This window comes from Piliocolobus tephrosceles, chromosome 12 (assembly GCF_002776525.5).
Source record: "Piliocolobus tephrosceles isolate RC106 chromosome 12, ASM277652v3, whole genome shotgun sequence".
In the NCBI taxonomy this organism is placed as follows: Eukaryota; Metazoa; Chordata; class Mammalia; order Primates; family Cercopithecidae; genus Piliocolobus; species Piliocolobus tephrosceles.
The window spans coordinates 99,872,730-99,940,726 of record NC_045445.1 but is presented as its reverse complement, the minus strand read 5'-3'; the positions used below and the strand labels follow the sequence as shown (position 1 = coordinate 99,940,726).

Genomic DNA, 67,997 nt, shown 5'->3' with positions numbered 1-67,997 from the left:
TCTTCTTTCTTTCCTTCCTTCCTTCCTTCCTTCCTTCCTTCCTTCCTTCCTTCCTTCCTTCCTTCCTTCCTTTCTTCCTTCTTTCTTTCTTTTTCATGAATCTCTCGAGCTTAGGAATTCGAGACTAGCCTGGGCAACATGGTGAAACCCCATCTCTACTAAAAATAAAAAATTAGCTAGGTATGGTGGCGTGAGCCTGTGGTCCCAGCTACTCAGGAGGCTTAGTCACGAGAATCACTTGAACCCTGGAGGCGGAGGTTGTAGTGAGCAGAGATCACCGCCACTGCACTCCAGCCTGGGTGACACAGCCAGACGTTATCTCAATATTAATAACAAGAACAAAAGTTTTTAAAAAGTGGAATTCCTTTAGTTTGTATTAGTTTTTACTTTTATTTTTTGTGGAGATGGGGTTTCACCATGTTGCCCAGGCTGGTCTTGAACTGCTGGCCTCAAGCGATCCTCTGGCTTTAGCCTCCCAAAACGCTGGGATTACAGACATAAGCCACCGAGTACCGACTGGTGTTTCTTTTTGAGTATGAACTGCCAACAACACAATTAAATCGGGGAGAGCCGAGGGGGTCTCTAGCAAGTGTGCGCAGGGTATGGCTGGTTTCCTAGCAGAGTTAAGCAACAAGGGGCTCTCATCGCCCAGGTCATTCAGGAGGGGCTGAGTGTTACAGCAATGGCTAGTGATGTGTGAAGGGGAAACAATAACATTTCATAGGCTACGCTTTGGCTCCTGGATCTAATCAAAGACTAAAGCAAATAGCAAGCCTCCAAAGAGTCCCAGGTAATTGAGGCAATAGTCCTGATACTTGTTCAGACATATCATCAACAAAAAGGGAAGTGGGCATCTAGAATCCTGGAAACACATATTTCTGTAGACAGTTCTTATACCAGGATTTGTGCTTGATTGTGTCATAATTATGGTTCTTTTAAACACAAAAAGCCTATAATCATTAAAATACACTTATGAGAACATATTTTACTTTTGTAGAATTAGCCTAGAAAGATAAGTTCTCTTTTTGATTTGTCAGTTTTTTAAAAATCTGTTTAATAAGCCAAAGAGCACTTATAAGAATTTTGAATAAATTCACATGTGAAGCATTCTAGATAAACCTAATTACTTCTCTTGCCCTTCCTTTTATAAGGTGAAGGAGAAATCTTTAGATTACCTAATAACCATTTAATTATTTTATTTAATTGAATTCAATTTGTTTTTGAGACAGTCTTGCTCTGTCTCCCAGGCTGGGGTGCAGTGGTGGAATTATGGCTCACTGCAGCCTTGACCTCTGGGCCCAAACAATGCTCCCACCTTAGCCTCCCAGAGTGCTGAGATTACAGGCGTGAGCCCACCATGCCCAGCCCTAATAACCATTTTAATAAGCCCCAAAATAGTTTATACAGAAAAGACATCTAACCAATTTTATTCTGAATTTGGGAAAATCAGAATTACAAAGAGTTGTTAGAGGAGTCAAAATATTTCATAAATATCTAAGCACAAGAAATATTTATAATTACTGCAGAATCATAAAGCAGTAAACAATGTTTATTAGAAACTTTTTTCAAAAATAAGTACTTACTGGGCATGGTGGCCCACGCCTGTAATGTTAGCACTTTAGGAGGCTGAGGCCAGCAGATCACTTGAGCCCAGGAGTTGGAGACCAGCCTGGCCAACACGGTGAAACCTCATCTCTACTAAATATACAAAAATTAGCTGGGTGTGGTGGCAAGCGCCTATAGTCCCAGCTACTGGGAAGGGTGGGGCAGGAGACTTGCTTGAACCCAGGAGGTGTAGGTTGCAGTGAGCCGAGATCGCGCCACTGCACTCCAGCCTGGGCAATGGAGTGAAACTCCGTCTGAAAAAAAAAAAAAAGATTTAAGAACATGTCGAAAAGCACTGAAAGATAGATTCTTTTTGATGACAAAAGGAACCTCTACTAAACTAGGAAAACAATAATTTAGTTATTTCATAGGAAAAGGACACAAATTCTAATTTTACACCTTTCGTACATTATTCGCGTAATAATTTCCAGTAGAGAATTTATTAATATAAGTATATATATGTAGTTAACTATACATGGAAAGACAAATCTACAGATACAGGCCTGGCATGGTGACTCACACCTCTAATCCTAGAACTTTGGGAGGCTGAGGCAGGCAGATCACTTGAGGTCAGGAGTTTCAGACCAGCCTGGGCAACATGGCAAAAACCCCGTCTCTACAAAAAATACAAAAATTAGCCAGATGTGGTGGCATGCACCTATAGTCCCAGCTACTCGGGAGGCTGAGGCGTGAAAATCACTTGAACACAACAGGAGTAGGTTGTAGTGAGCTGAGATCACACCACTGTACTCCAGCCTTGGTGACAAAGCGAGATTCTGTCTCAAAATCAACCAATCTACACATAGTCAATAAATTTAAAATTTTTCCATAGTTTCAAAATACAGTTAACTTAGTATGATAAAATTATGAATGTATTAATTATAGTATTACCATTAATAAGCTGTAATAACTTTTTATTTTTATTTCTCAATTTTTGTAGTCTGTCTTGTCCTCACCCCTATAACTTTTCAATAAACAAATAAAACTCGTGTCTATTTTCATGTATACATATTTGTATTTATCTGTAATTCTCTTTGCCTAGGATAATCAACCATTCATATCAAATGTTTTTAATCTTTAATTTTTTTTTTCTTTTTTTGAGACAGAGTCTCGCTCTGTCTCCAGGCCGGAGTGCAGTGGTGCGATCTCAGCTCACTGCAACCTCCTCCTCCTGGGTTCAAGCGGTTCTCCTGCCTCAGCCTCCCAAGTAGCTGGGATTACAGGCGCCTGCCGCCATGCCCGGCTTTTTGTATTTTCAGTAGAGACGGGGTTTCACCATGTTGGCCAGGATAGTCTAGATCTCTTGACCTCGTGATCCACCTGCCTTGGCCTCCCAAAGTGGTGGGATTACAGGCATGAGCCACCGTGCCCGGCCCCTTAATCTTTAATTTTTATTTTATTTTACTTTTTTTTCTTTTCAAGACAGAGTCTCACTCTGTCGCTCAGGCTGGAGTGCAGTGGCACAATCTCAGCTCACTGCAAGCTCCACCTCCCGGGTTCACGCCATTCTCCTGCCTCAGCCTCACGAGTAGCTGGGACTACAGGTGCACGCCGCCACGCCCGGCTAATTTTTTGTATTTTTAGTAGAGACAGGGTTTCACCGTGTTAGCCAGGATGGTCTCGAACTCCTGACCTCGTGATCCGCCCACCTCAGTCTCCCAAAGTGCTGGGATTACAGACGTGAGCCACTGCCCCCGGCCTTAATCTTTAGTTTTTATAAGTACATAGCGTATATATTTATGGGGTACATGAGATTTTTTTTTCTTTTTTTGTGAGATGGAGTCTCGCTCTGTCACCCAGGCTGGAGTGCAGTGGTGCGATCTCGGCTCACTGCAACCTCCGCCTCCTGGGTGCAAGTGATTCTCCTGCCTCAGCCTCCTGAGTAGCTGGGATTACAGGCACCTGCCACTATGCCCAGGTAATTTTTGTATTTTTAGTAGACAGGGTTTCACCATGTTGGTCAGGCTGGTCTCGAACACCTGACCTCGTGATCCGCCCAGCTTGGTCTCCCAAAGTGTTGGGATTACAGGCGCGAGCCACCTCACCCTGCCACATGAGATGTTTTGATACAGGCATGCGATGTGAAGTAAGTACACCAGGGTGATTGGGGTATCCATCACCTCAGCATTTATCATTTCTCTGAGTCAGAAACACTCCAATTCCACTATTTTAGTTATTTTTAAATATACAACAGGCCAGACACCGTGGATCACGCCTGTAATCCCAACACTTTGGGAGGCCGAGGCGGGTGGATCACTTGAGGTCAAGAATTTGAGACCAGGCTGGCCAACATGGTGAAACCCTGTCTCTACTAAAAGTACAAAAACTACAAAAATTAGCCAGGTGTGGTGGTGGGTGCCTGTAATCCCAGCTACCTGGGAGGCTGAGGTAGGAGAATTGCTGGAACCCGGGAGGCAGAGGTTGCAGTGAGCTGAGATTTCACTACTGCACTCCAGCCTGGGCGACAGAGCAAGACTCTGTTTAAAAAAAGTTAAATTAAATTAAAATATACAACAAATTATTATATCTTTTTTTTAAAAAAAATTTAAATAGAGACAGGATCTTACCATATTGCCCATGCTGGTCTCCAACTCTTGAGGCTCAAGTGATCTGCCCCACCTTAGCCTCCTAAAGTGCTGGGATTACAAGCGTGAGCCACCTTGCCCAGCTGATTATTGTATATTAAACCAAAGTAAGCAATTTTTCTTTTCTCCAGGCAGAAAGAAAAGCTAAAGTATGGGAAACCGAGAATTATTTAGCTGTTTTTGTTTCTTCACAAGTACTCATTCCATATGTTTTTACAATTTTGAATGGCAAAAATTAACATATATATCATGCAAATACATCTGCATGTTTTGTTAATTTACAACATTCTAAGAAATTAAAATTATGTTTAGTGGCTGGTGTTTTGTATTTGTTTCTTAGAAATTGTCTAGGCACACAAGGATTATTATCTTTTTTTTTTTTCCTGAGACAGAGTCTCGCTCTGTCGCCCAGACTGGAGTGCAGTGGCGCAATCTCGGCTCACTGCAAACTCCGCCTCCCAGGTTCACGCCATTCTGCCTCAGCCTCCTGAGTAGCTGGGACTACAGGTGCCTGCCACCACGCCCAGCTAATTATTTTGCATTTTGAGTAGAGATGGGGGTTCACCATGTTAGCCAGGATGGTCTCGGTCTCCTGACCTCGTGATCCACCTGCCTTGGCCTCCCAAAGTGCTGGGATTACAGGCGTAAGCCACTGTGCCTGGCCTTTTTTTTTTTGAGACGGTGTCTCACTCTTGTTGCCCAGGCTGGAGTGCAGTGGCATGATCTCGGCTCACTGCAACCTCCACTTCCCAGGTTCAAGTGATTCTCCTGCCTCAGCCTCCCAAGTTGCTGGGATTACAGGCGCCTGCCACCACGCCCGGCTAATTTTTGTATTTTTTTTGGTAGAGATGGGGTTTCACCATGTTGGCCAGGCTGGTCTCGAACTCCTGACTTCAGGTGATCCCTCTGCCTCGGCCTCCCACAGTGCTGGGATTACAGGTATGAGCCATCGCACCTGGCTGGATTATTTCTTAATCAGTTATCTAAGGTCTTTAATTAGTTAAGGATCTGCATCTGAGCAGTTACAATTTTTTTTATTTTTTATTTTTTATTTTTAGGTAATTCAGAATTTTTAATGACAGAACAGTTACAATTTTAACTAGCACATTATACTCTTACAAGTTGTAGCATTTTAAGAATTTAATACTGTTAAACTATTGATTGATTGATTGATTGATTGAGATGGAGTCTCACTATGCCACCCAGGCTGGAGTGCAGTAGTGCGATGACGGCTCACTGCAACCTCCACCTCTCAGGTTCAAGTGATTCTCCTGCTTCAGTGTCCAGAGTAGCTGGGATTACAGGCACATGCCACCACGCCCAGGTAATTTTAGTTTTTTGGGTTTTTTTTTTTTTTTTTTTTTTAAACAGAGTTTCACTCTTATGCTCAGGCTGGAGTGCAATGGTGCAATCTCGGCTCACTGCAACCTCCGCCTCCCAGGTTCAAGCAATTCTCCTGCCTCAGCCTCAGTAGCTGGGATTATAGGCACTCGCTACCACACCTGGCTAATTTTTGTATTTTTAGTAGAGACGGGGTTTCGCCATGTTGGCCAGGCTGGTCTTGAACTCCCGACCTCAGGTGATCCACCCACCTCCACCTCCCAAAGTGCTGGGATTACAGCTGTGAGCCACTGCATCTGGCCTAATTTTCGTATTTTCAGTAGAGATGGGGTTTTGCCATTTTGGTCAGGCTGGTCTCGAACTCTTGACCTCCAGTGATCTGCCCGCTTTGGACTCCCAAAGTGCTGGGATTACAGGCATGAGCCACTTCGCCTGGCCAACTCATTTTAAATATACATTTTTCTGACCGGACACGGCCAGAAATCCCAGCACTTTGGGAGGCTGAGGCGAGTGGATCACTTGAGCTCAGGAGTTCAAAACCAGCCTGGCCAATGTGGCGGAAACTCTATCTCTACGAAAAATACAAAAAGCCAGGTGTGGTGGTGCGCATCTGTAATCCCAGCTACTCAGGAGTCTGAAGTGGGAGGATCACTAGAGCCCAGGAGGTGGAGGTTGCAGTGAGCCGAGATCATGCCACTGCACTCCAACTGGTAGTGGCAGAGTGAGACCCTGTCCTCCCCCCAAGATTAAATTTTTTTAATTAAAAAAATTAATTCAGGCCCGGCGCGGTGGCTCAAGCCTGTAATCCCAGCACTTTGGGAGGCCGAGACAGGCAGATCACGAGGTCAGGAGATCGAGACCATCCTGGCTAACACGGTGAAACCCTGCCTCTACTAAAAAATACAAAAAACTAGCTGGGCGAGGTGGCGGGCGCCTGTAGTCCCAGCTACAGGGGAGGCTGAGGCAGGAGAATGGCGTAAACCTGGGAGGAGGAGCTTGCAGTGAGCTGAGATCCGGCCACTGCACTCCAGCCCGGGCGACAGAGCAAGACTACGACTCAAAAAAAAAAAAAAAAATTAATTCAGGCCGAAGGTCTTCTTTTGTCTTCGTATTAAGGACTTTCCTTTTTTATCTCATAATGCTTGTAATGAGGAATTTCATGTAAATACAATTCCGAGTGTTCACAGTTTTTTTTTTTTTGAGACAGTGTCGTTCTGTCACCCAGACTGGAGGGCAGTGACACCATCTCGGCTCACTGCAACCTCTGCCTCCCAGGGTTCCAGTGATCCTTCCACCTCAGCATCCTGAGTAGCTGGGACCACAGGCACACACCAGCACACCCAGCTAATTTTTAAATTTTTTTGTACAGACGGGGTTTTGCCATGTTGCCTATGCTAGTCTCGAACTCCTGGGCTCAAGCAATCCTCAGCCTCCCAAAGTGCTGGGATTACAAGCATGAGTCAGTGCACCAGGCCTCTTTCTTTCTCTTAGATGTCAATGTTTCTCTGGACTAGATATGACTGAAATGTTTTTCGTTTGTTTGTTTTTGAGACAAAGTCTTGCTCTGTCACTCAGACTGAAGTGTAGTAGTGCAGTCATAGCTCACTGCAGCCTTGATCTCCCAGGCTCAAGTCATCCTCCTACCTCTACTTCCTAAAGTGCTAGGATTATCACAGGCATGAGACAGTGCACCCAGCCCGAAGTGTTTTGTTTTTGTTTTTTTTTAATTTAAACCAGATAATATTTAAAGTTTCCCAAGAGAGCGCAAAAGAGATGGAGACAATTAGAAATAAAAGAGGGAGAAGGAGCTGGCTTCAGATGGACACAAAATTATCATTATTAGGCCTGGCATAGTGACTCATGCCTCTAATTCCAGCACTTTGGGAGACCGAGGTGGGTGGATCACTTGAGATCAGGAGTTCAAGATCAGCCTGGCCAACATGGTGAAACCCCATCTCTAGTAAAAATACAAAAATTAGCTGGGCATGGTAGGGGGCACCTGTAATCCCAGCTACTCGGGAGGCTGAAGCTGGAGAATCTCTTAAACCTGGGAGGCGGAGGTTGCAATGAGTTGAGATCGTGCCACTGCACTTCAGCCTGGGCAACAGAGGGAGACTCTGTCTCAACAAAAAAAAAAGAAGAAGAAAGAAATAAATAAATTATCATTATTAAAGACTTGTTAGATTCCTTCTGAAAGGACAGAGGAGAAATTTTGGTTGCAGGAAAACTCACTTTGACATAAACATACACAAAAGAGTTATTATATCTGTTTTATTTTATTTTATTTATTACTATGATATTTTTGAGACAAGGTCTCACTCTGTCAAACAGGCTGGACTGCAGTGGGGCTATTATAGCTCAGTGCAGCCTCAACCTCCGGAGCTCAAGTGATCCGCCAACCTCGGCCTCCCAATGTGCTGGGATGACAGCGTGTGCCACCTCGCTGGCCAACACAGCTGGTTTAAACAATAATTCAAGCCTTTGACAACGTTATCAAAACATACTATTAAAAAGTCAGCACTTCTGCATCCCCAAATACATAAATGACAAGGAGGGTCTCTCCTATGTTAAACAAAAGGATTTCTCTCTTCGAAAAAGATAAGACAAACACTCTCTCCATGTGAATTTCTTCCCATTTTGTTATAAGGCACGTTTCAAATGAACAATCTTGTTTGTCAAAAGTTTCCCAAAGTGGTTGCTTCAATTTGCAAATTCTCCTGGTGAAATTGTGTCATTTAGAGAGACAAATATATGTGTTGCCATTATAGTAACAGAACATGAAGGATGCAAGTGTTGTTCTGGAAGAGGCACCGCCTCAGACTGAGAAGATTACATGTGAATTGGAAGGTTCCAGAAGGGGGGTGCTTGTGTAACTTCATGTCTTCATATTTTGGCCAAAGGCCAATCACCACTGATTATGGGCTAGGAGAAAAAAAAACACAGAAAACAAAACAAGACAAAAAAAACCTTCCTGATTCTGGTCAGAAGAAACTTAAAAGCAATTCTTAGGGACACAAAGACAAGACTGAGGAAAAAGTTCACTTAGGTGGTTTTTTATTTTTTATTTTTTTGAGACAGGGTCTCCCCCTGTCACTCAGGCTGAAGTGCAGTGGCATGATCTTGGTACACTGCAGCCTCGACCGATCCTCCCACCTCAGCCTCCCAAGTAGCTGGGACTACAAGTTGTGCCACCACGCCCGGCATTTATGTATGTATGTATGTATGTATGTATGTATGTATGTATGTATGTAGAGAAGGATATTACCATGTTCCCAACCTGGTCTTGAACTCCTGGGCTCCTCTTGCCTTGGCCTCCCAAAGTGCTGGGATTACAGGCATGAGCCACCATGGCTGGCCGTTTTTTTGTTTGTTTGTTTTTTGTTTGTTTTTCAGAGTCAGGGTCTCACTCTGTCACCCAGGCTGGAGTGCAGTGGTGAAATCATAACTCACTTCAGCCTCAAAGTCCTGGCCTCCAGTGATTCCTCCACCTCAACCTCCCAAGAAGTTGGGAATACTGGTGCACTCCACCATGCTGGGCTTCTGTGTGATTTTTGACAGGAGAAGCTAAGTGAGTGACGGACCGCTGACTAAGATGGGCAGACGGAGGGGTTTTTGGTGGGGGGAGGGATCGAGAACGGAGGTGCTTGGAGGCGGTAAATCAATAACTCAGTTTTGGAGAGGTTAACATTACTTTGCTTATTAAATATCCAAGTGGAATGTTGAAGAGGCAGTTGGATTTTGAATCCATAGAGGCCCAGGCTTTTTTTTTTTTTTGAATTTGAGACAGAGTCTAGCTTTGTCGCTCAGGCCGGAGTGCAATGGCATGATCTCAGCTCACTGCAACCTCTGCCTCCCAGGTTCAAGTGATTCTCCTGCCTTGGCCTCCCGAGTAGCTGGGATTACAAGTGAGCACCACCACGCCCGGCTAATTTCTGTATTTTTAGTAGACACTGGGTTTCACCATGTTGGCCAGGCTGGTCTTGAACTCCTGACCTCAAGAGATCTGCCTGCCTCAGCCTCCCAAAGTGCTGGGATTACAGGCGTGAGCCACCATGTCCCACCTGTTTTATCTTTCATCCATTTGGCCTTGGGGCGCCTTTTTCTTTTTGATTTCTCAAAGTCTTTTCTATTCTGTTTGTTTAACCTCTTGTCATTTCAGACAGAGCAAATATCATTTCCCAACCTGGCATATCTGTTACTTTTCATATGGGGTCTTCATTAAGCAGAATCTGTAAATTGTGATGTGCGCATTCTCATCAATATTCTTTCTTGTGCATGATTAATCCATGTTGTAACGTGTATCGGCACTTCATTCTGGTTTTTTGTTTTTTGCTTTTTGTTTTTTGTTTTTGAGACAGAGTTTCTCTCTGTTGCCCAGGCTGGAGTGCAGTGGTGCGATCTCTGCTTACTGCAACCCATGCCTCCCAGGTTCAAGCGATTCTCCTGCCTCAGCCTCCTAAGTAGCTGAGATTACAAGTGTGCACCACCACGCCCAGCTAATTTTTATATTTTTTGTAGAGACGAGGTTTCACCATGTTGGCTAGGGTGGTCTCGAACTTCTGGCCTCAAGTAATCTGCCTGCCTTGGCCTCCCAAAGTGCTGGGATTACGGCACCACACCTGGCCTCACTTCATTCCTTTTTTTTGTTTTTTTTTTTTGAGATGGAGTCTTGCTCTGTCCCCCAGGCTAGAGTGCAGTGGCCGGATCTCAGCTCACTGCAAGCTCCGCCTCCTGGGTTCACGCCATTCTCCTGCCTCAGCCTCCCGAGTAGCTGGGACTACAGGCGCCCGCCACCTCGCCCAGCTAGTTTTTTGTATTTTTTAGTAAAGACGGGGTTTCACTGTGTTAGCCAGGATGGTCTCGATCTCCTGACCTCGTGATCCGCCCATCTCGGCCTCCCAAAGTGCTGGGATTACAGGCTTGAGCCACCGCGCCCGGCCCCTTCATTCCTTTTTATGGCTGAATAATATTCAACTATACGGAGAAACCTCATTTTACTTATCTGCTCATCTACTGATGAACATTTGGGTTGTTTCCACTTTTTGCTATTATAAATAATGCTGCCTTGAACATTTGTGTACAAATTTTTGCATGGATTCTTATATACATTTAAAAATATGGCCAGGTGTGGTGGCATGCCTGTAATCCCAGCACTTTGGTAGGCCAAGATGGGAGGATCACTTGAGCCCAGGAGTTCAAGACCAGCCTGGGCGACATGGTGAAACCCGTCTCTACAAAAAAATGCAATAATCGGCTGGGCATGGTGGCAAACACCTGTAGTCCCAGCAAGTCGGAAGGCTGAGGTGGGAGGATTGCTTGAGCCTGGGAAGTGGAGTTTGCAGTGAGCCGTGATTTTGCCACTGCATTCCAGCCTGGGTGACAGAGTGAGACCCTGTCTCAAAAAACAAACAAACAAACAAATAAACAAACAAAAAAGCCAAAACAAAGGAGAAACCAAAAACCAAACAAAAACAACAACAACAAAAAAACCCCACACAAACAAAACAATACATTTTATTACAGAAAGAGAGGATTAAAAATAAAACAAAATAAAAAGTACATTTAATTGATTTTCTTTAAAATATTCAGCTGGGATTTAAATTGAAATTACATAGAAATTATATATTAGTTTGGATAGACTTGACGTCTCTATAAAACGAAATTGCCTCATCCAAGAACATGAATTGTGTCTTCATTTATTCAGATGATCTTTTTTCATTTTTGAGACAGAGTCTTGCTCTGTCACCCAGGCTGGAATGCAGTGGCACGATCTCGGCTCACTGCAACCTCTGCCTGCCAGGTTTAAGCAATTTTCCTGCCTCAGCCTCCTGAGTAGCTGGAATTACAGGCACGTGTCACCATGTCCAGCTAATTTTTGTATTTTCAGTAGAGATGGGGTTTCACCATGTTGGCCAGGCTGGTCTTGAACTCCTGACCTCAGGTGATTCGCCCGCCTCAGCCTCCTAAAGTGCTGGTATTACAGGCATGAGTCACTGCGGCCGGCCTCTTTTATACCTTTTAATGGAGTTTTAACTTTTTCTCCATAGAGGTCTTATCCTAGTCAGACTAATTTTTTATTGCTGTGTAAAGAATATTACCACAGGCCGGGCGCGGTGGCTCAAGCCTGTAATCCCAGCACTTTGGGAAGCCAAGACGGGCGGATCACGAGGTCAGGAGATCGAGACCATCCTGGCTAACACGGTGAAACCCCGTCTCTACTAAAAAAATACAAGAAAACTAGAAACTAGCTGGGCGAGGTGGCGGGCGCCTGTAGTCCCAGCTACTCGGGAGGCTGAGGCAGGAGAATGGCGTGAACCCGGGAGGCGGAGCTTACAGTGAGCTGAGATCCAGCCATTGCACTCCAGCCTGGGCGACAGAGGGAGACTCCGCCTCAAAAAAAAAAAAAAAAAAAAGAATATTACCACAAAGTTCACAGCTTTCAAACTATATACATGCTATATTATCTCATGGTTTCTGTGGATCAGGAGTCAGGGTGTGGCTTAGCTGGATTTTCTGCTTATAGTCTCAGAAGCTGAAAATCAAGGTGTCCACTAGGGCTGCTGTCTCATTTGAGGCTTCCCTGGGAAAGGATCCAATTTCAAGCTCACTGGAGTTCTTGGCAGTATTCTGTTTCTTACAGTCATAAGACTGAGGGCTTCAGTTTCTTGTTGGATGTCAACTGGAAGCCACCCTCATTTCCTAGAGTTTAAGGTTCCCCAAAGTGGCCACTTGCTTAAACCAACAAGGCAGTGAGAGTCTTCCACAACATGGTCGTTTCAACCTTATTTATTTATTTATTTAGTTTTTGAGACAGGGTCTCACTCTGAGGCTCAGGCTGGAGTGTAGTGGCGAAATCTTGGCTTACTACAACCTCTGCCTCCTGGGTTCAAGCAATTCTCATGCCTCAACCTCCTGAGTAGCTGGGATTAGAGATGCCCCCCACCACGCCCGGCTAATTTTTGTATTTTTAGTAGAGGTGGGGTTTCACTATGCTAGCCAGGCTGGTCTCGAACTTTTGGCCTCATGTGATCCTCCCGCCTCGGCCTCCCAAAGTGATGGGATTACAGGCGTGAGCCACCATGCCTAGCCTCAACCTTATTTTTAATATGATCACATACATGTAATGGCATATAGTCAGTCACCCTTGGTCATGCACAAACTCAAGGACAGGGGATTATGCAAGCATGTGAACGCCAGATGGCAGGAATCATGGGGGCCATCTTAAGTGTGTTTTGATGACATCATTCCTGTGGATATGATCTTCAGGTTCACAAAAAGATTTATACAAAGATTTTCATTGTAAAGTTGTTTGTAACACTATCAAGATGAAGGCAGTTAGAGTCAATGGGTTAGATAGATACATCCACAGCACCATGAATGGATCTTTCTTTTCATCCCTTTAAATTTATGCCATGTTTTCATATTTTGTTTTAATTCCAAAATGAAAATATCTGTACTCTTTTTTATTTGATTGTAACAGTGATACATAATTATTATAATTTTTTTTTTTTTTTTTTTTTTTGAGAAGGAGTTTCACTCTTGTCACCCAGGCTGTAATGTAATGGTGTAATCTCAGCTCACTGCAACCTCCGCCTCCCAGGTTCAAGTGATTCTCCTGCCTCAGCCTGCTGAGTAGCTTGGATTACAGGCATGCGCTACCATGCCCGGCTCATTTTTGTGTTTTTAGTAGAGACGGGGTTTCACCATGTTGGCCAGGCTGGTCTCAAACTCCTGACCTCAGGTGATCCACCCGCTTCGGCCTCCCAAAGTGCTGGGATTACAAGCGTGAGCCACCGTGCCTGGCCTATTGTAACTTTTTCTTTTTTCAGACAATAGAAAAGTATAAAGGAGAAAGTAACAAACCATTAGTTACCTCCCCAGAGATAACCATTGTTACCATTCCCTCCCCAACATTTTTCACCCTATGGATACACATTTTTTCAAGATCTTGTTTCCTTTGATATGTCATTTTAGTGACTTGAACTTATTTCTGGAACAATATATGGGTAAAGTCTATGTATATATGTATCTATGTATATATCTACGGAAAACAGGTAGATATAGACAGTAAAATAAAGACAGAGACAAGACAGGGGTTGCAGAGATGAAAGGAGAGAAAGTCATAGACAAGGAGAGACATAGGGGGAGAGGAAGACACAGAGAGAGCTGTGGGCACATAAGTACAGAAAGAGAAACACAGATAGCCATAGAGAAATAAAAGTATTGGGCCGGGGCCAGGCATGCTGGCTCAACACCTGTAATCCCAGCACTTCGGGAGGCCGAGGAGGGCTGATTGCTTGAGCTCAGAAGTTGGAGACCAACCTGGGCAACATGGCGAAACCCCATCTCTACCAAAATACAAAAAGTAGCCAGGCATGGTGGTGGGCACCTGTAGTCCCAGCTACTCGGCAGACTGAGGCATGAGAATTGCTTGAACCCTGGAGGTGGAAATTGCAGTAAGCTGAGATCCGGCCACTGCCCTCCAGCCTGGAGGACACAGTGAGACCCTGTCAGAAAAAAAAAAAAAAAAAAAGAGAAAGAGACAGGGAGAGAATGGAAGGGGGCATTTATTGAGCTCCTACTGAATGTCATTCTAAACCTCCAAGGTCACTCTGAGGGAGGCTGTCAGTAGTAACCCCTTTAGGCCTCTGAGAGCCTGAGCCTTAGAATGGCGAACTGAGCTGTCCATGGTCACATCACCTAGATTGAAACCATCTCCCTCCGCGCGGGCCGGGCCCACTGCGGGTGATCCATTGACTATTTATCTAATGAACAAACTAAAGTCCATCTCCTCCCCAAGGAAGAGAGATGAGGACCAGACCCCCATTCCACTCCACTGAGTCCATTTTTCTTGCCTGTTTTCCTGTCTGCCAAGGTAACTGTAAGGTCGGTTGCCCCAGCAACTGCCCTCCCACTGCCATGGCAACCGCCAGCTCTCCACCTTGCCCTTTGGGCATCTCCATGGCGACGGGAGGTCTGGAGGGGCTGCCAGTTCCCCGAGGCTGCGCCTGCGTCTGGTGGGGGGGGGGGGGGTTCGGGGGGGGGCCTGGTTCCGGGCGTGCGCAGCCGCAGAGCGCCGCAGCCTCGCCAGCTCGCCCCGGCACTGCGCACTTGCCAGCCAGTCCGCCCGTCCGGAGCCCGGCTCGCTGGGGCAGCATGGCGGGGTCGCCGCTGCTCTGGGGGCCGCGGGCCGGGGGCGTCGGCCTTTTGGTGCTGCTGCTGCTGGGTCTCTTTCAGCCGCCCCCCGCGCTCTGCGCGCGGCCGGTAAAGGTGCGACTCCAGTCCGGCGCGGGGTGGGGTTGGGGGAGGATGCCACCGGCGAGGGTTGGAGTTGGGGCTGCGCCACCTCACCCTCGCCCGAGCCGGCTCCCGGTACGTGCGGAGAGATCGACGAGGGTGGCCTGGGCTCCGGCCGCCGGTCCGCGCCCAAGCCACGCCGGCACACCTGAGACCTGACTCGGTTTCTGCCTGTGCGGATGGCGTTATCCCGGGCGCCGCCGGTAACCTCGCCCTGCCCACCTTTCCGCGCCCGGTGCCTGTGACGCTCTCCATGGCACTAAGGCGCTTTAAGAAAGGGCGCGCGCGCATCGGTGTGTGTGCGTGTGATGTGAGGACAGCGGTGTGGAGGTGTCGTGTCCTTGAAAGTGTGTATTCTTTGGTTTGAGCGCTTCCAAGTGTCCTACAAAGGTGCCGTGGTGCGTCTGGGTGTGTAGTGTGCGTGATACCGGGATACTTCTATGCGCGATTCTTTTGTGGGCCCGATTGTTTTCTCAGTGACACCGTGTGTATATTTGTGAATCCTTATATGTGTGTTGGCATGGCCTAGGGGCGTCTCTCTCTCTCTCACTCTCTGTGATTTCGTTTTTGTTTGAGAGGGAGTGGTCTTCGCATCTCCGTGTGCACATTCCGTAGTGGTTCTGTTGGACCAAGTGCCTGGGATTTCATTTGCATGTTCCTGAGACTGTTTCTCTCTGTTTCTTTGTGGAGCTGTGTCATCCTGAGGAGAGGAGCCATGATGTCTCTCTGCTGCATTGTGTCTTTAAGGATGGTGCATGTCCTTGCACCTGGGTGGCTTGGCGAGTGTAACTGCAGGGGCAGCTGCGGATGTGAACGTGTGCAGGTCCTTACATGTGACTGTGGCAGTGTTGGGCTGTATATGTGACATCTCCAGGCCTGTCAGTCCTCATAATGTGTGTGAGGCTGTGATTGCTGGTGAGTGTGACACCCCGGGGTGACTGAGGAGTGGTAGGCGCCAAGCAAGGGCACTTGCAGAGGCATCCTCCTCTAGCTCTTCAATACTGTCTGCATCAAAGATGGGAATTAAAAAAAAAACTGTTACCTTATATCCGTGTAACAATGTGTTTAATATATATGTACAATGTAAAGAATGATGACAAAATAACTCCCCCGTGTAGCAGTCACTCCAGCTGAATAAATAGAGCTTGACCAAGAGTTAGAAGCCCCTGTGTGCCCCTCCCCATGGCAGCCCCTGTTCCCGCACAGTCCATATTCTATGTTTTCTGTCCATTGATCCCTTACTTCCTTACTTTTGTTTGTAGCTTATCACATATGTGTAGCTCTCAAAACAATCCATTGTTTAGTTTTTCCTGCTTTTTGAACATCATTGAAATGGAATCATACTGGGTGACTGGTTCCTCGTAGTCACTAGGGGTCACTAGGAAGTCCTCAGGGTGTCTAGTGGTCTCAGGCAGTCTGCAGTGAAATTCTGGAACTTGGCTTTTTTTTTTTTTTTTTCTTGGCTCTGCTTTGGTTGCGAGATTCATCCAAGTTTATGCTTGGTGGCTATAATTCATTTATTTGTATTACTGCATAACATTATATCCTATGAGGACATCATGATTTATATATGTGTTCTCAATTTGTCGGTGGACATTGGATTGTTTCCAGGCTTTTCTTTCTCCCCTGCCCTTTTATACTATTACAAACAGTGCTGCCGTCATCTGTCATGAACTTGTGACCAGTAGTGTATGTGCCAAAGCTACTCTGGGGCATAACATCCCAGGAGTGGGTCATAGGATATGTGCATCTTTTTAGATATTGTCAAACCGCTCTTCAAAATTACTTTGCCAGTTTAATTTTCACCAGCATAGTGTGAGAGTTCCCATTTTTCTGCATTCATATCAACGCTTTGTATTATCAGACTTTTTGATTTGGGTCAATCTTTTGGTTATATTATGCATAGTATCTCACTGGCATTTTAACTTGCTTTCCCCTGATTACTAATGAGGTTTTAAATTTTATTTTATGTTTGTTAGAGACAGCATCTTCCTCTGTCATGCACGCTGGAGTGCAGTGGTGCAATCTGGGCTCACTGCAACCTTGAGCTTCTGGACTCAGGTGATCCTCCCACTTCATCTTCCCAAGTAGCTGGGACTATGGGCGTGTGCCTCGCTCATGTTTTTGGTTTTATTTTTTGTAGAGACAGGGTCTCGCTATGTTGACCAGGCTGGTCTCAAACTCCTGGCCTCAAGCGATCTTCCTGCGTTGGCCTCCCAAAGTGCTGAGATTACAGGCATGAACCACTACACCTGGCCCAATTTTTCATGTTTAGTAATCATTTTTGTGAAATAGGTGATCATGTATTTTTTCTATTTCTGTATGAGTTTTTCTCTTACTACTGTTTAGGAATTCTCTGTATCTTCTGTGTACTACTCTTTTTTTTTTTTTTTTTTGAGACGGAGTCTCGCTGTGTTGCCCAGGCTGGAGTGCAGTGGCCCCGATCTTGGCTCACTGCAAGCTCCCCTTCCCAGGTTCACGCCATTCTCCTGCCTCAGCCTCCTAAGTAGCTGGGACTACAGGCGCCCACCACTACGCCCAGCTAATTTTTTTGTATTTTTAGTAGAGACCGGCTGTCACCGTGTTAGCCAGGATGGTCTCGATCGCCTGACCTTGTGATCTGCCCGTCTCGGCCTCCCAAAGTTCTGGGATTACAGGTGTGAACCACAGTGCCCGGCCCCTGTGTACTACTCTTTTATTGGCTATTTGTGTTGCAGGCATCACTCCTTTTAAACATATTTATATGTGTCCTGTATGTTTCTTTTTCAAACCTTCACAGTCATTTTTATGATCTTTTATTCCTTGCTCAGATTATTGGTACCCTCTTTTATTTCTTTAAACTTGTGGAAATTGTTTCAAAACTGCTTGAACTGAAAATTTATTATTGGGTAATTTACTCTACAGATGAACTTGTACACATGCCAAATGGTATATGAACAAGTTTATTCATATAGTTCCTATTGTCCACAATATTAAATATGGAAAAATCTGTAACTGTCATATCTACCATCACTACTCTTATAAAGAAACTCGGTCCCCAGGAGTGGGGGTGGGGAGGGAGGAATTATGAGAGTCACCAAGGGATCACTGGCGCGCTGTGGGGCGGGGTGCGGGGTGTCTGGGGATCTTAGGTGGCCTTAAGTGTGTTTGGAGATATTTGGTGGTTTCCAGTGGCCTTAGGGGAGTCCAGGTATATTTGGATGGTCACGGTGCTTTCGGTGGCATCTGGGATGCTTGAGGCCCACGGAGCTTCCCGGGCTGGGGTCCCTGGCTCGACAGACGCTGACAAACTCTTTTTTCACACCTCATTTTCTCTCAGGAGCCCCGCGGCCTAAGCGCAGCGTCGCCGCCCTTGGCTGAGACTGGCGCTCCCCGCCGCTTCCGGCGGTCAGTGCCCCGAGGTGAGGCGGCGGGGGCGGTGCAGGAGCTGGCGCGGGCTCTGGCGCATCTGCTGGAGGCGGAACGTCAGGAGCGGGCGCGGGCCGAGGCGCAGGAGGCTGAGGATCAGCAGGCGCGCGTCCTGGCGCAGCTGCTGCGTGTTTGGGGCGGCCCCCGAAACTCTGACCCGGCTCTGGGCCTGGACGACGACCCCGACGCGCCTGCAGCGCAGCTAGCTCGCGCTCTGCTCCGCGCCCGCCTTGACCCTGCCGCCCTTGCAGCCCAGCTTGTCCCCGCGCCTGTCCCCGCCGCAGCGCTCCGACCCCGGCCCCCAGTCTACGACGACGGCCCGGCGGGCCCAGATGCCGAGGAGGCAGGCGACGAGACACCCGACGTGGACCCCGAGCTGCTGAGGTGCCCGGCAGGGGTGGGGAGGGGTCGGGTGCTTCCGTCCGGGGAGGTCGAGGGAGAGGAACTGGGACGCCTGCTTCTCCCGTGGAGTGCAGACCTCTAAGTCCTGGGGCCCTAAGAGGGAGTGAGGTCCTGGATCCAGGGAGTCGGGGCAAGGATGCCTGGCTGAGTACTCAGTGGGGGAAGTGGACCCCAGGTCCTGGAAAGGGGAGAGGGAGGCAGGGAAGCCACCGTTTCTGGGATGAAAGGCGGCGACGGCTGTCTCCTGAAAGCCGTGGGCTGAGGACGCCTCCTTGGGGAGGGAATCTGTCCCCAGGCAGTATGTGGTTGTGGATCCTGCCTTCTGGGCCTCGGGGGTGGGGCCAGGGAATGCCCCACCGCGGACGCAGCCTCACTGCATTGCGTTCGGCCCTGCAGGTACTTGCTGGGACGGATTCTTGCCGGAAGCGCGGACTCCGAGGGGGTGGCAGCCCCGCGCCGCCTCCGCCGTGCCGCCGACCAGGATGTGGGCTCCGACGTGCCCCCTGAGGGCGTGCTGGGGGCACTGCTGCGCGTGAAACGCCTAGAGACCCCGGCGCCCCAGCTGCCTGCACGCCGCCTCTTGCCACCCTGAGCACAGCCCGGATCCCTTGCACCCTGGGACCCAGGAGTGCCCCTGCCATCCCGCCACCAGGACTGCTCCCGGCCAGCACATCCAGAGCAACTTACCCCGGCCAACCAGCCCTCCCACCCGAGGATCCCTACCCTCTGGCCCCACAATAAACATGATCTGAAGCAGCTCTGTGCTTGTCTGTGTGAGTGGCAGTTTCTAGGGGCTGGTGGTGCCCACGGTGGTGGTTGCCCTTAGACCAGGGGAGAGGAGCTCCTACCCTGGGTCCTGCACTTTAGAGCAATCACCTGCTCAGTCTGTCTCTCCTAGAGGTGGAGGGGAAGGCATCAACATGGACAATGGCAGTGCCCACGCGGATCTTGTGTCCCCCTTTTAGGCCTCACTTGGGTATGGGGATCCCAGGCTTTCAGGCCACTTTCAGGGCCTGCACCATCATCTTCCAAGGGACCATCCTCTTGAGGGCCAAGGGGTGGCTTTGTGGGGCACGTGAGTAGAGCTTGAGGTGCTGGCTGGGATGTCACAGGCACACATGAACACCTGATGCGGGGGAGAGAACGGGAGAGGGCTTCTCGCTGGGGAAGGGGAGGTCCCAATACAGGCACACCCTTTGGCAGACAGGCACATTCTGGCAGGGAACTCTGAGAAGGCTGAGAAATTGGAGCCTGGATATCCAGGTCACTAAGAAAGTGTACTTGCCAAAGTAGGATAGGGTGTATTTCCTTTGCTTTGTAAAGCTTGATTTGCAATGTCTGTTTACCTATTTAGTTATGTAGTGTAGAGGCCTACCTGTACTCTTGCTCCAGGCCCTGGAGATACTGAGGGTTGCTGTGGCGGCAGCTGATTTGTGGCCATGGCCTTTGCACTGGCTAGTCCCTCTACCTTTGGATATCTTCAAGTTTTTGTCCAGATGTCACCTACTCTCTAGAAGGCTTTCCTGGACCTGTCACTCTATTCCTTCACCTGCCTTTAACATGTAGCCTTTATCACTATCTAGCCTGATGCCATATCTATAAGGGCAGGGATTTTTAAGTGTCTTGTTTGCCTCTACCTCCCTTGTATCTAAAGCGGAGCCTGGCACACAGTGGGCTCCCCCTGAATTTCTTCAATGAAAGAATTCTTACAACTCAAGTAACATTGTACCCAGTCTCACTCTCACCCACACAACACTCAGCCTGGAGGCAGCTTTGAAACCAAAAACACCATTTATTTAATTTTGCACAAAATCTCTCAACTTGACATAACAAAAGCAACGTTAGGCACTCCCATGTTACCAAAAAGCCCCTCACCAAGTGAAAACAAGAGAGGTGTCCATCTTTCCCTAGTATACTGAATGTGTCCCTCAAAGCTAATTGCTTCAGGGGTCTCATGTCAAATAAACAATCACCCTGGCCTGGGGGGAGGTCTACATTTCTTGGCCAAGACCTTCAGGCCACAGAGCAGCCACAGTGGCAGGTGGCCTTCTGGTGCCGGGCCTTCTCCCTACAGGACCTTGCCATGGGCTCCTTGGCCATGGCCTCCTGGACCCTCTGGATCTCATGGACCAGCAGGGAAAAGGCCTCCTCCACGCCTTGCCGTGTTTTGGCTGAGGTCTCCACGAAGTGGGCCCCCCAGCTGTGTGCAAGGGCTGCAGCAGCGGCATGAGCATCTCCAGCGGTGGTCACAAGGTCACACTTGTTGCCTACGAGGACGAGGGGCTGGGCGGGGTGAGGGCCCCAGGTGGCCCATATCTGCTGCAGCTGGATCAGAGACGAGGGGTCATCGAGAGCGAAGACGCCCAGCACACCATCACAGACAGCCAGGCACTGGTCACGCAGGGCCCTATGGATGGCCTGCCCTGCTGTGTCCAGCACATTCAGAATGCAGTCCCCACTGTCCAGGGTCAACTCCTTCCAGTAGGAATCCTGGATGGTGGGGTCGTGGTCCTCCACGAAGCACTGGTGGTTCAGCTGGATGGTCAGCGCACTCTTGCCCACGCCACTCGCACCCACCACCACAGCCTTGTACTCAGGCAGCTGCCTGCCAACATCCCTGCAGCGTGCCTGTGCCCGGCGGGTTTCCCCCTGGAAGGAAGGGCTCCATGTGGCCAGGCCCAGGTCGAAGGTGCCAGGCTTTGTTGGCAGCTCCATGACCCCAGCAGGCAGCTCAGGGAAGAGACGTGGGCAGCGGGCTCTGCAAGTGGGAAGAAAAGAAGCAAGACAACAGGCAATACATTAGGGGAGACCATGTGAGGGCAAGGAGACAGTGGGGTGTCATTATTTTAACATTTACCGAGTGCCTATTGTGTGCTGATCACCTTCCAATTTGCGTGCTATATATATATGATTTATGTTGTTTTCTCCCTGCCCCACGTTCCCCCCATCTCTCCTTCCCTCCTCACACGAACCAACAACTGTGAAGTCTAGATTTCCCAAACAGCTTTATCCAGATGTAATTTACATCCCATCAAGTTCAGCCAGCTAGGGTCCAATTTAACGGGTTTTAGCATATTCATGAAGTTGTGCAACTATCACCATAACTAAATTTTAGAACATTTTCCTCACCCCGAAGAGAATGCCTATGCCCATTAGCAGTTCCTCCCTATGATGGAGGGAGTGCAGGATTTTGCCGGTTTGGGTCACCATTGAACCCCAGCCCAGCACAGTGCCTGCCACACAGTAGGGACTCAACATTCCCACCCCCAGAAGGTTTATGTTCTAAAAGGCAGAGGCAGGTAAGACAATAACCCAAATAAATATGTCAATTACGTGGTCTGTTAGCCATTATCATTAGAATGTTGTCTTTATTAATTATTCAACATACATTTATTGGGAACCTACTGTGTGGCAAGGACATAGAGGTGGGCAATAAACAGACAACAAACTGTAGCCCCCATGAAGGTTATATTTGGTCGGGGTGAGAGACAACAAACTAGGTAAAAAAGTGGACCGGGTGCAAAGGCTCACACCTGTAATCCCAGCACTTTGGGAGGCTGAGTTGGGTGGATCACCTGAGGTCAGGAGTTTGAGACCAGCCTGCCCAACATGGTGAAACCCCGTCTCTAGTAAAAATACAAAAAATTAGCCGGGCGTGGTGGCGGATGCCTGTAATCCCAGCTACTCCGGAGGCTGAGGCAGGAGAATGGCGAGAACCCGGGAGGCGGAGCTTGCAGTGAGCTGAGATCCGGCCACTGCACTCCAGCCTGGGCGACAAGAGCAAAACTCCATCTCAAAAAAAAAAAAAAGTGAACTATATGTCAGTAGCAGGTGATAAGCATGCAGAAGGTGCTTAGTTCGTGCCAGGCTTTTAAATTATAATTTAATCTCCATTCATTAATTCAAGAATCTTCCTTCGTGCCAGGCATTGTGGTATGGCAGTTAACAAAACAGACCCCAGTCCCTGCCCTTGTGAGGATTAGATTCTGGCAGAGAGAAAGAGACAATAACAAGATAAGGAACAAGGAAGTTGCGTGTTCGAAGAGGATGGGCACACGGCAGGTGGTCAATTAGTGTTAGTTATTAGCAGCACATCCCCATTCACTCAGTGAATGCCCCTCGGTGTCCTTGGGCTCAGGAAGTGCCCCGCTTAGTGCATCCTAATGGCTGTTGCCACGACTCCCCTCCGAAAGCCTGGAGCAGCGGCAGTTTGGGGGCAGATGGTGGCTTCGAGGTTTGGTGGAGTTGGAGATCCGGAGGTCGGGGTCGGGGCAAGGTCCCAAATGGGGATGCAGCCTCGGCGTCCTCAGCTCTGAGGGATCCCTGGGAATAGTCACTGGAGACGCTGGCCCAGAAGGAGCGGGGGCGGGATGAAGAGAGCAGGAAGCGGAGGATGGAGCTTGGGGGTCCCCGACGGTTGGGGACAGGAAGAAGACCTGGAGGACTGCGGGGAGGGGCGAGGCAGCGGCGCACGTGGAGGGAGAGGTCTGCTTCTGGGGGTCCTGTAGGGGTGCCCGGCCATCTTTAGGGATGGGTCAGAAGGCAGAGGCGGGGTCGAGGCTGCCTCTTAAGTCGGGGTCCAAGCGGCTGGAGTCTGGGGGCGCCGACGGTGAGGAAGGGGAGCCCGGGGACTGGCCGAGTGGCCGAGCGCAGCTCCCGCCCCAGCTGCCTGGCGGGACCGGCCACACTCGCCCAGTTCCCTCGACGCGCAGGGAGGCCGCGGCCCTGGTCCTCACGGCCCCACTCCCGGGAGGGAGCCGCGAGGCGCAGAGGCACGTGCCAAGGGCACTGGCCCAGGGTCTCAGCCCGCGGGAAGCGCCGGGGATGGGGGGCTCGGTCCTCTCAAGTGGCGCGGAGCCCCCGGTGGGTCCCCTGGGCTCCTGGCGGTGGCCGCATGCTCAGAGCCGCCGGGACCAGGTTGGGGGGCTTCGTCCAGCTCACCGAGGCCGGCGCGCTAAGGAGCCGGGATCTGGGGTCAGGGCGGCCTCGCCAGGTCGCGCTTTCCTGGACGAGGCCCGGCGAGGTGCAAAGCTCGGAGTGCAGAGGGGTCCCCGAAACCAGGGCTGCACTTCGGGCTCGGTGTGAGCAGTGTCGCCCAGGCATCCTGTCAAGACCCATTCCGACTCCAGCCCAGCGCCAACACCCCTCCCGGCAGGCCGAGTGAGGGACCGCTCGCCCGGGAGAAGGCTTGGCGCTTGGGGGAGAGTCCCCTAAAGCCGGCGCGAGGATACCCCCAGGCCTGGCGGGGCCGGGGGCACCGGTGCGTCGCTCACCTGTGTCCGTGGGGAGGCGGGCGCGCTGGGACGCTCTGACAGGCCTGGCAGGGGTCTACGCTTGATCCCCAGGGGCCCCCCGGCGGCGAGTGGGGGAGTGGACATGCGCAGCTGCCCTCCCTCGGCTCCTCAGGCTGCCCACCCCCCTGCGCCGAGCCCCTGCCCCTGCCACTGCCCCGCCCCTGCCCCTACCATTGCCCCAGGGAAGTAGGGGGTCGTGCCCCCAGGTGGCTTGTGCACAGGTATGTGGGTGCCACAGCGGCCTCTAGGGGTGCGCGGACGGCGGCCAAACCTCCCTGTGTGTCCCCTACAGCACCTCTCCCTTGCTTTCCTGTTGGTGGTGTGTGTGTGTGAGAGAGTTGGGGGTCAGATTTTGACCAAGATGGCCTGACTTTGGGAACCGTTTTGTGGGAAGCTCTTTGAGGCCACAGAGCCTGTGCTGCCTCGGCTCCGTTTTTTGGTAGCTCTGGAGAAAAGTGGAGAGTGACAGAGGAGAGGTCATTCTGTCAGAGAAGAAAGCCCCTGATCAGAGGCGGCTGCCTGTCAAAGCTACACATTTCCCAGGCTCCCTTGCAGCTATGGCAACCACATGCACAGTCCTGATCAATGAGAGGGCAGCAGAGGTGGGGCATCCAGAGGGCTCTTAAAACAGGGCAGCCCCTGGCCCAGGAGCAGTGGCTCACACCTGTAATCCCAGCACTTTGGGAGGCCGAGGCGGGTGGATCATGAGGTCAGGAGTTCGAGACCAGCCTGCCCAACATGGCGAAACCCCATCTCTACTAAAAATACAAAAATTAGCCAGGTGTGGTGGTGGGCGCCTGTAATCCCAGCTACTCAGGAGGCTGAGGAAGGAGAATTACTTGAACCTGGGAGGCAGAGGCTGCAGTGAGCCGAGATTGTGCCACTGCACTCCAGCCTGGGCGACAAGAGCAAGACTCCATCTCAAAAAACAAAACAAAACAAAAACGGGGCAGCCCTGGCCCTTCCCCATCCTTCCTCTTCTTGACTCAGTAAGGCTGTGGTGGTCAGCTCGGAATCATAAGGTGGCCATGAAGACAAGTCCTGGAAACCTCAGCTCCTACTCCCTTGAGCTGCCAAAGCAATTCTCACCACGTGGGAGAAATTCAACTCTCAGACTGTCCTCCAATTTCCCACCTCTGGTCAACGGCAGGCACCCCTTCTGCCAAGAAGCTACCATGACCACCACATTCAAGTTAAACCTGGACCTCCCGCCATCCTGTCAGGCCAATGAGACAAATGGGGAAACAGGCCTGGTGAGGATACTTCCTGCTAGTTTTCTTGCCTTCTCAGCCTAGGGTGTGGGTGTAGCTGGGACTGGCTGTGAGGCCCCTATTTCTAAGGCAAGCACCCTCATTTCCTCATGGATTCTACCATTTCATATCATGGATTCTACCATTTCATCTCCCGTGGAGCCAGTCAAAATGGCTGCTCTATTTTCAGTTAGCTTTTTGGGGGCAATGGATGGGCAGGGGATTGACCTGACAGAGACCCACTCCCTCTTTCCTTCATTACTCATTGGCTCTGCTGGCCAGGGATGTGGGGTTCTCCACCTGCTCAAAGTCAAAAGGCTTTCTCCAGGTTTTTTAACAGCTTGTACTTTATTATATATGCAACCTTGCCATACCTGCCAGTTAACTCCCCTCCCGCCAATGTTATCCTCGTGATATCAGCTCCCTCTTGGGGCCTCTGAGCTGCCCCCCTTTCCTTCTGGGTTGGAGTAGTGGTACCCCTCAAGCAGGCAATGGACAGGGGGAGATCCACACTTAATCGTCGCAGTTCTCTTAAAAGTATTAACACTTAAATAAGCACTCTTGGGGAGTTGCAAAGGATATTCAGGATGGGATGCAGTGGGAGGCTACCCCTCATCCAAGGTACAGGCTGGAATGAGCTACAGCTGGTCTATCGTGGGCCTCAGAAGGTGAAGAGGGACCGTATTCTGGGGCTTAGTGTGGGTGGGGCATATCCTCCCCAAACTTGTTCTGGTGGGCGATGTTCTTCACATCTAGGAGAGCCTGAGGAGGAGGCAAGAATAGGGCAGGTGAGAGAGAGTGAGGACCCCTCTACCTCGGCTGCAGGGCTGCCCCCACTCCAGCCCTCAACCACTCTGTCTTCTGGACTATCCCACAGCCCCCGCCCCATGCAAAATAATCACATGAGGCAGCCATGCAGAGAGGCCTGTGGTCTCCCTTTACCCAATCACAGAAGGGCTGTGTGTGTGTGCGGGGTGAGTGTGCACGTGTTGAAGGGTCTACCCAGGGCCCACCTGGTGGTGGACATAGGCCTGACAGTAGTAACACCAGGTTGACAGGTCGATGTAGCTGAGGACCAACGGGTGTCCAGAATTTCCATGGTGTTGGAGCATGTGGCCACTGATGTAACGACCACAGTAGACCTGAGGTTGGGGGTGTGAGTGTCAGGTGGGGGTCAGCACCCCCCTGTAGTTTGCTCCCGGGCCAACCTCCGCCCCATCCCCTTCCTCTGCTCCATACCTGATAGCAAGAGAGACACACCCAATTCTCTTGCATTGTTCCACAGTCCCCACAAGGTTGGGTCACGTCTAGGCCTGCTGCAGGTATGGGGCATACTGCCACCAAATGGGGACACCAGGGCAGTGGTGTCACAGCATAAAATATGGCCTGGAGTGGGTGGGTGAAACTGAGTAAGCTGAAGACCCCATCTCCCCATTATATGTTTATTTATCACATGCTCCTACCTGGAGACACAAATTGGCAAGAGATGGAAGCCACAGTCCCAGCCTCTCCCTGAGCTCACCTGATCAGTGAGGCCCCTAGATCCCTGCATCAGCATCGAATCAGCCATGTCCTGACCTCCAGCTGCCTCTCCTAGTAGGTTCTCCTCTCCTGGGGCCTGAGATTCTGAGGCCCCCTGGACACGCAGAAGTAAGAGATGTATCAGAGAAGCCCGATTCTTGCCCCTTCTTGCCCCTACCTGGGTGTGGTGGGCCTTACCTGAGATTCGCTGCCTAGCTCCAAGGTCCTGAGACTCCCAATCAGTGTACTGGGAGATATCTGGGGTGTAGTTCCCTGCACAGGTGAGGTTGGGGGGGTTTGGTGGTCTGTGCTCGAGGCTAGAGGAGTTTGGATCAGCTCGGTGCCCCCTGGAGCCTCCTCTGACGTAGTCTGGTCCAGTGTGGCTCCCTCCATGGCTGCCTCCGAGGTGGTCTGGGCCAGTGTAGCTCCTCCTACAGCCTCCTCTGAGGTAGTCTGGCCCAGCGTGGCTCCCCCAACAGCATCCTCTGAGGTGGTCTGGTCCAGAGTGGCTCCTCCCACAGTCTTCTCTGAGGTGGTCTGGTCCGGAGTGGCTCCCCCGACAGCCTCCTCTGAGGTGGTCTGGCCCAGCATGGCTCCCCCAACGGCTGCCTCAGAGATGGTCTGGGCCAGTGTGGCTCCCCCTGTGGCTGCCTCTGAGGACTGGTCCTGAGTGAGGGCCACCACAGCTGTCTCTGACTTAGTCTGGCCTGGAGTGGACTCTTCCCCAGATGATGCCAAGGTGATCTTTCCCATGCCTGCTTCCAGAACCTTCTTTTCTCGTGTGGTCATCCGCTCAGCTAACCTAGGTTTGGCTGGTTGGGGTGCCTTCTTGGTGACCAACTTAGATCTGGAGGGTCCCTCTCTGTCTTCTACCTCTGAAACCAGGGAGGGAGATCCTTGAGTGTGGGTACTGTCCTCCTTCCTGCCTCTAATCCCTGCCCCCCAGCCCCCTCCTTCCCTGAGTTCCCTCCATCGCCGCCAAATCCACTCACTCATGACCCGTAAGCTGCGCCAGTATCTGCGATGGACTTGGATGGTCTCAGTGATTGAGGCCAGGGCCCCTGATAGAGGGGGCCGTGGCAGGGTCAGCAGGGGTGGCGGGTCTCCAAGGAGGGAGCGAGTGCAGGCAGCCATGGACTCTGAGATGGATGTCAGGTTATAGCCACCCTTTGTTAAGGAAAAGGGGAGGGAAAGGTATGGTGGGGGTTCATTGGGGAATTTGGAGGGCAACATGTCCTGCTTCCCCAATCCTCCCTACTGAGCCCTGCAAGTCTGGAGAAGGAGAGAGAGTACTGGGAACAAGTGAACAGAACCCACACCTGTAAGATGGGCAGCACCCATTGTGTAAGGTGGTTGTTGTGGGGAGTAAATTGTAATGTAAAGTGCAAGATAACGATACTGATAAAAGCATTAGTAACAGCTGACATTTATTGTTTGCTGTGTGCCAGACCTTATTTTAAGTACTTCATGCATATTAACTCAATCCTCACAACCACAGGTGCTCAATCTATACAGGAACTTGCCTTCACGCCATACAGAAATCCGTCTTCATACTGTCCAGGAACCCCTGGCCTCACATCATACAGTAACCACTGACCTGACCTGCACAAGACGACTGCTGTGAATCCATACAAAAGACCCTGCCCTGACCTAGTACAGGAACAACTGGACTCTCTCTCCACATGGACTGCTGTATTGACTTCTTTTTACATTCCACAGGAATCCCAGTCGCTATTCTTTTTACAGATAAAGAAACTGAGGCTCAGAGTGGTTAGATGACTTGTCCAAGGTCATAACAGCTGAAGAGGCAGCACTGGGGTTTGAACTTGGGCTCTCTGATGGAGTCATCTGTGTTCTTAACTCCCACCGTGTCCTGTCACAAGCAGTACTGGGCACACCGTAAGTGGGACTTTTTGCAAGCCAATTAATTTCTCTGTGACTTATTTTCCTCATCTGTAAAGTGGTGAAAATAACAGCACAGGCCAGGCATGGTGGCTCACCCCTATAATCCCAGCACTTTGGGAGGCCGAAGCAGGCAGATTACCTGAGGTTAGGAGTTTGAGACCAGCCTGGCCAACATGGTGAAACCCCATCTCTACTAAAAATACAAAAATTAGCCAGGCGTGGTGGCATGTGCCTGTAGTCCCAGCTAGTCGGGAGGCTGAGGCATGAGAATTGCTTGAGCCCAGGAGATGGAGGCTGCAGTGAGCCGAGATTGCGCCATTGCACTCCAGCCTGGGTGACAGAGCAAGACTTTGTCTCAAAAGGAAAAAAAAAGAGGCAGGTACGGTCGCTCATGCCTGTAATCCCAACACTTTGGGAGGCTCACGTGGGTGGATCACAAGGTCAGGAGTAAAAAGCACAAACCCTGGAGCCAGGCTGCATGGGTTCAAGTCCTGGTTCTGCCATCAGTAAATGTGCCATCTCAGGCTAGTCATCACACCACTTTGTGCCTCAGTTTCCCTGATCTTGAGAGAGGAAAATAATGAGGTAAGCTGACCCTACCTCATAAGGCTGCTTTGCCAAGTAACTGAATGAATAAGACACATGAAGTGCTCAGAAGAGTGCTCTGCACAGTGAGCACTCAATTAAGGCTGTTAATGTTGCTGTTATTCTTATTACTACCCAGTATGTGCCAACAATCCCAGGCAGGGACACTCAAAGGAGATTTCAGGAAACTGTCCTGAGTGATGGTGCCAACATTTCCAAACTACCCTCCCACTGTGGGAAGAGGGACCAAGAGAGAATTACCTCTAGGATAAGGATAATGCGGCCACTGGCAAGGCCCATCAGCAGGTGGGTGAGGTGGGCATAACCCTCAGGTGACACCTGGCAGCCCCCCAGCGGGTCCCCCCGTGCAGCATCAAAGCCAGCTGAGACCAGCACCAGTTCTGGGTTAAACTGAGGCAGGGAGAGAAGAGATGTATAAGCATGAGGGTGGGGGCTTTTGGTAGGTAGTAAGTGATGGCAACCCAGAGACATGGAGAAAAGGACAATGAAGACATGGAGATGCAAGTCAGAGAGATGGAGACACAGGATCTGCAGACTGGGAGATGCAAAAGCAGAGACTGAAAATGAAGAGGGGAAGAAAAGAAATACAGACTCAGAAGAAACAGATGCAGACTTAGAGACATGGAGACAGTAGAAAGGGACAGATGGGGACATGAGACATAGTCATGAGACATGAGACAGACTCAGACATCAAGAGAGTGACATGAAAAACAGAGAGACAGAGACATGTCCTTACACACACACACCCCAGGGTCAAATGTGGGACACACATACACAACATATAGGGTTTTATATACATAGTGCCAAAGAGAGGTGCTTGCACACTTCCATAACAGAAGATGGCAATGCAAGTGCCACACAGAGAGAAGATAGTCACACAGAGCCACAAGTACTGCCACACAGACAGTCCCATATAGACCAGTACTACATATCTGCACTAGTCATGTACACACACACACACACACACACACACACAGTTTCTCAAAGAGGACAATAACCCGCAGCCACCCTGCAGAGTCACATACACATGCCATTACCACACAGCCACAATGGCGACATGCACTCTGGTGTGTCCACAAGAGCTGGTTACTTGCACATACAGTTGTACACATACAGAAGGCTGTCCTGGCCACCCGCACACGTGCAGATCCAAAGATGCACACCAGCGCCCAGGGTGACAAAGCGGTGCTCACACCCCCTCCCTCCCTCCCAGAGTCAACCATATGCAAGCCACTAGCCCCCCAGCTCACACAGAGGGAAGGCAGCTACCTCCCAGTCAGAGACACACACGCAGACAGCCAGACAGTGACTGCTGTAACACACAGCCTTTCACATCCAGAGGGTCCCACACAGGCTGTCACAGAGATGGTTGCATTTAGTGACATACAATATCACACCTATCACACAGAGAAAAGGTGAGAAATACCTGCCTGCACAGAGTCGCACACACACATACTCAAGCACTTGTGATGGCACACACATAACACAGATCCAGCCAGGACACGGGCCACTGCTGCATAGTCAGAAGGCCCTCACACACACAGCCAAGACAGTCACTCACATAGTGTCACACAGAGAAGGCAGTCATGTACAGTCACCTGTACACAATACACAAAGTGATCACAGTCACCAACTGCCCCGGTAGCCTCATTAATCACCCATGGGCTGTCTCATATCATCAGCCACCTGGCAGTCAGACGCACACATGCTGAGGAGGCAGGTCCACGCTGCCACCTGCACAGGCGTGTCACATACATCCTGCGATCTATCCTGAGCTGTACCTCGTAGGCAATGGGAAGCACCAGGCGATGCCAGGCAGCTAGGTAGTCAGCGTCACCCATGCGGGGCCCGTTCCATGCCACGTTGACGGTGAAGCCTGTGCCGGCAGCCCGGCCGATCTGGCTGCTGGCACCCTCATCCCCCATGGGGAAGAAGGTGCCATGATCATAGCGGTGCAGGGACACATATAGCACACTGCCGGGGAGGGGGTAGGAAGGGGGCCATGGCTGGTTAGGGGCTCCAGTACCCTTGAGGTGCTCACCCACCTCCCTGATCACACTGTGGCCCCTGACTGCAGCCCCTTACCTGGGGTCATCCTCAAACATGTGCTGAGTTCCATTACCATGGTGGACATCCCAATCCACAATCAGGATCCTGGGGAGGAGACAGCACCTCAGTAACCTAGGATACTCACCCCCTGGAAGAGGGCTGGGCCAGACCCCTGGGGTCTGTAGGGGCATTTAATGCTGAGTGGCAGGACCCTAGTCCTATCAGTTAAGGAGAAAAGTCTGATCCTGGTTCCCGAGGGCTGCCCTGTAGGCCTGAGCAAGTGCTCGGGGCTGGGCCCTGGGCTCTTCTGGGTCATTGCTAGGGAACTGGACCCTGGGCCTTGGGCAGCTAATGCTGGGGACTGGTTCCTGGGTCTTCTGGAGTATGCATCAGGAGCCTGGACCTGGGTTCTGTCGAGGCAGCTACTATAGGCCAGAAATGCTGGGGTGGGACCCTGAATCCTGTTTCATAAGCGCCCAGGTAACATGATCTGGGGGTCCTATCTACATAGGCACTGAGAGGTTCCATCCTCAGTCCTTCTTTGGGTAAGGGCTGTACCCTTATTTCTTTTTGGGGAAGTCCTGGGAGCTGGACCATGGGGCATGATGAGTAAGCAATGGGCTGGGGAGAGCATCCAGGTCCCCACAAGGATCAGGATTTGGGGGGTCCCCAGGGAGTCCTTACCGCAGGGCACGCCCACTGATAGCCTGGGCATGGCGAGCAGCCACAGCCACGGAGTTGAAAAAGCAAAAACCGCAAGCTGCATCCTGCTCCGCGTGGTGTCCTGGGGGACGCACCACAGCAGCACCATTCAGAACCTAGGAAGCAGCAGGGTGCTAAGATCGGACAGCCTGCCCTCCAGCTCACCCTCACCTTCCTTTCTTCCTTCTTCTTTTTTTTTTTTTGAGATGGAGTCTCGCTCTGTTGCCCAGGCTGGAGTGCAGTGGTGCTATCTAGGCTCACTGCAAGCTCTGCCTCCCATGTTTACGTCATTCTCCTGCCTCAGCCTCCTGAGTAGCTGGGACTACAGGCGCCCGCCGCCACGCCCGGCTAGTTTTTTGTGTGTTTTTTAGTAGAGACAGGGTTTCACCGTGTTACCCAGAATGGTCTCGATCTCCTGACCGCGTGATCCGCCCGCCTCGGCCTCCCAAAGTGCTGGGATTATAGGCATGAGCCACCATGCCCAACCCTTTTTTTTTTTGACACAGAGTCTCACTCTGTTGCCCAGGCTAGAGTGCAATGGCACAATCATGGCTCACTGTAGCCTTGACCTCCTGAGCTCACCTCAGCTTCTCAAAGCACTAGGATTACAGATGTGAGCCACTGCACTTGGCCACCCTTCCCTTTCTCCAGTTCCTTCCATTATTACCCCAGCCTCTAGGCCCGCCCCCTCCTGTGCCCCTCTCCATGGCCCCTTTCCTCAGGCCCTGCTTGACTCTCTTAGAGCATCCAGAAACAGCAGGTGGCCCTCTTTTTCAATTCTCCCCAGGTCCTCCTCTCCCCAGCCCAGAGGACACACCTCTCCCGAGAGCACAGCCTCCACCAGGCGGCAGGCAGCGCCAGTGGCAAGCTGTGCACAGGCGAAGGTACTGGGGCAGATGTAGATGGAGTCAAAGTTGGAACTCTCACGGTGCAGCTCCCGGGTTTTCATTTTCTCTGTGGCCCGGAGATGACCCACGTACTCAGCACTGGAGGCACAGAGAGGCGCACCGGCAGGACAGTGAGGAGGGACCATCCCCTCCCTGGGCCCCACCCGCAAGACAGGAACTTCAGCCCCTCTCAAGTCCTGCAGCAGCTCCCTGGGAGGGGAAACCCAAGCTCCAGCCCCTGAGACCTCATCCAGTCCTGGGAAGCCACCCACCCCAGGCACCGGGGTCTGACCTGTGGCAGGTGAGCAGCTCAGCCTCTGTGGCGGGGCGCGGTGTCAGGGTGTGGCAGCGCCCAGCAAGGCCCAGCTCCTCCAGACGGCACATGATCCGCAAGATGCGCTGTGGTACCTCAGGGTGGTGGCTAGCAGTGGGGAAACGAGAGGTAGGGGCTTAGCGCCTGATGGGGAGGGACCCCCAACACCTACTCATCCAGCCCTCCAAATGCCTACCTGTCCCACAAGTTGCAGTGATTCATCATACTTTGGTCATAGACCAGCCCTGTGCGAGACTGTAGCACTGGCCACGTCAGGATTGGGAGCACAGGGGGCTCCCAGGGTCCTTCCTCCTCATTCTCCTCTACATTGTCCTCCTCCATGTTGTCCCCCTCCACGGTCTCAGCTACAAGGGGGAGGCCACGTTTGTCCCACCCTCTCACTCTGAATCCCCATCATACTCTGGAACTCAGGTGACCCAAATAGAAAATGGGGTGAGAGGCCTGAAACCAGGGCCCAGGGAGAGAGAGGGCCTGACCCTCTACCTCCAAGGCAGCCCAGTAAAGTCAGAGGAAGTCTGAAGACAGTCTGCCCCAGGGCTCATCCCACGTCCACCCCACACCAGGCCCACACCCCACTTCCTACTTGATCTCACAAGAACCTCCCAGAAGGGCTCAAGGGCTTCCAGAGCACAGGAGACTGAAGCCTGGGCACTGCAGGGCAGGGCAGGGAGGAAATATGAGGTCAAGGAATGTGGGCAGGCAGTGAGGCTCCCGCTTTCCCCTCCTCCACCGGGGCTCACCTCCGGCAGGGGGCACCAGGTGACTCCAGCATGGGGCAAGGGTCTCCCAGAAGGGTGTGGAGCGAAGCACTGACACCTTCAGCCAGGGCGCGGAGGTTGTAGCCACCCTGGGGCAAGGAGTTGTGAAGGGGGATCAGGAAAGGACCAGACATGACCAGGGAATAACAATAATGATGATAATAATAAGAAAGTGCATACCAAATGTCAAGCAACAAGGAACTTAGAAGGGGGCCTCATTGAATTCACTGGACAATGATATGAGGTGATTACCATTATTATGCTCGTTTTACAGAAGGAAAGCGGAGGCACAAAGAAGTGAAGTGACTTATGCAAGGTTGTCCAGCTAGTAAGTGAAATGCTGGGCCAGGAACTCCTGTTGGACTTGAAAGCTTCGTTCTTAAGCCCTCCAGGATCCACAGGCTGAGGGACGAAGGTGAGTCACTCACCTCCAGAGACAGGATCAGCTTGCCTCCTGCCAGACCCATGAGCAGGTGGGTTAGCTGGGCGAACCCTGCCGGAGTGGCGGCCATCTCACCCTGGGGGGACATGGAGGATCAGTCTGGCTCCGTGCAGCCCATCTGCCGCCCCAGGGAGCCTGCCTTACCTTGGGGTCCCCTTGCAGGGCATCAAATCCAGCAGCCACCAGGACCAGCTGAGGCTGGAACTGAAGGGGGAACAGACTCTATGAGGCTACCTGCCCTCACGGCCTAACCTTCAAGGCCACTCCTCTCCCCCAACACACCCCAGACCCCCAGGACCTCGAGGGCGACTGGCAGCAGGACGTGCAAGAAAGCAGCAATGTAGTCAGCATCCCGCATCCCCACCTGCAGACACAGGAGTGTAGTGGGGGATGTTCAGCCACCTGTCCCGAGCTGCTGACAGAAGGGCAGGGCTGGGTCTCACTTTGGGGACAGAGGGTGGGTGAATGCTGACCTGGTTCCAAGGCACATTGATGGTATATCCTTGGCCTTGGCCGAAACCTGTGGTGGACCAGTTAGAGGCCTTCAGGTGGGGCCAGAACCTACCCTGCTCGTAGCGGTGGATGGAGAAATAGAGGACACTGGGGGCAGAAGAAAAAAGAGGTGAGAGAGTTGGAGAAGAGTCAATCCCCATAGACACTCCCAACCCAACAGTTGCCAGTTTCCTCTACCACTCATTTCCCCATTCAACTACTCGTTCATTCTCTCATTCATTAATTTCCCCATTAATTATTTAATCCATGAATCCATTCTTCCATTAATTTATCCTTACATTCAGTCACCAATTTAATTATCTTACCATTTATCCATTCTTATCTTTATTTATCCATTACCTCACTCACTCATTCATTTAGTCTCTCACTAGAATCTCTTCCTCAGCAAACATCACTGCCCCCTCAGTGCCCACCCAATTTCAGGCTCAGCTCTAGGGTCTATCCCAGATCATGGGGGCTCCTGACTCTGTGGGGTATTCTAGATCATATCTGCCCACTACCTGCCCCTATGACAAAGGTAGTAGTAACAGCAGGTCAAATCCTGTGACACTGGAGGCCCAAATGGAGCATGGGGCTCTTAGCTGCGGGGAGCTAGCTAAGGCTGAAAAAAGCCTCAAGCCAAGCTGGGGAGTTGGGTGATTCTCTAGCAGGAAGTAGAGAGACCTGGGGGGAAGGGGTGAGACTTGCTTCTGTGGGTGGAACTGGAGACGGGGTGCTGGCTGGGGCTGCCATAAGGCCAGTGAGAGGGCAATTCCTTTTCCTCAATGCCTTATAGGTCACCTCTACTACTTCTTCTATTTTATAGGCAAGAGAGTGAGCACTCAGAGAGATGAGATGGACCGACATGCAAAACAGATACTGAAAAGATGCGACGCATGTGTTTTAACAGAAAGCCCAGCAAGGGGCCATGGGAGGGCTTAATTCTGACTGGGGAAAGCAAAATGAATAATCTGTCATCCATCCATCCTTCTATCTGGTCATTTACCCCCTGCCTTGTTCCAGAGAGGATCTAAGGCAGATTTTTTAGGGAAATGCAAGAAATAGTGGTATGCATTGAATCTAGACAAACTTAAGAGTCACATTTTAATGTGTTGATAATGTAGTTGTGAAATTTAATGCAAGTGATAGAAAAAGATTCTTAAAATTGAGGGAAAAGAGCTTGGAATTTGGGAATAAAAACATGCAAAAGCTCTGGTCTTGAGTGGGTGGAGGATGATTGTTTTATTTTTGACATTGATAGATAAATCTTGGATCTAAACTTTTGGTAAGTTAATCATTAGAGGAAGAGAAACACAGTAGGACATAAAAATTATCATCAGGGGCCGGGTGCGGTAGCTCACACCTGTAATCCCAGCACTTTGGGAGGCCAAGGTAGGTGGATCACTAGAGGCCAGGAGTTGGAGACCAGCATGGCCAACATGGTGAAACCCTATCTCTACTAAAAATACAAAAAATTTGCTGGGCGTGGTGGCATATGCCTGTAATCCTAGCTACTTGTGAGATGGAGGCAGGAGAATTGCTTGAACCCAGGAGGTGGAGGTTGCAGTGAGCTGAGATTGGGCCGCTGCACTTCAGCCTGGGAGACGGGCGACAGAGTGTGACTGTCTCAAAAAAAAGAAAAAGAAAAAAAAATCATCGGGGAAGACAGCAATAAAGAAAAGATCTGAAGAAAGCTGACTCTAAAAGAGAGCCATCAAAGTCAACAAACAGCAGAACTAGGACTCAAGGAAGCTAAGTTTAAAAAGAAAACAGAAGGGAAATTCAAAATAAGTTCAACCACCTTCAAGTTCAATGGTGGATTGATAGCACGGGTTTACCTCACCCTCCTACCACCCCGGTCAAAATACAGTAAAGAAATTGTAAACAAACAGCAACCCAGAAAGAGAGAGTGGAAGAAAGGATGTCAGAGAATAAGAGACTTCAATGAATTTCTAGAAAGTAGACTTTGAGATTCCAGGAGCCCCAGGGTGCTCTGTCTCATGCTGAGCAGGATAAGGGGGCACCCAAGATAACCTGAGGTTTCTTTTCTGGAGAAATCCAGTACAGATCCAGGTCAATGCACACAAAATCCCTTCTGAAGGGCCCCACTGAATCACCAATGCACCAAAGTTACTTGTTTCTTTTTTTTTTTTTAGACGGAGTCTGGCTCTCGCCCAGGCTGGAGTGCAGTGGCCAGATCTCAGTTCACTGCAAGCTCCGCCTCCCGGGTTCACGCCATTCTCCTGCCTCAGCCTCCTGAGTAGCTGGGACTACAGGCGCCTGCCACCTCGCCCGGCTAGTATTTGTATTTTTTTTTTTAGTAGAGACGGGGTTTCACCGGGTTAGCCAGGATGGTCTCGATCTCCTGACCTCGTGATCCGCCCGTCTCGGCCTCCCAAAGACTTGTTTCTTTTAACTACTTAGTTTTAGATCATCTGCTTTCCTTGTCTTCACAACAGCATTTTAAGGACTGTCCAGTTTGTCTCCCTGCTGCTGGAGTTCAGAGACTGAGAGATGGGGAGCTGGGAGATTCAAGGGTATGGACATGTTCTTTTTGTTTGTTTGTTTATACATGTTTGTTTATAAGGAAGAATGCACTGAATATATTCACAGTGTTTCACATCTGTGTGTGTAGTCAATAGAAAGAACACACAGCTATAGCCTCCTATGCATTTATTCAAACAAAAAGAATGATTAATGATATTAAAGAATTCTTTGAATGACAGACCCTTGGCAGATTGAGAAAATAATTCTTGTTAATTTTCAGGTATTGATACTAAGGTAATGCTTTTCTAAAAAAGTGTACTTATGTTTTAGAGATGCATTCTGAAATATTTACAGGAGAAATTATATGGTATCTGGGATTAGTTTTGAAGGAAAACAGGAAGAGGGCAGTGGGTACAGGTATAGATGAAATGAGATCAGCCAATGAGTTGATAAATGTTGAAGCATTCAATTCCAGAAGCCAGAAATGAACAAAATAAAGAACGTAGTAGGAAAAAAATAATAAAGATAAAACCAGAAAAATTAATGAAGTATTAAAAACCCACCATAATAAAACAGTAGAGATGACCAACAAAGCCCAAAGCTAGACTGGGAAAGGTACGTAGAACAGACACACCTTTGGCAAGGCTGAGGGAAAAGAGATGTTACCCCAAAGAAGAGGCCTCCCTTTGTTGTGACATCTGGCAGGATCCCATCTAATGCCCGGGTACTTGCCCACACTCGCTAACGTTGCAACCTGTCAGTGGACATTCCCTGTCCCCATTCTGGGGAAATGCCTTTCAGGAAAACAGATCTACAAACACCGCAGCAGAGTAGTCCTCTACTCCCTACAATGGGCCTTCATTCTTGGGTATAAATAGCCAAATAAGGATCGCTAGACATTTGAGGGAAACCATCAGCATAAAAGAGAAGGACCAAGAAAAAATAATTCAACCAGCCTCAGAATAAAGAGACATAATTCAGACAACAGAAGAAACTTAAGGTACTTCTTTTTTTTTTTTTTTTTTAAAGACAGCGTCTCCGTCTATCGTCCAGGCTCAAATGCAGTGGCACGATCTTGGCTCACTGCAACCTCCACCTCCTGGGTTCAAGCGATTCTCCTGCCTCAGCCTCCCGAGTAGCTGGGATTACATGTGCGCACCATCAGGTCTGGATAATTTTTGTATTTTTAGTAGAGACGGGGTTTCACCATGTTGGCCAGGCGGGTCTTGAACTCCTGGCCTCAAGTGATCCACCCACCTCGGCCTCCCAAAGTGCTGAGATTACAGGCATGAGCCACCACGCCCGGCTGGCAATTCTAATTCATACTCTATAAAAACAAGATCAGGAATGAGAGGGCATAGAAACAGAGAGGAAGAGCGAGCTTTTGGAGTTTAACATAATATCTAAATACATAATTCAACAGAAGGGCTTGAGGATAAAGTTGACAAAATCTCCCAGGTCACAGCAAAAGAAAAAAGAGACAGAAAACATGAGATAAAAACTAAGAAGCCTGGGCAACATGGTGAGACCCCGTCTCTACAGAAGATTAAAAAATTAGCTGGGTATGCTAGTGTGCACCTGTAATCCCAGCTACTCAGGAGGCTGAGGCATGAGGATTGCTTGAGCCCGGGAGGTCGAGACTGCAGTCAGTCACATTTATGCCACTGTACTCCAGCCTGGGCAACAGAGCAAGACCTTGTCTCAAATAAATAAAAAAAAACTCAAAAAGAGAGAGACATAGAGGATCAACCCAGGAAGTCTAACATCTGACTAACAGAAGTCCTAGAATGAGAACAGAGAAAACAAAGAAGAAATTATCAAAGATCTAATAGAGAATAATTTCCAAGAATTTAAGAAAAGCATGAATCTTCAGATGTAAAATGTCTACCTACTACTAAGCAGAGTGAAAAGGCCAGGGTAAAAGTTTAGAACATCAAGGCTAGGTACAGTGGCTCATGCCTGTAATTCCAGTGCTTTGGGAGGTTGCAGTGGGAGGACACTTGAGGTCAGGAGTTTGAGACCAGTCTGGGCAACATAGTGAGACCCTGTCTCTACAAATAATTTAAAAAATTAGCTGGGTGTGGTGGCACATGCCTGTAGTCCTAGCTACTTGGGAGGCTGAGGCAGGAGGATTGCTTGAGCCCAGGAGTTTGAGGTTACAGTGGGCTATGATCTCGCTATTATACTCCAGCCTGGGTGACAGAGTGATACCCTAATTAAAAAAAAAAAAGAAAGAAAAAAGAACACCAAGATAACCTTGCAGAGCAGAAAGTAGATTACTTGTAAAGGAATGAAAAGCAGACACCTGTCAGGAACACTGAATGCTGGAAAATAGTAAAGCAATGTCTAGAGAACAACCAACCTAAATTGGATTCTTCAGATGTAAAATGTCTTGGATAAGTGGATTCCCTGTAGTCAGCTGGGTAGAAGGCTAGATAAAACAACTACTACAGGTTGAGCATCCCTAATCTAGAAATCTGAAATGCTGTAAAATCCTAAACAATTTTTTTTTTTTTTTTTTTTTTTTTAGATAGGGTCTCAGTCTATCACCTAGGCTGGAGTGCAGTGGTGCGATCTCAGCTCACTGCAACCTCTGCCTCCTGGGTTCAAGTGATTCTCCTGCCTCAGCCTCTTGAGTAGCTGGAAATACAGGTGTGTGCCACCACGCCTGGTTAACTTTTCTGTGTTTTTGTAGAGACAGGGTTTCACCATGTTGGCCAAGCTGATCTTGAATTCCTGACCTCAGGTAATCCACCTGCCTCAGCCTCCCAAAGTACTGGGATTACAGGCATGAGCTACCGTGCCTGGCCCTAAAATCCTAAAGTTTTTGAAGGCCAACATGATGCTCAAAGAAAATGCTCACTGGGGTATTTCGGATTTTGGGTTTTCAGATTAGGGATGCTCAACCACTAAGTATAATATAAATATTTCAAAATCTGAAAAAATCTGAAATTTGAAATACTTCTGGTTCCAAGCACTTCATATAAGGGATACTCAACCTGTACTTAGTAATGTCCCCTACTCACAAGGACTTGCTCAATCACTTTCTGCAGGAAGGGTAAACTGGTCCCCTCCTGGAGGGAAGTCAGACAGTGTATACCAGACTTTAAAGTATGCTGACTCTTTGGCCCAAGCAATCCACTGTTAGAAATTCATCCTACAGATAGACTCAGAGAAGTGCAGAATTACATATTTACCAGGCTATTCACAGTAGAAGTGCCTGTAATAGCAAAAACTGGGAAGCATCTTAAAAGTCCTGGTGTTAAATAACCAGAAGTACAGTCATAAAATTGAATACTACAAAGAACAAGATACTTTAAGGGGTACTAACATGGAGAAATGTCCCAGATATGCTGTTAAATGAATAAAGCAAGTTGTCGAAGAACATGGGGAGAATTATTCCATTAGGCAAGTGTGTTATTAATAATTATAACAATAATAATAAATATTCAGACATCTGTAGAAAAAAATCTGTAAGGATATAACCTAAACTGTCAATACTTATTTTTGAGGTAATGGAAATTAGAGGAGACTCACTACTTCAGACACTTCTGTATTATTTAATTTCTTTAAACAAATAGTTTGTTATTTATTTATATTTATTTTTTACTATCTACTGAAAGGATAAACAAATTTGAAGCATTATCCTAATCAGAAAAAATAAAGCAGTAATTTGAGGTTCACTCCAACTCAAGGGTTAATCAGTGAATAAGATCTTCAAATATTTGTGGGTCAAATCTCATCTCTCCCAGTTCTTCTCTGTGTGACCTCTTAATCTATAAGCCTCAGTCCCCCTATCTGTAAAATGGGGAACCCAACAGTCCCTGCCTCAGAGTGAAATTAGGAGAGACAGCAGACACACAGAAAGTAGCATAGATCCTGATCCCAGGATAGGCCCCATGAATGTGAATGCTTTTTCCTTCCTCTGGACCCCTTCTGGCTGGGCCTGTAAGGGTGGGAGGTGGCTGGGAGTCTAGCACCTAGGTGGGAGTTGGGGTATACCTGGGGTCCTGGTCGAAGGTGAACTGTGTTCCTTGACCGTGGTGCACATCCCAATCTACGATAAGGACCCTAGGAGCAGGAGAGAGAGGGGACTCTGTGCAAGGGGATCAAGGTGAATCTGGGGGAAGAGCCCAGACCAGGACACCCCACCCCATGCCACCCCCATCACATCTGCCCTCTGCTGCTGACCTCCGGATGCGGTGTTTCTGTTGAGCATAGCGGGCTGCCACAGCCACGTGGTTGAACATGCAATAGCCATCCATAAGACTGTGCTGGGCGTGATGTCCAGGAGGCCTGGGCAAGACAAGAAAGTAACAGCCTGGAGTGTGTGAGGGGTCCTCCTCTTCAGAGACAGACTATCCTCTGCTCTCTAATCCTGGACCACCAATTCCTTTAATGCTGATGCCTAAAAATCTGCCGGGAACTGAGTAATGGAGCCCCTCAAACTCTCACCCCCTGCCAATCTACCCCTCTGTTTCCAAAGGAGATTTGAAAATGTTCATTAAAATGATAAAGGCCGGGCATGGTGGCTCACGCCTGTAATCCCAGCACTTTGGGAGGCCGAGGCGGGTGGATCACGAGGTCAAGAGATCGAGACCATCATGGCCAACATAGTGAAACCCTGTCTCTACTAAAAATACAAACAACTAGCCAGATGTGGTGGCGGGTGCCTGTAGTCCCAGCTACTCGGGAGGCTGAGGCAGGAGAATCACTTGAACCCAGGAGGCAGAGGTTGCAGTGAGCCAAGATTGCGTCACTGCACTCCAGCCTGGTGACAGGGCAAGACTCCGTCTCAAAAAAATAAATAATACATAAAAATAAAAATAAAATGATCAACGCATACATTCTCAAACCCAGTCACTCTGTTGCAGGAACTTAGGCCACAACCTATATTTTAAAAAGGGTGAAGTAACATTTTTATTTTATGTTAGTATAAAATAACGTTTTATTTTTGTAAAGGTACTAGTCGGAGTCTCGCTCTGTCGCCCAGGCTGGAGTGCAGCGGCCGGATCTCAGCTCACTGCAAGCTCCGCCTCCCAGGTTTACGCCATTCTCTTGCCTCAGCCTCCCCAGTAGCTGGGACTACAGGCGCCCGCCACCTCGCCTGGCTAGTTTTTTGTGTTTTTTTAGTAGAGACGGGGTTTCACCGTGTTAGCCAGGATGGTCTCGATCTCCTGACCTCGTGATCCACCCATCTCGGCCTCCCAAAGTGCTGGGATTACAGGCTTGAGCCACCGCGCCCGGTCTGCTGTAGCATTTTTTTTAAAACAGCAAATGACTGAGGAGAACCAAAATGCCCACTAGTCGGGGGCTGATTAACAAAGAGTACATTTACACAATGGTGTTCTACCGGGCTCCAAGATACATGCTGTCAGAGAAAGGTTTCCAAGATGTGTAAGTGAGAAGATAGCAAGAAGGGAGTATGTCGTGTTACTACCATTTGTGGTTAAAAACAGGGGAGGGAGGAGAAAGCTTTTGCATTTCATCAATTCTGGGATGCCAACGATAAGATGTACCATGATTTCACATGCCAAAAACAAAGCAGAAAATACTACCAATGGAATTCTGAGATGTCACTATTTTTGAGATGCATCCGGATTTTAAGATGTTACAGATATGAAAAAATGTACACCTTAGAATCAATGAAATATGGTATTTATTTCTTGAATAAGACTTTGTGGGAGGACACATGAGTCAGTGGTTCCAATGACTACCTCCCATGAGAGGAGGCAGGTGTCTGGGTGACAAGGATGGGAAACAGATTTTTAATTGTATTCTCTTTTGTACCTTTGGATTCTTGAATCACATGAATATATTGCCCATATCAATACATTTTACACTTGAAAGAAGGACTTTAAAACAATGTAAAATGTCAAACGCTGGAGAGTCCTACCTAATGATGGCCATGCCATTCCGGATCTCAGCCCCCAGGACCGCATCCACCAGCCTGAGGACAGAGCCTGAGGCCAGGCAGGCACAGGAGTATGAGTTCTGGAGAGACAGTGGGGAGCCAGAGAGGGAGTGAGGGAGAGAACAGCCCTATCCACTCAGCTGCTTGCCCCAGGGTGGGGTGGGCATAGGGATGGGGACCCCAAGATTGCCACCACTCCCTGCCCCCACAGTTCTCATCCATACCGGATGCAGATAAACTGAGTCGTAAGTGTCTGCTAGGACGCGGAGTTCTCCCTCATTCATGTACTGAGTTGTTTCCATCAGATCAATATATTCTAGGCTAGACACAGATGGGAGATGAGATTCAGGGCCCTGTCTCTTCCCCATCTGAGCCGTCCACACACCAAACCCCTGGTCAAATTAGGGCTCGGTTCCCCCAACTGTCAACCTGAAGGAATAGCCGGGATTTAAGACACATTCTGTTTCTTCCCTAGCCCGCCTCAGTTCCAGTAATATTCTCTGCTCCCCTGCTCTAGCCATACCAAATCCTACTTTCAGGCCTTTGGCCACAGTGGTCTAGCTGTCTGTTCTTCCCTTCCCTCAGTCACCCTCTTCATCTGACTCACTCTTTTTCTCCTCTTAAAGCTCAGCTGAGATACCCACTCTGCCAAGTTAGCTTTCCTCGAGCCACACAGCACCAAGCCTCTAAATCTGGGTTCCTGCAGCCCCTGGGGAAACCCCGATCACTCTGTTCACACATCCACCATCTGTTCAATCAGATCATGATAACAGTAATAGCTCATGATGGACTGATGATACATCAGGCCCTGTTCTAAGCACCTGACACACATTGAACTCTCCTGAGGAACTTAAGTTTACTGGTTCCCTTGTTACAGGCGATGACATAGATTCAGAGAGGCTCAGCGACTTGCCCAAGGCTGGCCACAGAGACCATGACATTCCTTCCCAAAGCATTGCCCTGGTTTGTCCAGGGCAGGCTCCTCCCCATCCCTACAAGGCTCCCAAGCCTTCACCTGTGAACCAACATCAGCTCTTCCTTTTCAGCAAACCGGGCCTGGGGAGAGATGAGGAACAAAGGCGGGATAAAGGGTTAAGGCATGGGCTGAGCCCAGGTCAGGTCAGCTCCCTGCCCTTTACCCAGAGTGTTGGCTTGGGGGCCTTACCTGAAAGGACACACAGCGATCTAGGAGGCCCTCCTGGATCAGCTGCTCTCTGATGGCATGGAGCCGCTCAGGGCCTTCCGGGAAGCTGGGGAGATGGAGACACAGTCACAGATGCATGGGGACACTGGGGAGCTCCACATCTGCTCTCTCCACATCTCCCCATCCACCCTTCCACAGCTGCTTACCCCAAAACTGTGGTGTCAGTCCTGCCTTCCATCAGCTCTGGAGTGTGACCCTCTCCTCACCACTACCACTGCTACTACCATACCCTCCCGCCTGGGCTGTGGTGGCATCTCCTCGGCCTCCCTGCTTCAACCCTCACCACCTCAACAGTCCTTTCTGTGCATGACAGCCAGACACTGGTTAAAACCCTAATCAGTTCATGTCCCTTTGAGGCTCCCATCCCATTCTGAGTAAAAGCCAAAGTATTTCCCATGCCCAGAAGGCCCAAAACAATCTGTTCTCTATCACCTCTCTGACCCCATCTCCTACCCCTCTTTCTTTCCTTTGCTTCGCTTCACCTACACTGGTCTCTTCCCTGGTTCTCAGTTGAACCAAATACTCTTCAGCCAGCCCTAGAACTCTACTCTAGCTGCCCCCCCCAGCCCTGCCTAGAATACTCTTCCTCCAACTGTCTCCATGACTTACTCCCTCACCTCTTCAGATCCCTGCTCGAATGTCAGTGAGGCCTTCCCTGACCAGTGTATTGAAAACTGAAGTCTCCTCCACTGTACTTTCTCCTACTGTTCTCCCTTTACTGCTTCTCCATAACACTGCCCTTTCTACCACAGTGTATCATTTACTTTTCGTTTACTTATTGTCTGTCTTCCCCCTTTTCCCTGAAGGCACGGGCTTTTGTTTGTTTTGTTTACTGCTGTATTCCTAGCTCCTCAATAGATAGTAAATAGGTATTCCATAAAAGAAGTCTTTTCCCGTAGTAAGGTACTCTTAGGTTGGGATAAGGGATATAGATATTAATTGGTAAACACACAAGTATGACAATTAGCAAACAATGTCATGGGCTAGGAAAATAAGATCAGGTACTGGGGTAGGGTTTGGTCAGGCAAAACCTTCTCTGAGAAAGTCTCATTGGGATGTGAAAGGTAGCTGGAAGAGAAGGCTGAAAAGAATCTCTGGGAAAGGGGTTGGTCAGGGTACAGACCAGAGGTAAGAGGGTGCCTGGCATGTTGGAAGAACAAGGGGACTAGTGTGGGTGAGGAGGATTGGCTGATGAGGTCACAAAGTGATGTGGAGCCAGATCATGTGGAACCTTCGAGGCCAGGATGAAGAATTTGGACTTTACCTTGAGGACAACAGTCTGCCCTTAAAGCATTTTTTTTTTTTTTTTTTTTTTGAGACAGAGTTTTGCTCTTGTTGCCCAGGCTGGGGTGCGATGGCACAATCTCGGCTCACTGCAACCTCCGCCTCCCAGGTTCAAGTGATTCTCCTGCCTCAGCCTCCCAAGTAGCTAGGATCACAGGTGTGTGCCAACACGCCCGGCTAATTTTTGTATTTTTAGTAGAGACAGTGTTTCAATGCATTGGTCAGACCGGTCTCGAACTCCTGACCTCAAGTGATCCACCTGCCTTGGTCCCCCAAAGTGCTGGGATTATAGGCGTGAGCCACTGTGCTCGGCCTCCTTAAAGTATTTTAACAAAGACATCATCTCATACGTATTTTTTTAGGTTGCTGCATGAACAGACAATAGAGGTGAGGCTGGAAGCAGGGGACCACGAAGGAGGCTTCTGCAAGTCTAGGTGAGTGATGATGATGGTGGCAGTGGAGGTGGTGAGGAGAGATCAGAACATATAGTCAAAAGGATTTGCTGATTCTTTTTGAAAAGTAAAGCAAATGGGAGGTTTCATCCTTCTGTTTCAGTACAAACGTCTCTTCCTCTATAAAGCCTTCTGGGAAGCCTGGATACTAGTTTAGGATCCTCTTTTATACACCCTTGAATCCCCTGGTCTTTAGTCTGTCTTCATTAAACACATCATACTGCTGTTGGCTGTTTAATGATCTGCCCTCCTACTCACCAATCCGCTCCTAGAGAAGGGACCCTGTCTATTGTTTGGTACATTTGTATCACCAACTCTTGGCACACAATAGGCAATAAATGTTTGTTAGCAACACAGGACCCTTTCAAGTGTGAGCCCTACCTCTCCAAATCATCTGCTTCCAGTATCCAGGCTGGGGTAAGAAAGGATTTATTCTTGCTAATGGGCTCTAAATGTGTGTATTTTTGTGTTTTGGAGACAGCCTGGAGGACCCAGCCTCACCTGTCATCCCAGAGGCAATGGAATTCATTTAGCTGCTCATCCAACACCAAGCCAGTGCCAGCCAGTGCTTCAGCCTCAAGGTTCAGATCCTGCAGAGGAAAAAAAGGACATACAGATCCATTTCAGGCCCTGAGTCAGAGGGAACTGTCCAGGGTTGGGAACCTTTGGGTTTTGATTGTCATATGAGTCTAAACTGCAGCCAGGCCCTGCTCACCATCCCTTGCAGTCCCGCGATTAGGTCTTCTTCCATTGCTTGGCCGAGCTTCTTCATTTTGCCTTTCTTCTTTACCTCCGCTAGATTGGGGATGGAGCGGGGAACGGCTCCCTTTTTAATGTTTCGCTTCTGTGAATCAGAGAGAAGGGTCAGAGTCCAGGGAATGACCAACTTGCTCCCTCTCCCCCTCATGAGGGCGGGTCTAGGGCCTCACCGAAGTGACACTGGAGTCCTGAGGGGGAGATTGGGGGTTCTGCCTACTTCTTCGCTGCCTGGTTGTGGTAGAATCCTGGCCGGTTGAGGTCATAGTTGAGGAGGCTTGACCCCTGCCGCGGTTCTGGAGAGATGGGAGCGTGGGTATGTGAGGGGGCTAGTGTGCCCTGAGGACCCCACCTCTCTGCCCTTTTCCAGGCTCCGCCCCCTCTATTAGATTCCATTCCTTACACTATCTGATTCTCCACAGCCTTCCAAACTCCGCCTCTCTCAGGCCTTCTCCCTCCACTCAGGTGGCCATTCTACCTGGCCCCGCCCGGTCCGCTAGACTCCACCCCTTTTACACGATTCTCTTTCCCTAGTCTTGCCCCTTCACTGAGCAATAAGCCCCCTGGCTCACTCAGTCCGTTTTGGGGCCTGCCCTTTCCAACCAATCACCGCCCCTTCCACTCTCCCAAACCCCATTCCCAGACCCTCTAAACCCGGCCCAGACCCCACTCCTTCACGAATCTGCCCTTTCGGCCTACCTCCCGGGATAATCACCCACCCTCTCACTCAGCCGGCCCCGGCCCCGGCCCCGGCTCCACCCTTAACGATTCACTTAACTCCACCCCTCATCGGGCCGGACCGGTACCTTCCACTCCGCCAGATCCCGCCCCTAGCGTTTCAACCAGCCCCGCTCCTCAGGGGACTGCCCCGTTCCTTCAACCAGCTCCACCCCCTGCCCAGACCCGACCGCTAACGTTTCGCTAACCCCCTTCAGCCAGTCCCTAGCCGCCTTCGGTCGGCCTCCGCCCCCTTCCCGCCTCCGCCGTCGACGCGCAGTACTCGCCGCTCCACTCACTGGACGCAGCCCCTTTCTCAAACTCCGCCCTTGGCTCGCTCCGCCAAGTTTCTGGCGACCCGTGGGGACGCGAGCGCCCTGGCCTTTCTTTTCCATTGGGCCTGGTCTCTCGACTGCCCGCCCAGATCCCGCCTCCAGAGGGGAGAGTACCTCAAGGCCGCGCCCACCGCGCGAGCCACACCTCTCGCGAGCTCACATGCGGCGGGGGAGCGCGCCAGCGTGCTACGCCAGCTGTGCTGAGCCACACCTCTCGTGAGCTCACAGGCGTCGGGGCGGTGCGTCGGGTGCTACGCCAGCTGTGCTGCGCCTGCGTAAAAGGCAGGCGCAGGCAGTTCCCAAGAGGGCTGAGGCGCAAGCTTTCCCCTGCCTAGGCTACCGTCGCTGTCGTCCTGGATGCCGTAGCCGCCGCCGCTCCGTCCCTGTCCAGTCACTTAAGAGCCCTTCGGGCCGGCGGTGTCGCGAAAGGAAGCAAGGAAGCGAGGGAATTAGGAAGGGGCGTCTTCCCTTTTCCCCGCGACTTCCCGCGCGACGCGCCGTGATGACGTATAGCGGGCGGGCTGGTTGTGGCTGGGCCGAGAGCGAGGTTGCCACTGGATTTTGGCTGGCGGCGGCCAAAACAGGCGTGGTGACGATGTTGTGAGGATTTTCCGAGTTAATATTCACTACGGTGGTACACAGGAAGCACTCTCCGAATGTTAGCTATTAATATTCTGCCGCAATATTCTGGGTGGAAGGAGTTTTAGTGGGGGCAGGGAATGGTAATGATAGCAAGTATTATGTGACAGGCATCGTTGTAAACCACAATTCTATGAGGTAGTTCCCATTATTAAGACTGCTTTGCAGATAAGGAAACTGAGGTTACGGGACTTAACCATGTGACCTTGGGCAAGTTACTGAACAGCTCTGTGCTCCGTTTCCTCATCTGGAAAGTTGTGATAATAATAGTGCCCAGGGCCAGAATGGACTTGAGGAGGGGAGTTCTCATGGGCAGCAGCTCTCCCTATCTGTCCCCTCCAACGGGTGACCACTGCTCCCAAGCAGTAATAGAAAGTGTGTGTGAGTCTGGGGAGCTGTCCCTGGGCACCCTGTCTCCCCCGCAACTCCCACTCCGTGTCTGAATGTCAGCTCTGCAGGAGGCCGGTTTGTCCTCTAATCTCCCTCTCTCATTCTCCACCATTTCCTACCGGGCTATAAGCTGGGACCGGGAGATAAGCAGTTGGGGGGTTCAGCATCAGACTGACAGATTGACGGTCTCACCGCCCAGTAGCTGTGCCCTCTAATCCTCTTGATGCCAGTTCCTGACGCCGATTCCCTTTCACCCCTCCTTCCTGAACCTATCTTTTGTCTCAGCGCAAAAGAGTTGCAGACCTAAGACCTTTAAACCCCTACACTCACCAAAGAAAACACATACAATGATAACACAGTACAAAAAATTTTACAGTTGTGATACCTGCAGCCTAAGAGTAGGGAGTCTTGCAAAGGGTCAAGGCCCATTTTTCTGTTGGATCAGAAGAGAGGTTTCTGTAGAGTAGGGGTCAGCAAACTTTATAAAGGGTCAGAGAGTAAACATCTTAGGCTTTGCAGGCCACATACGGTCTCAGTGGCATTTTTCTTTTTTTTCTCTCTCTTTTTAAAACACAACTTAAAAATGTAAAACAGCCCACAGTCTGGCTTTGGCTTGAATGCCGTAGTTTGCCGGTCTGTGCTGTAGTGTCAGGCCTTGGTCGTCTCTATCTGGCTGGGATTCTTTTACAGGATTGAGGGTAGGGGCCTTTTTTCCTTTTGTGTGAGGTGCGTGAGGACAGGGATTCATGGGCAGGGTCAGGTCACTTCTAGTGTACCTCTGGTGGGTCATTTCAAATGTGCCCTCTGATCCTCTTGATCAGACAGTGAGGACAGGGATTCCAGGGATTCCTATGGTTTCTATATTATTGTTCCTTTACTGAATCAAGCAGGGGTTTCTAGAGAGCTCCAGACTATGGGTTCCTGTTCCTGTACAAGTTCAGGATTAAGCTTTTTTTTTTTTTTTTTTTTTTTTTTTCCTGAGACGGGACAGGGTCTCACGCTATTTTCTAGGCTGGAGTGCAGTGGTGTGAACACGGCTCACTGCAGCTTCAACCTCTTGGGCTCAAGCTGTCTTCCCACCTCAGCCTCCCAAGTAGCTGGGACTACAAGTGCATGCCACCATGCCTGCCTAATTTTTTTTTCTTTATAGAGATGGGGTCTTGCCATGTTGCCCAAGCTGGTCTCAAACTCCTGGGCTCAAGCAGTCTGCCCGCTTCAGCTTCCCAAAGTGCTGGGATTACAGGTGTGAGCCACTGTTCGGGGCCAGGATGGGGCTTCTTAGACCTATGTTATGACAGCTTCCTACAAAGAGATCCAGGTGGGCCAGTACTGAGTTACAGGTGTTTCTGTATAGGTTCAGAGCTTGTGTTCATATAGATAGTAAAATCAAGTGTGTAGATTTCAGTCAAGAGGTTATTACTGGCCAGGCAGAATGGCTCACACCTGTAATTCCAGCACTTCAGGAGGCCGAGGAGGGCAGATTGCTTGAGCTCAGGAGTTCGAGACCAGCTGGGCAACGTTACGAAACCCTGTCTCAATAAAAAACACAAAAATTAGCTGGGTGTGGTGGTGTGCATCTGTAGTCCCAGCTACTTGGGAGGCTGAGGTGGGAGGATCGCTTGAGCCTGGGAGGGGAGGCAGAAGTTGTAGTGAGCAGAGATTGTGCCACTGCACTCCATCCTGGGTAATAGGGTGAGATCCTGTCTAAAAAAAAAAAAAAAAAAGAAAAAAAAGATTACTGGCCAGGCATGGTGGCTCATGCCTGTAATCTCAGCACTTTGAGAGGCCTAGGTGGGCAGATAATTTGAGGTCAGGAATTTGAGACCAGCTTGGCCAACATGGTGAAACCCCGTCTTTACCAAAAATACAAAGATTAGCCGGGCGTGGTGGCATACACCTGTAATCCCAGCTACTCAGGAGGCTGAGGCAGGAGGATCTGGGAGGCGGAGGTTGCAGTGAACCAAGATTGTGCCACTGCACTCCAGCCTGGGCGACTCTGTCTCAAAAAAAAAAAAGAGAGAGATTATTATTAATTAGGCTAAATTATCCTAGCTGCTGTAACCCAGAATTTCAGGGGCTTAACAAATAAATGTTTATTTATTGCTCATTCAAAAGCCAATCTGAATATTTATTACTGTTCATTCATGGACCCAGGCAAACTCTATTTTGTGACTCTGTCCTCCTTTAGGTCCTTGGAGTTAGTCGGTTTTCAGTTGGTAGTCAGAGAAAGAGAGAAAATGGAGGATTGCATGAGAGATTTTTATGGGCCAGGCCTGAAATTGGTATATGTCACTTCTGCTCATACTCCATTGGTCAGAACTCGTCTTGTGCCCATATCTATCAGCAGGGGATGTTGGAAAAGGTAGAGTGAGCTCAGGAAGAACAGGAACAGGTTTCAGTGAGCTTATAGCAGTGTCTGCTATAGGGTTCCATAGACCCCACAGACCTATGCTGTCCTATATGGTAGCTACTAGCCACATGCGGCTACTGCTCTTGAAATGTGGCCAGTCCAACTTGAGATGATATGCTATAAATGTGAAATGTACACCAGATCACGAAACTCAGTATAAAAAGTTTAAAATAGCTCAGTAATTTTTATATTGATTACATGTTGAAATAATAATATTTGAATAGATTGGGTAAAGTTAAATATATTGATATTATTAACAATAATTTTATCCGGTTTTTTTCTCTTTTTAGTGTGGCTACATTGAAAATATAAAATTACCCATGTGATTCACATATTTCTATTGCACAGCACTGCTATAGAAAGTTCTCTTTAAAGCATTGAGACAGGGACTCTTACTGTGTAGGGGTAGGAGCATCTCTGGGTCAGATTAGTGTTTCCTGTCTGGGGTCAGGAGAATGATTCTGTTACCTGGTAAGGCAGGTTTGCAGGGAAATACAAAGGTTGGAGACATTGTAAAGTGAGAGGGAAAGCTGTGAAGGCATTTTTCTTCCCATACAGATTAAGGTGAGGTGTTCCTTTTGAGGCCAAGAGAGTGGTTTTCTGTAGACGGCCAGGCCAGAGGATCATAGCATACTCAGGCCAGGTATTTCTGTCCAGGATCAGAGCTGTGTTACTAGAGACAGATACGGTGATTCCATTGAGGGTTAGGCCAGGGGTTCCTGTGCAGTCTCCAGGCAGGTATTCATGGTGATTCTGATTATGGGTTTTTCAAGTTCAGAACAGAGGTTCCTCTACAGTGTAGAGGTTTTTTATACTGGTTCATTCTTTGGATTACTCTAAAGACACAAATCAAAGGTTCCTGTTGAGTGTAAGGGCAGGATTTTCTGTGCCAGCTTAGGACACAGGTTCCTGCTGGGGGTCATAGAGGTTCCTGTGCGGGGTCAGGACAAAGATCCTGTGTGTAGTTAGGACACTGCCCCTTCAGAGATTCAGGTTGGTGTTTCTTCTGTTGGGTCAGGGCAGTGGTTCCTGTACAGGGTGCAGGTGGGGCTTCTAGGACAAGGCCAGGGAAAAGGCTGTTATAGAGAATCACATTAGACTTCCTGTTCAGGATCAGCAGTGTATTTCCAGGGAGTGAAGCTAGGAGTTCCTATAAAGATCAGAGATTCCTGTAAATTCCTATGAAGATCAGAGATTCCTGTAAATTACAGAGATTCCTGTAAATAAATTACTGTAAAAGTAAAGGATTTCTGTTGAGGTTCAGGACAAAGGCTTTCTGCAGAGACCGGTCAGAGGTTCCGGTACAGTTTTAGGGTCAGGCTTCCTGTAGAGCAGTGGTCTCCAACCTTTTTGGCACCAGGGACCAGTTTTGTGGAAGACAGTCTTTCCACGGATGGTGGGGGATGATTTGGGGATGAAACTGTTCCACCTCAGATCATCAGGCATTAGTTAGAGTCTCATAAGGAGTGTGCAACCTGGATTCCTCGCATGCACAGTTCACAATAAGGTTCGTGCTCCTATGAGAATGTAATGCCACTGCTGATCTGACAGGAGGCGGAGCTTAGGTGGTAATGCTTGCTTGCCTGCTGCCCATCTCCTGCTGTGTGGACCAGTTCCTAATGGGCCATGGACCGGTACCGGTCCATGGCCTGGGGATTGGGAACCCCTGCTGTAGAGGATTAGGGTAGTGGAGCTAATGCAAGGTAAGGACCAGGAGCCTCATGCAGCATCAGTAAATGCCACCCATATAGTGAGAAGGCGGGGGGTCCTGTATCAGGTGAGGCCATAGGTGCCTGTATAGGCTGAGGTCAGGGCTTAAAGTAAACGGTCAAGACAGGCATTCCTGCCGTAAGGTCAGGAAGTGGTTTTCTATACAAGTTTAAGACTGAGGTTCATGTAGAGAGTTGGATCATGGGTTCCTGTGGACTCTACCAGATAGGGTGTGAGATCACGGATTGTTGTGCAGGGCAATGTCAGGGATCATTGTCACCAATGAAGGCAAGAGGTTCCACACACAGTTGGGGTTCTTGAAGAGGTTGAGGACAGGGATTTCTGTAAAGACAGAGCTGGGTTCATGGTTTACTACTCAGTTTATTGTGAGCAAGGTGTTTTTAAAATGCTACCTGGAGGACAGGACTGCAGCAGTGTGAGGACAAAGTAGTCCTGTCTGAGGTCAATACAGGATTTGTGTAGGGAGACTGGGGCTTGTGTGGATGGTCAGGACAAGCGTTCCTGTCCAAGATGTGCAGGGGCTTCCTTACAGCTTAGTTCAGACGTCTCCAGCTGGGGTTAGGCAGAGGTTCTTACTATCCAAGGGCTGGCATTCCTGTACAGGATCAGGATGGGTTTCCTGTCGATAATTAGATGAAGGGTTCCCCTAGAGCTTCAGAGCTAGTCTTCTGTACCAGGCTTGGAGAGCTATACTTATAGGGGCGAGGCCCAGGGTTCCTGAACAAGGTGGGGCCAGGCATATGTCCAGCACAGGTTCTGAGAGGGGTTTTTAGAGGATGGGGCCTCCTGCAGGGTGTGAGGGCTGGGCTTCTGAGGGGAGGCCAGACACATGTCTTTTATGGGATCAGGGCTGTTGTGGACAATGCCCACAATGAGCATAGACTTCTGTGATTCTGCAGCAGGCTACTCAGTTGAGCTGGCATGTCCACTAGCTGATGGATGGGCTGGTGTTCTGTGGAGGACAACTGTTTACCTATAATATGGTCAGGACCTATGGGTCCCTGCAACCCCCATATCCAGGGCTCTAGGGGAGAAGCCATAAAGAGCAGTTAAGTGTGGGCAGCACTTATTTGCTGGGCTGGGGGTGTCACCCCATCCAAAATCCGCTCTTTAAACTTGGTGGTCAGGGTAAGTTACTCATCAGTTCTGGGCCTCACTCTTCCATTAGTGAAATGAGTATGGGTATATTATCCTCAGAATATTTGTTTCAGGCACTAATGAACTCAAGCAACTGGAGCCTCCCAGCCTGCTGTCCGACCCACAGTGAACCCTCAGGAAAGGGTGCTGCTGCTGGCTGTGGGGAGTGACTGAGCACATGGACCCCAGGCCAGACTGCCCCGCTGGGCCCCTTGCCACCGGCTGTGTGGCCTCCATTGAGCCACTTAAGCAGTCTGCCTTAGGATGTCCCCTGACTCAGAGTATGCTCTTGTGTGTTTGTGAAATTGAGAAACAGACTCACTGTGGGGAGAGCAGCTCATCCAGGTGAGTGGGAGTGTTGGGGAGGGGGTTGGCACTGTGTGGAGCGCCCCACCTACTGAGGTTGAAACCACCTCCAGGGGCTGCTTTGTCCCCCTAATCTCCCCCTCTCATTCTCTACCATTTCCCACAGGGCTGCAGGCCAAGCTGGGCTGAGCAAGATAAGACCCATCCAACAGGAAGACCCACAGACAACCCCGCGCCCCAGCACTGGCCTCTGACCTTGCCAGCTACCATTCCAGCTCCACCCTTCTCCTCATTCCTTTCCTAAATGTGTCTTTTGTCCCTTGGAAGAGTCCCTAACTTACACCCTCTGAAACTCTGCCTGTTGAGACCTCCACAAACAAATGTACGCAGAGCTGTTCACATTGTCGGTCACTCAGAGACACTGTGACATGGCACATGCCACACGTAATGCACACACATGCACACCCACGCCCATGCACAGGGACTTGCAGCGAAATACTGCCATTGCCAGACCCACAAACACATCCTGACACACACTTCTTGTTCAACATTCCAAGACTCTTTATCAGATTCTGTGCCCACCATGTATGCTGTCATGCTGTCTCAAAGGTCCCCCAGCGTTGTACCCAGCCGCACGACCACAGCCCTGCATACCTCCTTATCACCTGCTCCATCACACACACTTCCAGTGTGCTCGTACAGTCACACGGCACCACCCCCACCGTCAGCAGGCCCTGCATGGCCTCTTACCATGACATATGGAACCACCTGGACATTTCACAAAAAGTTTCACATAGACTGTTCCAATCACACAACATAAACCTTGGTCACAAGGGCCGGGCGCGGTGGCTCACGCCTGTAATCCCAGCACTTTGGGAGGCCGAGACGGGCGGATCACGAGGTCAGGAGATCGAGACCATCCTGGCTAACACAGTGAAACCCCGTCTCTCCTAAAAAAATACAAAAAACTAGCCGGGCGTGGTGGCGGCACCTGTAGTCCCAGCTACTCGGGAGGCTGAGGCAGGAGAATGGCGGGAACCCAGGAGGCGGAGCTTGCAGTGAGCTGAGATCCGGCCACTGCACTCCATCCTGGGCGACAGAGCGAGACTCCGTCTCAAAAAAAAAAAAAAAATTTAAATTAAAAAATAAAAAAAAAAATAATAAACCTTGGTCACAAAGTGTCACATGTGCCACCTCAGCCAGCCTCACATGGTCACACGTTGCAGGCAGGCACTGTCATCAGAAAGCCACAGGCATTGCTACACACTCCACCTGGCTCTGCTGTCCAGCCACGCACAGACACACCCCCAATTTCAGGACTTCGATGGTTTTATTTTACAAAAGCTTTGAAGGTTCAGGCCATGGGGTGCCTAGGGCCCAGAGACTTGGGTTGTCCAGACTGCTGACTACAAGAGGAGGAGGACACCACCCCTCCTTTGGAGGCCGTGCTCTGTGCCCTCACGAGCTGAGTGGAGCCACCACAGTAGCGCTGGTGGTGGGGGGCATGGGGCCTGTGGGGAAGGAGCCTGTGGGTGAGCCCAGCAGGGATCCAGGGAAAGGCATGAGGTGGCTAACAGGCCCTGACAGCACCACAGGGCCCAGGCCTTGGTAGAGATGGGCAGTACCTGGGGGGCCCAGTGTCAGGCCTGAAGCCACCTCCCCACAATTCCCGCTACCACTGCCCCCAGCCACTACCATAAAGCCACCAGCTGGTCCTTCGGCTGCTCCTGTGCCTCCCAGACTGGAGCCCCGTTTCTTTTTCCCTTTTCCAGATGCCTTGCGGTTTCGAGTCTGAATACCATCCTTCCGCATGGTCAGTGGCCGGTTCACCTGCCAAAAGGGAGGCTGTGGGTGTCCCCAACTCCAGACCTTTGCATCTCTGTGTCTCAACCAGGGACACCCTCTCTACCCCACTTCCTTCAGGGTAAGATAATTTTGGGGTGCAGAGATTGTCTTAACGAATCCTGAGGTTGTGAGACCCTGAGCTTGGGAAAGCCTCCAAGGCTGATAGGAGCTGCCCAAGGTCTAGGACAGGGGGGTGGAGATTAACTGATGCCTGGAAGTAGGGGAGAGGAGAGGAGGGAGGAGGGTGGAGGAGGAGGGAATGGAGAAGGAAGGAGGGAGGGTAATAACAGAGAAGGGGGAAAGTAGAAGAGATGAGGGAAGGGGGAGGAAGGAGGGAAAGGAGGAAGGGGAAAGAGGAAAGAGGGTTGTGGGGAAAGAGAGAAGGTGGAACAGGAACAGAGTCCGGGGCAGTGTGGCATGAAGACAAGGAAAGCAGAGGGGTGGCTCCAAGGGGCAGGGTGTCACCTGGTGTAGCTTGTAGTAGAGGCCGCAGGCATTGCACACGGGGTCCCCGCTGGCATTTCTCCGCCACAGTGTCGTGGTGGTCGTCTGGCAGTTGGTGCACTGAGTACCTGCCCGTTTGCTGACAATCTAGGGGACGACAGGATGTGAGATCAGTGCCCTGGGGATGTGGAAGTCGGGGTAAGAGGCTCACGGGGGATGTCAGGAGGACCCAACAAGTGAGGGTCAGGTTGAAGGCAGGGCTTTGTGTACAAGGTGATGCCTGAGGATTCTGTATGGGGCCAGTACAGGGATTCCTGTCTGGTATAAGGGATTCCTTTTGTTCTGTATTCTATGGGGGACTACATTGGTGGTTCTCAGCTTTGGCTGCGTATCAGAATCACTTGGGGAGCTAAAATATCCTGATGCCCAGGCAGCACCCCAGTCCAATTCCATCAGCACATCTGGGAGAAGGGACCTGGGGTGATTGCAGTGTGAAGCCAAGGACGAAAACACTGGTCTACAGGGTGAGGACAAAGGTTTCTGTTTGAAGCCTATAAGGGTAGGTTGAGGATAGGAGCTTCTATAGATCTGAGTTCCTGTACAGGGAAAGGGCGGGAGTTCTTATGCAGGGTGAGGGCAAGGATTTCCATACGGAATGAGATTTTCCTGTGTAGGATGAAGGCAAGGGTTTCCATGTGATATTGGGACAGGGGTTCCCGTACAGGGTGGCCTGCAGTAGCTTCCTGTAAACATGAGAACAGCGTTCCTATACAATGAGAATAGGTGGCTTCTTGTACAGGATGAGGACAGGGGTTCCTGTGTATATGGTGAAGCAGGTCTGTGGTCTTACCAGGCGCTTCTTGGGCCGGATGAGGGGCCTATTCTGTCCATTCATCTTGTGATAGAGGCCGCAGGCATTGCATAGATAGTGGCCTGTCCTGTCCCTCCGCCACAGTGGAGTGGCTGTTGCTCCGCAGTTGACACACTCCCTGGCCTCTGGTGGGGTGAAGAGGAGAAGAGGGGGCTAGGCTTAGCTCAGCTTTACTTTGGGCCACCCTTCCCACCTCAACTTCGCTGTCCTTTTTTGAGTTCCTCACCACAGGGAGGCAGGGGCAGAGTTCCACGAAGCTTGGGAGAGGAATAAGCTGCTGAACTGAGGGGGCTTCCGGTGGGAGAAAAGAAGGTACTGGAAAAGTCAGGGCCCCCATAAGCACTATTGGGGACAGGGAGTGATGAAGGCAGTGCAGGCCCCAGGGTCAAGAGGTCTGGACTCAGCCGCTCTGTCTTCAAAGTCTCCAGGAAGCTGGTGCTGCCTTTTCCATCTGGATCTTCCGCGGCCTGGGGAGGGGAGTCCTCGCGGGTGGGACACACAGTTGAGGCAGGGTAGAGCCCCGTCTTGCCGTAGGCCCAGCTGGCATATGGTGAGCCCCCTGGGATCCCCTCCATACAGTTGAGCAATGGGTACACCTGAAAGACTGTTGGGGGGCAGGTAGGGACAGAGGAAAGAAGAGGCAAAATCAGTCTAGGGTTAGCCCACCTCAGGGTGCAGTGGTTCCCGGCACCCCCAACATGGTGGCCAAGTTCCCAGCTTTTCCACAGGCTGCCAGAACAGCTGCTGGCCATCGGATGCTTCCTGGATCCTGACCCCCACTGGTCAGTGTGGCCTCTGCAATAACCTATGACCATTTCCAAGTGGACTTTTGAGGATGACTGTTGGGATTTGGAGCTCCACAGATCACTCAACAACTAGGGCAACCACCACATACTTCCAATATTGCCTTTCAGTGTGGTCGCCCCAATGTGGCAGGTTGAGGAGCATTGGAATTCCCAGGTCTGCCCTTAACTAGGGAAAGTGGTTGGCACATCCATTTGAGAAGCTTCCAGCCACTTCTGAGATATCCTCACAGTGGTACTCTGACCTAGCCAAGGATCTCCATGGCAACCCCAACAGCACTTAGCCAATGCCAAGACAGCCACCCAATGGAGTTACCTGGGGAATGTCTGTAGGCCTCAGCGTCCCTGTAGTAGGCCAGCGCTGCAGCTGCAGCGGTGGCTGTGCTTGGGGCGGTGGAGGAAGCTGCTGCATCCAAGCCCTCAGGCCCAGAGGGGAAGAAAACCCCTGATTCTGGCGTGGAGGATACCAGAGCAGGATCCACAAACTGGGGGAGGGGCTCTGAGGTCCCCAGGGCCCCCAGGCCAGGGAACTCCATGGAGCCTCTGGGGGTTAGCCTGCAAAGACAGAAGGGGTCCTCAGACACAGAAATCCTCTGTCCTTCACCTCCTTTCACCTGCTCCTCTTCCCTCCTTCCCCCTTCTCCCACTCCATCACCTCAGTTTCCATATTCCTCCTTCCCACCTCCCATTCCCCTCCTCCTCCTCACCTTAGTCTCCCGTCTCCTTCCCTTCCTTCTCTTCCTCCCTGTCCTCTCTTTTCCCTCCTGCATCTCCCCCTTCCACTCCTGTGTGCCCCTCCTTTCATCTTCCTCCTCATTCTCCCCATCTTGCCCTGTTTGTCTTTCCTCTCCTCCCTCCTCTCGCTCTTCCTCCACTTTCATCTGCTCCTACCTCTCCCTTCTTCCTTCCATTCTCTTCCTCCCCCTCTTCCCTTTTCCCCCTCTTTCTCCCATCTCTCTTCTTCCCATCTCTTCTTTGTCCCCCTTTTCCCCACTTCCTTCTCTTTCCACTCTTTTCTCATTCTCCTCTCCTACTTCCTTTTTCTTCTCCACCTTCTTCTTTTCCTCATTGACCTCCTCCTTTTCCTTTCCTGTTTCCCCTCTTCCTTGTCCTCCTCTTTTTGTCTTCATTCTCCTTTTATATCTTCCTCACACACCTTATCTCCCTCTCCCCCATCTGCACACACCACTTTTGTTTTTTGAGGCAGGGTCTCCTCTGTTGCCAGGCTGGAGTGCAGTGGCATGATCTCGGCTCACTACACCCACTGCCTCCCAGACGCAAGTGATCCTCCTGCCTTAGCCTCCTGAGTAACTGGAACTACAGGTGTGTGTCACCACGCCTGGCTAGTTTTTTGTTTTTGTTTTTTTTTGTAGAGATGCGGTATAACTATGTTGCCCAGGCTGGTCTTGAACTCCTGGCCTCAAGTGATCTTCCCACCTCAGCCTCCCAAAGTACTGGGATTACAGGTGTGAGCCACCATGTTTGGCCTCTCTTCCCCTGTCTACATCTACTCTCCACTCCTTTCTCCTACTACTCATTTTCTCCTCCCCTCCATTTTCTTCATCCTTCTCCTCTCTCCCTTTTCTGTTCATCTTTTTCTCCCTTTCCCCATCTCCTCTCCCCTCCTCCACTTCCTCTTATTCTCCCCATCCCCCCATCCTTTCTTCCCTCCCCCTCTAGAAGAGTCTGGGTGAGGGTGGGTGGGGTGCAGGACCAGAGTCCCTTGAGCCTCTTGGTCACTTCCCCCAGGACTTTGGGGTTCACCATCCTCTGCTCCCCAACTTCATCCCTATCTGTTGTATCTTGCCCTCTAACTTTCTCAGAAACCCCATGGTTTCCGGGCTTGACTCCCTCCTCCCTCCACCTCCGTTGCATCTACAGACAGAAGGCCCCCTTAGTTCCTCCGTACTTCTTGGTGTGGGGGGGTCAGTACCCCCCACTGCTTATCTCTGCCTTCCCCGCCCAACTTTTGAAATCACCCCAAGGCCACTGACTTCCTCTGAAGAGGGTGACAGGTGGGAGGTACCTCTACCGGTACCCTCTCCCCTTGGGAGGCCCACCATAGTTCTGCTTTCAGGCTCTTTCAGTTCCCAGGCCTCAGTTTCCCCATCTGCTGTATTGGGGGTGGTTATGGCCTGCGGCTGAACTGAGACTTGTGGGATGGCCCTCTGCCTCTGTTTTGCCTTGTGTGTGTCTCTGTCGTCTAGCTCTCCACCTCTCTGTCCCCCAGGGCTCTTTCCCCTGACTCTGTTTCCTCTCAAGTCTGACTCTGTAGCTACCCCAGCTTTCTGTGTTTCTATGATATAACTTGTCTTGTCTTCTCCTTTTGTGCTTTTTTTTTTTTTTTTTGAGACAGAGTCTCACTCTGTCACCCAGGCTGGCGTGCAGTGGTGCGATCTCGGCTCACTGCAACCTCAGCCTCCTAGGTTCAAGTGATTCTCATGCCTCAGTCTCCCTAGTAGCTGGGATTACAGGCATGTGCCACCACACCCAGCTAATTTTTGTATTTTTAGTAGAGACGGGGTTTTGCCACGTTGGCCAGGCTGGTCTTGAACTCCTGACCTCAAGTGATCCGCCTACCTTGGCCTCCCAAAGTGCTGAGATTATAGGCGTGAGCTACCGCGCCCGGCCTCTTTCTGTGCTTTTGTAAATGTTTGATGATTTTCTGTCTTGTTTTCTGTCTTTCCATGTTTCTCTCTCTGGCTCTCTCTTTCTGTTACTCTTGCTTTCTCCCTTTCCTCTATCTCTCTGAACATCTCTGCATGTCTCCCATTCTTCCCACTTGTTTGTCTCTTCCCTCTGTTTCCCTCTCTTTGGGCCCTCTGACCTTATGTCCATGTGCCTCGTAGTAGTCTCATACCCCTGACCATACCCAGCCACATGCAGCTCGGGATAAGGAGCTTGGAATGCTGGCTCTGGCCCTACTGTGCTGGCCTGCTCTGTTTCTGTGTCTGTAGGGTGGAGTGACAGGGCTAGACTAGAAGGCTGTCTTCAAACTGCTCCTCACCCCTGCTTACATGACCCATGGTATAGACAGGCTAAGGGGCAGGCCCAGGCTTGGGGATTGTGCTAGGAAAGAGATGGGCCACAAGTGTGCCCACCACCAACACCTTCTCAGCCCCAGGGTGCCTGCTGTTGCTCTCTGAAGAGAGTGTCTTGCTTCCCCATCTTGGTCTCTATCTCTTTCCTCTCTGTCTCTAATTCTGTGTTAGTCTCTGTCTCTTCACAGTGCTACCTGCGGGTATCTCTGCATTTCTATCTCCTTTTCTGCTCCTGGGTCTTTTTTTCTTTTTCTCCGGCCGCTTGTCTGTCTCTGTCTCTTACTCATTAAGTTTCTCTCTCTCTGTTTTTCCTTTATCTTTATGTCTCTTTTGTCTCTTGCTCTTTGTCTCTGTGTCTCTGTCTCTCTCTTCCCATCTCTCCCTCTGTTTCTCCCTCCTGTCCCTGTCTCATTGTGTGTCTCCTGCTCTCTTTCTTTCACCTACTATTCCCTCATCCCCTCAACCCCACCTTACACACCATGATGTCCCTCTAACCCCACTGCCCCCAACCCCTGCACTTCACACCTTGGTGAGTCCAGGGCTGCCCACCCCTCCCATGGCAGGGGCCCAGCCCCCTCACCCCCAGTTATCACTCTCCGGACACAGATAAAGTTTATCTCGAGGCTGGGGGATATGAAAGCTCCTTATCAGCTGCCCCACTAGAGTAAGTGTTGCCCCAACGGCAGCAGCAGGCAGCAGCCGGCACCCTCCACTCTCCCTCGGCCCCAGCCCCTCACCCCAGGTAACATTCCAATCTTAGCCCTCAAGGGAGGGTCTCACGGGGCTGAAGGGAGTAGATATAAGGTCTAGGGAGCAGATACGGGGCTTGGGGGGAGATAGAGGCGGAGTTTGAGGGTCAGATATGGGGTTAAGTGAGAGAGAGGTTTGGGGTGTAGCCATGGAGTTTGGGGGAAGGCAGATATGGGGGTTTATGGAGCAGAGACAAGCTTGAAAGTTCAGGGACACATTTTGGGCTCAGGAATAGGTTGTGAAAACAGACGAGGTTGGGGGATCAGAGGCGAAGTTTGAGAGTCAGAAATAAAGTTGAGAAGTAGTGTGGGAGTCAGATTCTGAGGGTCATAGAAAAGTCTGGGGAGTTCAAGGGTTTTTCTGGAGGAGAGATGGAGTTTAGGAGTGAAAGATCTGTTTGGAGACAGAAATGTGGCTAGTGATTAAAGGGGAGTTTGAGAAGCCAAGATAGAATTGGAGTAGAGAAAGGCTTGGAGCTGGAGAGATTCAGGGAGACAAAGAGATGTGTTTTAGGGCTGAGATAGGGTTTTGGGAAGGCAGACATGAGGGTTCATGCGGCAGAACAGATTTTGGGGAGTCGACTTGGTATTTGGAGTGACAGATATTTTACTGAGTAGGCAGGGAGTTGGGAGAGAGAAATGGTTTGGGGAGATCAGAGAGAAGTCATTGGGAACAAAGAGTGGGTTTGAGAGGGAGAGATGGGGTAAGAGGATGGAGCTAGGGTTTGGCAGATCAGAGACAGGTTTGGGGGTTCAGAGAGTGGGGCAAAGACAAGGTGTTATAGAGCGGATAAGGGGTTTGGGAGCAGAAAAGTGAGGTTTGGAGGAGAAGTCAGGGAGACAGAGACAAGTTTGGGTGAGTGGAAATCAGATATGGGACAAGGAAAGGATTTCGGGGGATAAAGTCATGTTTTGAGAGGCAGAGTTAGTGTTTAGGGGAGACAGACCTAGGAGTACAGGGAGCAAAGTGAAAGGATCCAGAGGATATAGATATCTTGGATGGAATGGATGGGAGGGCAGAAAGAGGTGGGGTTTAAGGGGTAGATTTGGGGTAGAAATGGGAGTTGGAAAGACAGGTGGGTCTGAGGAGCTGTAAAGGGATTCAGGGCTGGCTGACACTTTGGGGACCAGCCCTGGGTTGGGGAGCCTGGAGCAAGCTGAGGGGTGGGTAGCCATAAAGGTAGGGGTAGCAGGCCCAGGGTTGCCTTGGTGGGAGCTCAGTGGGGGCTGAGACTGACCTGGGCTGGTTGTTGCAGAGGGTTCAGCCGCCTTGGGGATGTGGCAAGCTCAGTGTGATCCCAGGGGGTGTCCTGGCTGGCCTTGGCCTTTGAGGCTCCCTTCCTCCCTCCCTCCCTCCCTCCCTTCTCCCTCCTCCCTCCTCCCCAGGGAGTGGCTGGTGCCCCAGTGGGTGGGGCGGTCCAGGGGAGGGGCCGGGTCCCGTGCTTGTGGGGCACCTCTTGGGCACTGGAGCCCCTCTTCCACCCTCCCTGCCCACGCTGGGGATTCTTGAACCCCGCTCAACTTAGGCTCCCAGGGACTGTAGTGTCCAGACAAGCAAAGTAGACTGAAACCAAGATAAATGAAAATAGCAGATATGGTTTCACGACTTCACTGAGCTTTTCAGAGAGTAAAGCCCTTAAGGTGTGCGGGGCCGGTGTGGGCTGGACTCCTATGTATGTGCGTCTTCCTGGCTGCAGGGAGAGAAGGGATGTGGCTGTACCCATTTTGCAGGTGAGAAGAGTGAGGCTCAGAGAGGTTCTGCTGGATTTGAACTAGAGCCCGTGGGATACCTTGATGACCCAGGCTAAGCCTACGGGCCAGGCCAGTGCTGGCGGGAGTCAGGGGCATACTCACTGAGCGCCCCACTGGGGCTTACGCCAGCTCCAGCCTGCCCTGGGGCAACAGATAAGTCTTATCAGATGTAGGCGACTGTGGCTGTTGGCGCCGCAGTAACAGGCTGTCTTGGGGTGAGGGTGTGGGGGTAGGAACACCCAGGGACAGCGGCCTCAACTTCTTCCCCACCATGCTGCCTTGGAGGCGGGAAACTGAGGTGGGAGCCAGGGATGATTCCTCGAGGAGTGAGATAGGGTAGGGAAGGATAGGGATAGAGTGGGAGAGACAGGCAGAGAGACAGACAAAAACAGAGATAGGCGGAGAGAGATGGAAATGGGGAGAAAGAGAGTGACAGAGATAAATAGAGAAGGAGACAGACGTGGAAGGAGGCAGAGAGAGGGCACAAAAGGAAAGGAGAAACAAAGAGGGCGAGACATCCGGGGAGAACCAGAGACCATTAAAGACAGATAGAGAGAGGCAAAGAGAGAATGAGAGACAGAGATGGACAGAAGCGACAGATAAAACCTGAAAGGGAAAGAAGCCAAAGACACAAGTGGATAACTGAGAAGGGAGACAGAGACAGAGGGATATTCAGAGACAGACTCAGAGGAAGGTCATTAGACCTCCGGTGGCAGACTGGATCACACCCTGGGCATGTGGTGCCCGCACAAGTGGGATGGGGGGATCTGGTTGATGTAGCCTGTGGCTCTGCCCTCAGCCCTCAGCAAGGGACAACTAGAATGTGGCTAGACCTCTGCACCCCAGTCCCCACACTCCTGCCCTGCTCCACCTCCTCCAAATATTAATGACAACAACCACAGTGTCTCATAGACCTGTACCTAACCTGAGCACTTTTTCTACATGAAAGCATCTGACACACATGCACACATGGGACAAGGAGCTGTCCTGCCCACCTAGTCTACAGATGGGGAGACTGAGACCTACGAAGGGCAGAGGGCAAGGATGGAGCCCCAGGTCAGTGGGGTCGACTTGCCCACTGGCCCACCCTGGAGGGATCTTACCATTCTTATCTCACTCCTCTGAACCTCAGTGTCCTCATATGCAAAATGAGAGATTTGAGGAGGAAATAGAGCAAGCCCATGAATTCCTATTTATTGAGCTCCTGCTGGTGTGCCATGCCCCGTGCTCAGCCCTCATCAGTAATAAAGACAACGACTACAAAGACACCTCTGACTTAAGTGGCAGTGGTTTCAGGAGATGGACTCTAGAGCCAGTTCATCCTCGTTCAGAGACTGCCCTAAACACTAACGGATTGGGTGACCTTGGGAGAGTTACCATCCCCTCTGGAATTTAGCTCCTCATCTGTAAAAATGGGGTAATAATGTATCCCAATAAGCCACTCCATGCAGTGACTGGGGAGACTAAATGAGTTTTAACCCATGTTACATGATTTTAGCTTACTTGAATCTGAAATCTCAATAAATATTAAGTATCCTTATTTATTGAGTGCCTACTGTATACAAGGGAGAGTACACAGCCCTTTCTAACCCTGCAACTACTTTTAGTACTAATGCTAATAATATGCTGACACCAAGAGTAATACCAATATTAATTGTAATATAGATACACTAAAACTAATTTTATTTCTTTAAATTTATGATTGACACATAATAGTTGTACATATATATGGGGTAAAACGATGTTCTGATACATGTATACATTGTGTAGTAATCAAATCAAGGTAATTAGCATATTCATCGCCTTAAACATTCATCTTTTCTTTGTGATGAGAACATTCAAAAACGCCTCTTTTAGCTATTTTGAAATGCACATTTATTGTTGACTCTAGTCATTGTACTATGCATTAGAACACCAGAACTTATGCCTTCTATCTAACTGTAGCTTTGTACCCATTGACAGCCTCTCCCCATCCCTCCCTGCCTCCTACCCTCCCATCTGCTGGTAACCACTATTCTACTCTCTACTTCTATGAGGACATACTAATTTTCATAGTAATACTCATCTAATGCTAATACTAATTTTAATCTAACAGTAATACTATTCTAAAACTATTCTAATTCTAATTCTAAAACTATTCTAACAACAATAGTGATAATGATACATACTAAATATTTTTGGAGGACAGTATCTGACTATGTCACGCAGGCTGGAATGCAGTAATGATCTCGGCTCACCGCAGCCTCCACCTCCTGGGCTCAAGTGATCCTCCCACCTCAACCTCCTGAGTAGCTGGGACTTCAGGTGCATGCCACCACACCCAGCAAAAATTTTTTTTTTCAGTAGAGATGAGGTCTCGCTATGTTGCCCAGGATTCTTTAATTCTGATATTAATACTAGCATTAATAGACTAATAATAGCAGCAGCATTATTTGCTGAGTGACCCCAGGCACTGTGCTAAGCTCCCTCCGCCCATAAATCTATCACATTCTTACCAGCTCCTTGTGGTGCAAGTGTATATAATTGCCCTCACCTCCAGACTGGGTCTACGTAGGTGTATGGAAATGAAGATGTTCCTCCAGGGCCCTGGGTTCTTGTCTCAACTCTGACACTGATATGCTGTGTGATTCCTGGGCCGGACACCCTCTGAGCCTCAGTTTCTTCATCTGGAAAACGGGTACAGTCATAGTCCCCCACATGTATAGGAACCACTCAGCACAGGGCCTGCTGGCACACCATAAATGGTGTGCTCTATAAATGGGAATTCTCATTCTCATTATTATTATTAGAAGCAGTGGTCTCAACATAGGGAAATCTGTCCTCACAGGGAATGGCAGGCTAGAGGCATGTCTAAGAGCTAAGACAAGGGTTTGGCTGCTGGACTCACCCCATTTCTTCATTTCTGGAGAGCACAAAGGGCTCAGGAAGAGAAGCCAAGGGTGAGGAGTGGGGCGCCCCAGAGCCCTGCCTCCCGCAAGAGCTGGAAACCCCAAGGCTGAGGCCAGGCCTCACCCCATTCCCTCCCCCATCCTCGTGGAGGGGGCGCGGGCTCAGAAGTCTGCGGCGACAGTTCAGCCGGCAAGGAGGCAGCTGGGAGTGGGCAGATAAGGGAATCGACAGAGCCAGATCGGGCTTTGGGGGAGACGAGGGCGGGGGTGGGGGTGGGGTGTCCTGGCCGCGCATCTTCTCCACAGGCCCAAGTTTGAGACTCATCTTCAATGTCCTCTCTTCTCGGAAGCCTTCCCTGACTGGCTCACTCCCTCCTGGCATCTTTTGGGGTTCTAGAGCCCCTGCTTGGTCCAGGCCCCATGGCATTTGTACTGTTTGTGCCTCTTTGTACTGTGGAGCTCACCAGGGTGGGGATAGAGCCTGACAGACTGTGGTGTCAAAAGCACCAAGGCAAATGTCAACCAAAGCCTGGCTAAGGAGTCAAGCATTTGCCCTCAGAACCAAACTGTTGGTTGATTTTTTTAAAAAACCGAAAGTATAAAGGGTGCTGTAACAAGCATCTGCTTTTGTCAAACATTAATGTTTTGCCTTATTGACTTCAGATTGTTTTTAAAAGATATGTGATATTATAGATGCTCTTGTACTGATTCCATTTCCTTCCCTCCTTCTACTGCCTTGAGCTTGGTGTTTATCTTCCTTGTGAGTATTTTTACTCCATCGCTCCATATGTTGGTACCCATAAACACCATATGATGCCCAGGGTTTTTTTTGGCCTGTTTTTGCACTTCATGGAAATGGAAGCACATCATACAGTATGTACTGCTTTTGCTCAGCATAATGTCTGTGACGTTCTTCCACGTTGTCGTGTGTATCAGTAGTTCATTCTTTTTTTTCTGTTTATTG

The 67,997-nt window shown here is 50.2% G+C and overlaps 4 protein-coding genes across 12 annotated transcripts; 1 reads left to right on the top strand and 3 right to left on the bottom strand.

Annotated features, from left to right (window-relative positions):
• The first annotated feature begins 14,587 nt into the window (after window positions 1-14,587).
• Window positions 14,588-19,396, top strand: PCSK1N (proprotein convertase subtilisin/kexin type 1 inhibitor). Its single transcript, XM_023201960.1, has 3 exons — window positions 14,588-14,801; window positions 18,148-18,620; window positions 19,035-19,396. Exons 1-3 carry the CDS (start codon window positions 14,688-14,690, stop codon window positions 19,228-19,230), a joined length of 783 nt encoding a protein of 260 aa, XP_023057728.1. The 5' UTR covers window positions 14,588-14,687; the 3' UTR covers window positions 19,231-19,396.
• Window positions 19,397-20,486: 1,090 nt separating this feature from the next.
• ERAS (ES cell expressed Ras) lies at window positions 20,487-24,452 on the bottom strand. The gene is made up of 2 exons (XM_023201925.1): window positions 23,912-24,452; window positions 20,487-21,396 (listed from the first exon to the last, which is right to left on the bottom strand). The coding sequence occupies exon 2, from the start codon at window positions 21,351-21,353 to the stop codon at window positions 20,652-20,654; it is 702 nt and encodes a 233-aa protein (XP_023057693.1). The 5' UTR covers window positions 21,354-21,396; window positions 23,912-24,452; the 3' UTR covers window positions 20,487-20,651.
• A 1,059-nt stretch (window positions 24,453-25,511) lies between these two features.
• On the bottom strand, window positions 25,512-48,509 carry HDAC6 (histone deacetylase 6). 8 transcript variants are annotated; one of them, XM_031936599.1, is made up of 29 exons: window positions 48,368-48,509; window positions 47,149-47,271; window positions 46,935-47,063; window positions 46,721-46,809; window positions 44,445-44,529; window positions 44,295-44,335; window positions 43,504-43,600; window positions 43,262-43,359; window positions 41,557-41,661; window positions 41,368-41,436; window positions 34,860-34,986; window positions 34,685-34,750; window positions 34,531-34,590; window positions 34,373-34,462; window positions 33,927-34,033; window positions 33,770-33,837; window positions 33,362-33,530; window positions 33,145-33,273; window positions 32,783-32,951; window positions 31,948-32,081; window positions 31,300-31,368; window positions 30,996-31,188; window positions 29,455-29,604; window positions 27,696-27,870; window positions 26,902-27,578; window positions 26,705-26,818; window positions 26,422-26,568; window positions 26,196-26,324; window positions 25,512-25,944 (listed from the first exon to the last, which is right to left on the bottom strand). In XM_031936599.1, exons 2-29 carry the CDS (start codon window positions 47,239-47,241, stop codon window positions 25,876-25,878), a joined length of 3,648 nt encoding a protein of 1,215 aa, XP_031792459.1. In that variant the 5' UTR covers window positions 47,242-47,271; window positions 48,368-48,509; the 3' UTR covers window positions 25,512-25,875. The 8 variants fall into 8 exon arrangements, with proteins under 8 accessions (XP_031792459.1, XP_026307133.1, XP_026307128.1 ...); XM_026451348.2 differs by lacking the exon at window positions 48,368-48,509 and adding an exon at window positions 48,142-48,347; XM_026451343.1 differs by lacking the exon at window positions 48,368-48,509 and adding an exon at window positions 47,992-48,087.
• Window positions 48,510-55,951: 7,442 nt separating this feature from the next.
• GATA1 (GATA binding protein 1) lies at window positions 55,952-67,191 on the bottom strand. 2 transcript variants are annotated; one of them, XM_023201922.2, is made up of 6 exons: window positions 67,033-67,191; window positions 58,920-59,158; window positions 58,027-58,404; window positions 57,780-57,925; window positions 56,951-57,076; window positions 55,952-56,470 (listed from the first exon to the last, which is right to left on the bottom strand). In XM_023201922.2, the coding sequence occupies exons 1-6, from the start codon at window positions 67,035-67,037 to the stop codon at window positions 56,099-56,101; spliced, it is 1,266 nt and encodes a 421-aa protein (XP_023057690.1). In that variant the 5' UTR covers window positions 67,038-67,191; the 3' UTR covers window positions 55,952-56,098. The 2 variants fall into 2 exon arrangements, with proteins under 2 accessions (XP_023057690.1, XP_023057691.1); XM_023201923.1 differs by lacking the exon at window positions 67,033-67,191 and adding an exon at window positions 63,632-63,776.
• Between the last annotated feature and the right edge of the window lie 806 nt (window positions 67,192-67,997).

Bases quoted from the DNA above. Each gene is read 5' to 3' on its own strand.
- GATA1 (XM_023201922.2), bottom strand. The intron at 58,405-58,919 runs GTAACTCCATTG...GCCCCCCAACAG, and splicing joins GGCCTACAGACATTCCCCAG to TCTTTCAGGTGTACCCATTG. The intron at 57,926-58,026 runs GTGAGGAACTCA...TCACCCCACCAG, and splicing joins TCTGCCCCTGCCTCCCTGTG to AGGCCAGGGAGTGTGTCAAC.
- ERAS (XM_023201925.1), bottom strand. From the start codon at position 21,353: ATGGAGCTGCCAACAAAGCCTGGCACCTTCGACCTGGGCCTGGCCACA.
- PCSK1N (XM_023201960.1), top strand. From the start codon at position 14,688: ATGGCGGGGTCGCCGCTGCTCTGGGGGCCGCGGGCCGGGGGCGTCGGC. The intron at 14,802-18,147 runs GTGCGACTCCAG...ATTTTCTCTCAG, and splicing joins TCTGCGCGCGGCCGGTAAAG to GAGCCCCGCGGCCTAAGCGC. The intron at 18,621-19,034 runs GTGCCCGGCAGG...TCGGCCCTGCAG, and splicing joins GTGGACCCCGAGCTGCTGAG to GTACTTGCTGGGACGGATTC.
- HDAC6 (XM_026451343.1), bottom strand. From the start codon at position 48,087: ATGGAAAAGAAAGGCCAGGGCGCTCGCGTCCCCACGGGTCGCCAGAAA. The intron at 34,034-34,372 runs GTGAGTGACTCA...TCCTTGCCCCAG, and splicing joins AGCTGATCCTGTCTCTGGAG to GGTGGCTACAACCTCCGCGC. The intron at 25,945-26,195 runs GTGGGCCCTGGG...CCTCCTCCTCAG, and splicing joins AGGCCTATGTCCACCACCAG to GCTCTCCTAGATGTGAAGAA.